Raw genomic sequence first — 72089 nt, forward strand, 5'->3', positions numbered from 1 at the left:
GGCCAGCTGGGAATTGAACCGGTGCTGCAGAGGCTGCGGACAGCTTCACAGCACTCCGTTCAACCTACTGTGCCACCGGGGAGGCCCAAGGTTTAATTTTTGTGAAGTCCACCTACAGGTCCTTAAAAGGGGAGGATCCCGTGTGTTGTACACAAATCTGGCCCCTGAAGAAGCAAACTGAAGGAACAGGAGTTTATCCGTCTGGCAGGAGCCATTACTCCTCTGGGTATTTTCGCCTTCATTTTTTTTTAATTTGTTATTTATATTTATTTATTTATTTTTCTTATTATTCATTTTAAACAATATTTGTTTCCCTACCTGCCAGGTGTAGTCCCCATACACTTCCCTTCCCCATTGCATCTGTGCACCATCACCTCTGTCCCCTGTGTTCCTCCCTCCCTCCCTATCATCTCTCTCACTCCTACTCCCCTGCAGGATGTCTCTGGTTTCTAATTGTTTATTGTTTTGTTGTTTTTTGTATTGCTATTATATTTTTACACTGGTGTCTTATTTGGTTCTCCTATAGTCCTCCTATAAATGAAACCATCCGATATTTTTCTTCTTCCTTCTGACTTATTTCACTGAGCATAACTCCTTCTGGCTCCACCCATGTTGCTGCAAATGGCATGAGTTTATCTTTTTTGATTGCTGAGTAACATTAAGAATGGCACATATCAAACAAACTAGCAACAACAAATGTTGGCGAGGATGTAGTGAAAAAGGAACTTTCCTGATTCTAGATCTGAGGCATACAGCAGGGAAAGAGAGAGAGATGGTTCCAAACAGGGGAGGGAAGAGCACAAGGGACTGTAGTGATGGATCATGGTGCTATGGTGGTGAGAGAACTATAAGGACTACACCTGAGAGAGAAATCAAATATTGTACAAAAATTAACAATGATGTAAGAGAACAAATAAATAGATTTAATAAAAATTTTATATCAATCACTGACAGCTAGAAAACAAATAAAATTAAATAAATCAGAGAATCCTGAAGTTACAAAATGGGGGTAAGAGATACCCTGTAACATTCAATCCCACACAAGGCAGAAAATAATACTGAGGAAATTCTGGTGAGTTACTGCCGGCAACCGGCGCAGCAGTAGATTAGCAAGGTCGACCCAGGGATGAGAGACTGAGCTAGGCGGTCAAGGATTCGGTAAAAAATGACAAACAGACACACTTCAAGAGTGAAGATGTGAATGTAATGTGCTCAAATCATTATGCATTTTTATACATTTTCAAAAAGCATTAGGTCACACAAAATCTATTTTCCCAGCAAAAATTGATTGACATAACAATGCTTCTTGTTACCTAGGCATAGAATGCAATTTTCTAGCTAATGATTACAAGTTGCTAAGCATATGTGGTTACAATACATATCCTGCCTAAACCTGTTTTACTAGTTATATGTATAACCTAGTACATTTATTGTTATTATTTAGAAGCTAACTGTATTAATTATACTATTTGTTGGTTGATATTTTAATTAAGGTGATTAGTTTTAATTAAAAGCTTGCAAGCTTACTTTTTTTATATTTTAAAGGGACTATTATTCTATGCCTATTTATGTCTGATTCTTATAAAGTATGTTTTGACGGATGGAGAAAGTTTTTGCATGTTTTTGTCACCTGGGTTGCTTACTGGATTTCAGATTGCCTAATTTATATAGTTATATTTTAATCATTGACATTTGACTCTGTGCACCATTATACTGTAGTTAGGAAGATTAAAGTAATGCAGGAAAGAAAAACATTTATAACTAGACAGGTCAACAAAAAGGTATGCAGAAACATAGGGAAAAGTTGTTGCTATGGCAGGAGCAGCAGGTGCATTGTCTCCGTGGCAATCAATCTTCTTAGAGTTTATTTTCGTCATCTTGCAGCAATGTTTTTTGGGGAAATGTGCAGTATGTTCCCCTCGCATACTTGACCATGCTGAATGAGGGGTTTCTTAACTGCACTTACATGCTTTTGCCTTAATGGAACGCCAAAATATTTTCATAATAATGCCCCTCGGGGACTGCGCCTGTCTTAGGTCATCAGGAGTCACAGACATGTAGCTGGGCAATGCCATTTCTCGTCTGCCCCTGATCTTACCTGTCATTGACTGTCCAGTCCAGCTCACAGGGAAGGGGGTCTTATTTACTCTGACTTACGTTTGTCTGAGTAAACACCTCCCTTTTTCCAGTAAGTTCACATGCGTTCAGTGGCAGAGGCTGCCGCAAGTTACATTAAGTGATAACATTCTCAATAGCCCACTGTATCCTAAGACTGTCCCATTCACAGCTCCCCACAACCTGGCCCCATCCTCTGGGGTTTCCCAAGGGGTGAGAGACATCCCAGAGTCCTGGGGACTGTTGTTGCCTGAGGAAGCACAGAAGAGACCTGGTCAGAGCCCAGAGATGAGACCCTCAGAGGAACTGATGAGGGTGACTCTCCCTCAAGTTCCCTCTATGCTGTCCTCAGGGGCTCAGGATCCAACCCCTGATCCACACTTACCTGCAGCCTGAGTGTAGCTGAGCGCGTGTCCCCCTGTGGGAAGAAGTATCATGTGAGACAAGGGAGGAGTCAGGTGACAAGTCCTAAAGGAATCCCCAAGTGTGGGTCACAGGGAAATTTCTAGAACTGTGACAGAAGACCCAGGTCAGGAGTGGGATATATGAAGAATGGATATGAAAGGGAATTGGAGTCTTTCCACAGCAGGGTCCTTCCCCTATGACATTTCCTGGGAAACAGATCCCTATCACTATAGTTATAAGGTGAACAGTTGGTGATTCATTTTCACAAATGCTTTATAAAGAGTGAGTGCTCGCAATCAGCCCCAGACTGGGCAACACATGTGTGTGGATCATACGCCCTACTAACCAAGAAGGGCAAGTTCTCCCTGGGACATGAAAGCCCCCAGTGGACAAGATCCCCCACTCCCTTCCCTACCTGAGCACGTATTCCTCCACCACACAGCTCCAGTGAGCACAGCTCCAAGAAGAACCAGGCCAGCATTGATGCCCGCAGTGGGGATGGTGGGCTGAGGAGGGGGCACTGGAAGGGACGGGAAGGTGAGACCCTGAGGCCCAGGCCTGTACCTGATGCTCTAAAGGTCTCAGAAGGGCTCCTGATTCCTCTGAGCAGAAGCTCAGTGCCCACGTCCCACTCCTTACCCCATTTCAGTACTCCGGGTCCAGCAGCCCCTCATGCTGCACATGGCACATGTATCTCTACTCCTCTCCAGAAGGCACCACCACAGCCACTCACTTCTGGAAGGTTCCATCGCCCCCAGGCCTGGTCTCCACCAGCTCTGTGTCCTGGGTCAGGTTCTCCCCATCTCACTGCCAGATCAGGGTGATGTCTGCAGGGTAGAACCCCAGGGCCCAGCACCTCAGGGTGACCTCATGGTCAGAGGTTGGGTGGAGGGTCACGTGTGTTTTGGGGAGATCTGAGGAGAAGGGTCAAAAATTCACACTTTGGGTTTTTCCTTCCTGGACAGTGAAGCAGCCTCACTGACCCTCCTCAGAATGGACATGACAATTGGTTTGGAGGGAGGAAGCACAAAGCCCATAAAACAGCCTGGTCTGGGGAATATGGGATAATCAGGTGAGAGCCCAGGGTAGGAGGACGCAGGTCTCTAAGAAGAGCACAGACTTTTGCTCCTGAGCTGGGTGGACGGTGGATGACACAGAAAGGCAGGAGTCAGATCCAAAACTATTCTCAGACCAAAAACAAGACCTTGAAAGAGAAACTCATGGTTCCCAGGATGGCTGTAGGGTCAAAAGGATCCAGGGAAGAGTTATTTCAGGATGGCCTCCCTCCCTCAGGAGAGACTGGATTCCTTAACCGTCCAGAAAAGTGGTGTCTTCTGGGCGAGTCTCTCTCTAGCACAGAACATGAAACCCAGGGGGCTCTCCCTATGCCCAGAAAGCAGGTGCTGTTCTGCCCATTATTCATTTCCCCTGAGGGGCGCCAGGGGAGGGAAGGTCTGAGGCCTTGTGGCCCCTCTTACCTGTGCGCTGCAGCACCTCCTTCCCCCAAACCAAGAATCTGAGGAGTCACTGGAAACACTTGCTCTGTGTAATGTTCCTGATGCGCTCGGCCCTCCCCTGCGCCTCCCACTCGCGCTGGGTGATCTGAGCCCCCGAGTCCGCGGGGGTCCAGGAGCGCAGGTCCTCGCTCAGGGAGATGAAATCCGCGCCGTCGTAGGCGAACTTTTCATACCCGCCGAGGAGGCTCAGTTCTGGACCGACTTCACAGCCAAACATCCTCTGGAGGGTGTGAGACCCTGCGTCCTGCCCAGCGATCAGCCTGGAGGTCACCCCTCAATCACCCCTGCCCCCGAATAAACCTAAACTGAAAATGATAAGGGCAGGCTGGACAGTCCCTTCCCGGGGGAGGGGCCTGGCAGATCCACCAGCCTCAAGGGGTCAGTGGACCCTGAGACTCGGGACACCCCGGCCTTAGGTGGGAATGGGGGTGTGACCTGACCCTGGCCCCGCTCCGCGAAGCTCACCGTCCTCGCTCTGGCTGTAGCGGCCTTGCAGATCCCTCAGGAGCGCTTTGAACCACTGTGCGCTGTTCCTTTGAAGCCCAGTCTTCTCGTCCAGGTCCTCCTGCCCCACCTGCCCAGCCCAGGGCGCCCGCGGCTCCGCATTCTGGCCCGGAGAGTCGCTGTCGAACCTCCCGAACTGCGTGTCGTCCACGTAGCCCACCGAGATGAAGCGGGGCTCCCCGGGGCCAAGCCAGGACATCGTGGTGTACAAACACCTTAGAGAGTGGGGGCCTGGGTGCTGGAGGGGAGACCCGGGCGGACCCTCCTCTCAGCGCGGGCCCAGGGCCCAGGGAGATGGGCCTGGAGGGGAGAAAGGGGCGGGGCCGTGAGAGTGAAAAGGGGGGGGGGCAAGAAGGGCCCAGACTGGGGGACCAGAGCACTCAGGGGAGGCGGGAGGGATAGAAGGGGCCAGAACACAACAGGCCTGAAGTGGGAACAAGAGGTTGGGGAGATGAGCCTTTCCTGGGGTCCTGCACCCGCAGGGGGCTCCTTGCTCCTCCCTCCTGGGGCAACAGTGTCCAGCTGGACACGCACTCACCCGCCCGGGTCTCCACCAGGGCCAGGGGCCCCCAGAGCAGCAGCAGGAGGGTGAGGGGCATCACACCCCATCCAGGGGCCTGGGGAGAAGGAGTCCAGGAGGGTCCTTGGAGACTTTGTAACTGGAGCAGGATGATGCTGATTGTCTTCCCTGGAAACCCCCAGGAAATGGGGAGAGAGAATGGGGGTGAGTGTGGGGTCATCAAGGCTGCACCACCCCACAGAGCCTGTGAGAGGGAGACATGATGCTGTGACAGAGTGACATCCACAGAAAGCGGAGGCTCCAAATCCTCTTCCCCACCTTAGGGAGGAGTGGATTTGGGCTGGGAGAAGCAGCAGCCTGGAGGAATGAAGAAACTAGTAGTGTTTTCAGATAATTGTGAATATTCCACTTTGACACTGAATTAAAATTACACAGGTGGTAGTTTCTCGAAGGTTATTTGCAAAATGAAACCTGAAATAATATCATGGACTATCTCGTATTCTGTTTACATTCCATAGGGCTCTCTTACATATTGGTTGGGACTTGTGCTAATGTGAGTTTTTTTAAGGTGATACATTGTTTCACTAAGTTACATAGATCTTTAGTGTTAATTACACTGGAATCAAATGATCAAAAAAAAGTTTTATTTTTTAATCACAAATCCCAAAAGAAAAATTTGTAAGTTGTCAAGTAGTGAGGCAATTTTCCATAATTCTGGTTTTCTCTGAAAGCTTATATTTTATCAGGCAAAATTATTGTCATTTGCCAATTGTTGCTTTCCTTCAAGAAAGACATTCATTTTGAGGAAAGTGTCTGCTAATTAACCAAATTTAAATGACCTTATTTTGTGTCATTCATCCATCAGGTAAAATTTGTGTTGCCCACAAATAAAAAGAGTCTATTTCATCTCATACAAATATTTCCCTTGGGACACAGGGCTTGGGGATGCCGCAGAAGTGCTCTGTGTCTCCTTCCAGGTCAGCACACCAGGTATTTTAAAATGTGGAGCCGAGGATGACACGATAATGAAGATAACTTTTAATGCCTTTTCCAGGACATTTTCACGTGAGACAGGCTTTAATGTTTGTCTTTGCAGGGAAGTGCTGGTGAAGAATCACTATTTCTGCAGTGGTACTATTGTTATAGGGCAGCCCCCATACAAAACGGGGTACCTGACTGTGGGTCCTCACTCGTGCGCTTAAAAGGACTCTACTGCACGCACACACGAAAGGTTAATGAAAGGTTTATTTACAAGGGAAGGGGAAATGAGGAAATGTACAGCTCAGGGAGAAAAGTGGGAGACAAAGTTGTAAATGCGTCCTACCCGATCCGCCGATCTGGAATCCCAAATGGCACTCTGAGAGCTGGCCGCAAGCCAGGAGCCGTGCAGCCAGGAGGCCAATGAGAGAGCGAGCCCCCAAAGGCCCATGTGTTTGGTTTTTATACCTGGCTGCTTAACTCCACCCTCAGGTCCCAGCCAGCCTCCCTTTGGTGGTGATGGGATTTGTCTTTCCCAATGTCTTGATGGCTTTGGTCTGGAGTGGGGGTGGAGTCCACAAAGCCTGTATGGGATTAGCTCATGACATCCTTTCCCCCTAACACTATAAGCTCCACTCTTACTAAATTTTACCTCAGCAAATGCCATAATAGTGAAAAGACAATGGTGTCTAAGTGATGTTTTGAAAATAGTTTTACTTTATGGATCCCATGAAATGGTCTGGGTGACTTCCAGGGCTCCACGGACCACGCTTGGAGAAATGCTTTCTCAGTGAACCAGGGAGCATCTCCCAAATGTTCTCTGCCTTTGCCTCCTTTCACTTCCCAGCATCCCTCTCCCTGGCTGGCTCCTGCCTCCCCAAGCTGCCTCCCCTGCAGATACAAAGGAGAGCAGAGAGAGGCCCCTGGAGACGTGGAGCTTGCATTGTCAGGAGAGATGGACACTGAGTAAAGGTGACAAAGACACATGTAAACCCCACCTGAGCCCCGTGCAAGGAGGAAGGAGCGTGTTTGTTGTAAAAACAGAGAAGCAGGAGCCCTAACAGGACCTGACCACTGTTGTCAATAGTATCAAAAGATGCAAAAAAGAAAAAAAAAAAAAAACTAAAACCAAATTAAGCATAAGGAAAACAGATTTTAATCTCTTCCCCTGTCACTTCTGCCCCTGACACACTTGCTCTGGCCCCATAGACCAGCCTGTCCCCAATGTCCTCAGCCCCCTCCACATCCTGCCCTAAGACCCAGACATACTGAGGAGGCCTGTAGCCTAATCTACAGCCTGGTCCTGGCCCCATCCTTACCCTCATCTGCTCTTCCCTCAATTATTATGTGCTGAAGGACAGGCCTCCCCAAGATGTTCAGAAAGGTGTCCCCAAGACAGGCCACTTTGGCATGTGAATTATTCACATGTGAGGTTCATCAGGGGTTCATCTTAACAAATGTTTACCACTTTTAGAACTACCCAGTATGAAAATGGGTGTTCTTACCCAAAATTAGGGTTATTACCAGAAACGAGCTTTGTATCCAAGAAACCAACCTATATGTCAGGGCAAACTTAATTATAGAATTTCTGATCTTTGTCATGAGTCACCCTGTCCTTGCCCCTCCACTCTCCTGGAAGCCCCAGGCCCCATCTCACTCCTCAGCTCAGGAGACACACCCTCATTTCCCTCACAGATTTCAGACACTCATTTAGATGTAGATTCCCTATGTGTATATAGGGAAATTTGGTTACTTTCTAGTACTAAAGAAAAAGGAAAAAGAAAAAAAAAGATGTTATAAAATGTCAGGTGCTCAGAATAAGAGTTCTTAAAACTTAGAGATCTGACCATAGAAATGAATAAATCAGTAGATGAACTGGAATATTAAAGTCTCACTCCCACTAGTAATGTAAATGGAAAAGAAATGACAAGCAGAGAGAAGACCTACAAGAAACTGAGTCAGGAGATTCCAACTAGTTAATAATACAAGTGTCTAAAAGAGTGGTCAGTGGAAATGATGAAAAAAATCAAGAAAATCCCTGAGCACTCATAGATAAAATGTGCACGCTGAGTGTCCTACCCGGGTTCCTCCTACAGAGGATGAGCAGCCCCACACCATGACGCACCCCAGGGACTTTCAGAAAGAGGCTGGAGAAGGACAGACCACGGGGCCCTCAAGAGACAACTCAGGCCTGGAGGCCAGAAGGCCCTGGAGCCAGGCCTGCCCAGTCCTCAGGGGAATCCAGCCCAGAATCATGTCAGGCCCAGGTGAGGGAGGCACTGTGGGCGCAGACATTCACTTCAGCTGTTCGTGGTCTCAGGAGTTACTGTCCATGTCCCTCCTCTAGCGGGCAAAGGACAGTAGTGGGCAAAGGGGAAACAAAGATGATGGACACAGAGAACAGGACACAGGAAAATCAACCACAGAGGAGCGGGGACAGGAGACAGGGCAAGGGTGAGGTGAGGGATCCAGGCCTTCAGCCCTGAGCAGGCCCCAGCCCGGGAGGCAGGACTGAGGCTGTGGGACAGGGGTCTGCCCAGGATGAAGTGGGGAGAATAGCTGGTGTGTGTGATATGTCCATGGAGATTCTGACCCTGGGGTGGTCTTGGGGGTGATTAGGAATGAGCACATCAGGAACTAAGCTAGTGAGGGAACAAGATAATTATTACTCCAGGGCCAATAAAAAAACGAGTCCAAAAAGGAATTATCATCCTGGTCTACTCACTGCTAAGCTGTGACTGGCTCACAAGGTCGTAATGATGCAAACCCTGGATCCTGGGGTGTATCTCAACAACCTTCCAGAGGGCCCTCGGGGGGTAAATGCCTGTACTGTGGATTCCAAAGGGGCCACCTTCTAGACCTCTTTGCCACTCAGAGCCAGCTCTTGCGGCCTGGGCAAGAGGCCTAGGCTGTGTGGGCAGGGATATCTCCAAGACACTTGCTGAACACGTCAATGTGAAGGAGCAGAGAGCAGGGAGACATCAGGGGCCCTAGAAAGGCTGCAGGAAGGCAATGACAAGCCTCCCTGGGGAGGAGGCTGCAGCTGTTCACCCAAGAGCTAAAGCACAAAGGAGGAAGCAAGTCACCAGGCCCTTCAGAACATGCCCCCCATGCTCTGTGGTGCCCAAGCCCTGACACAGGAGACAACTTTTCTGAAAGAACACATGATTCTGGTCAAGGAGCACATTAAAAAATTCTAACAGACACAACTCAATCAATGCAGGTGTTGGAAGAGATGGACCAGTCCAAATCCAGAAAGCAGCTGCTGCAGAACCTCCTAAAAGCAGATGTGTGAGCATGTTGGGAGCTGACACTGAGGAGACATTGAAAACTCAGACAGAGCCATGATTTCTGCCAGGTTGACAGCCTTGCAGAACAGCTTGTGGTTGTCTCCATTCTCCAACTCAGGCAACTCAGAAAAATGGGTGCAATCAAAGGCTTTGAAGGACAGGCTGGAGGCCTTGACCTGCCCCCAGAGTGTGGCCACATTCACCACTCACTCTGTGGTATTTTGTGAACATTTTCAAGCATACAGAGAAATTGAAATAATAGTAAGAGAACACCACCTAGATGCCAGTATTAGCATTAGCCACATTTGCTTTAACACTTATCTTTACCCACGGATCCATCTCTCTATTCATCCATCTTATTTGTCTGATGCATTTCAAAGTTAGTTGCAGATGTCAGTACCCATCTTTCTTTTATTTTTTTTAAAGATTTGTTTTATTTATTTATGTATACAAGAGCTGGGGTGCAGGCCAGAGGTGTGTGGGTGAAAGGATTCACCAGAGACAGTAGGGAGCAGAGCAAGTAGATCTACCAAAATACACTGCTGAGGGAAGCAGCGGACGAAACAGGAGAGGTCTGCTGTGCCATGTGGGTCAGCTCCCTGGCCGGGGTTAGAACTCTTATTGCAATGGCTGCCAATAGCTTCGCAGTGCTGAGACTTAACCCCTTGTGTCACGAGGGACTCCCCACATTTCTTTTATCAACACTTGGGTTAAGAATTTTTTTTTTTGAGATAAACTGTATCTGGAGAAATGCAGAAATCTTTAAGTACACTACTGGAGGTGCTGTGACCCTTGTTCTTCAAGAACATTATATGTATTGTTCTTTTCTTGAACTCTTGGAAACAATGAACATTTAAATAATTTAATGATGTGTCTCACTTAACAATACAATTTATCCACCCTTCCTCCTTTTAGTAATTACCACAGTCCAATCTGAAGCCTCCCTGGCCCCTCCATTCTCAGCACGTTCCTGTGACCACACTCTCCTTGGAACAGAGCCCAGGCCTGATTCATCTTCATAGCTATTTATTTTATTATATTTATTCTGATAACTTTGATTTTTTTCAACCATATTTTTGGGGGGTTTATAGGTGCAAAACTCCAAAATGCATGTTACTGTACCATATGAATGTGCTATATCAATATATAATAGGTTATTCATCTTTGACTTTTAACAAATAAGTTTATCTAACTCTCCCTTTTCCTGTCATCCACAAGACTATTAGTTAATCATAAGCAGCAGCTTAACTGTTTTCATGCCTCCACAGTCATATATTACCATTTATATCTATGGTAAATATTCTAATTATCAGTTTTATTAGAAAAACTTGTATTTACAGGCAATGTCTGAATTGTAATTTTGTTAGAGCAATAGATGATTATTTCTTCTAGAAAAACAAATGTCTGAAGTTAAATGAAAGACAAGGAAATAGGGCACACCTGTAGCACAAGGTTTAAGTCGCAGCACTATCAAGCTATCACCAGCCATAATGGCATGAATTTGATCCCCAACCAGGTAGCTTGTCCACAAGGCACAGCAGACCTCTCCTGTCTTGCCTGCTGCTCCCCTCAAGCAGTGCATTTCAGTAGATCTGCCTGTTCTGCTCCCCTGCTCTGCATCCAGTGACCCTTGTCATCCTGACACTTCTGGCCTATGCTCTAGTTCTTGTATGCATAAATAAACAAAAATAAATCTTTAATAAAAAAAGAAAGACAAGGAAATAATGATTTCACTTTATAATTATCCTGGATGCAGTCACCCAAATCATATCAATTCCTTTATATGAATACCATCTTAACATTACAACAAGTTATTCACAGAAAATACACAAGCCAGAAACCTTATAGCCTTAAAACATCCAATCAACTATAAACTTTTTTTTAATTTTTGAAGACATAAAAATAACAATCATTTCATATAACAGCATAAAAATTCCATACCTTTATATAGTGGTAGAACAGTCAAATTATTTCCCAGGTTTTGGCTGAAATGACCATCCAGATTGTTCAGATTGTATCCAGCTTGTTTTTGGGCAATTTGCCTCCTTGAGCCTAAGCAGAGGACAATATTAAAATCCATAAATGATCCGCACTGACACTGTGGTGTAAGTGGGTGTCTGGCTTTCTGAGATTCAAATAGAGAAGAATTTCCCCGGGGGGGTAGGGGGTTGCGGTGGTAAGCATCTGCCCATGAATATTGAGGAAATGAACTTGACAGAAAAGTTTAGCTTGTAGTTTGTTACTGTTACCACAGTTTTGCAAAAAAATGTTGGTCTGTGGTCACATTTCCTCACACAAATTGAGAACAAAACCATCAAAACTACCTTGTACCAGTCTGGCCTCACAGATTTTCTGTCCCCCCTGGACTGGCCCCTGGATCCCCTCCTTGGTTTCCCTGCTCCTCCATTCAGTCACCACAGATATTGTCCTGGAAGCTGGGAAAGGCTCCTCCTCCGTGTCCTGGTGTCTCACCAGCCCCTGAGACCTGCCCTCCAGGCAGGTGCCGGACTGTGTGTTCAGACCCTTGGAAAGGAGTAGGGACAGGAGGAGAGATGCTGGGCATGGGTACAGGGGATTAATCCATGGGATCTCTCCCCTCCAACTGGTGGGTAGAGGGCACATTCCCCCACAATTCTGAGACAAAAGGGGTACCTTTTGGCTACAGGTCAGAGATGACAAAAAAGGGGGTGCTTTTCCTGTCATTCTCTTCCAGGTGGGTAATGAGGCCTCCACTGCTCATCCCTGGACTGTGTCCTCAGATCTTCTGAGCTCCTGCATGGCCAGCTCATAAACTAGAGAACAAAGAAATCCTGGGGAAAGTTGGGAGTATAAATTTCAATTCTAACGCCACAACTGAGGTAGGAGGGAAAATGCTGGAGAATAAAGTGAGAGACTCACAGCAGCTGATGGGGAAGCTGCCTTTGTTCTCAGTGAGACCAAGTGAAACACAAGGACTTTGGGAAACTAATGTCAATCTTCTGTCTCTCTAAAAGGGCTTGAAGCAACCAGGCCATTTCAGCTACAAGCATCCAAAGAGAGCGCCCAGGGCAATGCCCTCTGTGCCATCACACAGGGCGCTGGCTGAGGGACTGTCCCACTCTCTACAGAGGCAGGGGCTGCCCAACCCACAGGCCAGACTGCAGGACAAACAGACCATAAGCTGCCTCTGACAGGGAAGACCCCAGTGCAAGAGGAAAAGACCTTCTCTAAAGGAGCCCTGAGGTGAGACAGTCTCCCCCATGTACTATCTCTAAGGACAAGCCTTGGTAACCCCATAAATAACAGAGAGAGAGACACCTTTATGGTGGATACAGGGGCCACTTGCTCAGCCTTGCTCTGATTTTTCACTGCAATCTACTGTCAGCTGTCCTCACTGGCATTGATGCCAACCCAAGCCAGGCTGCTTTATAGTGCCCTGCCCTGCTCTCTGCAAGGCCAATGGTATACACTGATGGTTGGTCTTCCTGTCCCATTTCTGGGGCAAGATCACATAACCACATTCCACGCCAGCCTCCAATCAGTCGTCTGCACAGCCAGCGTCCACACAAGGCAGACACGGCCTCTGCAGGCACAGACAGTGAGGATGGACATTAAGGGCAGAGATGCCTAGAGACCCCTCTCCCCACATGGACGCTGCAGACACGGGAGTAAGGTCACCCCAGGGCCCATTAGAGCTGCTCTTCTATCCAAGGGGGCAAGTGACCCACAGACCCCCCCTCCTGAGACCCACTCCTCTCCTGAGGAGGAGATGCCACACTTTTCCCTTTGCCTCCAGAGTGGCCATGAGCAGTAGAGCTGCTCTGTGTCAGTTGTAAGGTGGTGATTGTAGTGGCAGGATGGCCACAGTGCTGGTTCATCTATGATCCGAGCAGACCAGGATAAAGGAGGCGTCCTGGAGCCCTGGGTGGCTTTCTCAGGCTTTTAGTGAGCTTTAGATGTAATGCAGCAGCCAGGTACACCTCAGGCAGGGGTGCCGGGAGGCCTCTAAGCCCCCAGCAACTCTCCACTCTGGTTTTCTCTGGTGCTCTTTCTCCCCTTCTTTCTCCTGCTTCTGCTTCTCCTAGGGAAATACCTCAATACTGCAGTCAAGGCCCACAGATGTAAATAATATAACTATAACAATGTAACAAATGCAGGTGCCCCATCAGCAGGGCAATCCTAATCTCAGCAGGGCAGAAAAGCCTGAACCATTCACCCTACAGTAATTAATCATTTCAATAATACTTATGAATAATAATGACATGGGCCTCCCTGGTGGGGCAGGGGTTCAAGTCTCAGGGCTATCAAGCTATCGCCAGCCACTGCTCGCCAGCCACTACAACATGAGTACAATCACCGGCCACTGAGCTGACCCACAAGGCCCAGCTGACCTCTCCTGTCTCCTCCGCTGCTCCCCTCAGCAGTATATTTCATTGGATCCACCTGCTCTGCTCCCCACTGTCTCTGGTGAATCCTCACCCCCTGCACCTCTGGCCTACACCCCAGTTCTTGTATGCATAAATAAATAAAAATAATTTTTTTAATATTTTATTTTATGTAATTCTTACATCATTTTTAATTTTTGCACACCATATGCATTTTCATTTTGGTTATATTCCCCATACAATTGCAACCCCCCCCTTATTTGGACCCTAGTCCTTCCTCTCCCCTCCTTTCCCCCTGTAGTGTGTCTCTGGTTTATAGTTTCTTGTTGATTTTGATTTTCACTTTGTATTAATTAGTCTTTTTCCTGATCCCTTATTTAGGTTTTCTAAATTCCTGCTATGAGTGAGACCATCCAGTATTTTTCTTTTTCTTTCTGGCTTATTTCACTGAGCATGATCCCTTCCAGCGCCATCCATGTTGCTGCAAACTGCATGTGTTTATCTTTTTTGATTTCTGAGTAATATTCCATTGTGTATCTGTACCACATCTTCTTGATCCAGTCATCTATTTTTGGGCATTTGGGTTGTTTCCATAGCTTAGCTATTGCAATTAGTGTTGCTGTAAACATAGGGGTGCAGGTGACCTTTGGAATTACCGTTTCTGTGTCCTTTGGGTAAATACCTAGGAGTGGAATTGCTGGATCATATGGAAGCTCAATCTTTAGCAGGTCGAGGAATCTCCACACAGCTCTCCATAGTGGTTGGACCAGTTTGCACTCCCACCAACAGTGCAGGAGAGTTCCTTTTTCTCCACAACCTCGCCAACATTTGTTGTTGCTAGGTTTTTAATATGTGTCATTCTCACTGGTGTAAGATGGTATCTCATGGTAGTTTTGATTTGCATTTCCCTGATTACAAGTGATGTTGAACATTTTTTCATATGCCTGTTAGCCATTTGCATTTCTTCTTCAGAGAAGTTTCTTTTTAGCTCTTGTGCCCATTTTTTGACTGGATTATTTACTTTGTTTTTGTTGAGTCTCATCAGCTCTTCGTAGATTTTTGTGATCAGTCCTTTATCATTAGTGTTGTGTGCAGAAATGTTCTCACAGTCGGTGGGGTTTCTTATTGTTTTTGTTATTGTCTCTTTTGCTATGCAGAAGCTCTTTAATTTGATGTAGTCCCAGCTGTTTATCTTTGCCTTCACTATCACTGCTTTGGGTGATGTGTCTGTAAAGATGTCTTTGATGTGCATGTCATGTAGTGTTTCACCTATATTTTCTTCTATGTATTTTATGGTTTCAGGTCTTATGTCTAGTTCTTTTTTTTTAAAGATGGGGTACAGGCCAGAGATGCGGGGGGCGGGTGAGAGGATCCACCAGAGACAGAGTGGGGAACAGAACAGGAAGACCGATGGAAATACACTGCTGAGGGGAGCAGCAGACGAGACATGCTTTGCCATGTGGGTTTCTCTCTGGCGGGCCGGTGATCGAACTCATGCTGCAGAGGCTACGGATTGCTTCATAGTGCGGTGCTTAACCCCTTGCACGACGAGGGAGGCCCATGTCTAGTTCTTCAATCCATTTTGAGTTGGCTTTTGTGCATGGTGTGAGGTAGTGGTCAAGCTTTATTCTTTTGCATATAGCAACCCAGTTTTCCCAGCACCATTTGTTGAACAAACTTTCTTTGCTCCAGTGCATATTCTTTGCTCCTTTGTCAAATATTAGTTGACCATAAATCTGTGGGTTTATTTCTGGATTTTCTATTTGATTCCATTGGTCTGTGTGTCTGTTCTTGTTCCAATACCATGCAGTTTCGATGATTATGGCTTTGTAGTATAGTTTGAAGTATGGAAGTGTGATGCCTCCATTCCCTTCTTTTTTTTTCAGAAGAGCTTTGGCTATTTGAGGTTGTTTTTTTTTTTTTTTTAAAGATTTATTTATTTATTTATACAAACACTGGGTACAGTCAGAAGTGTGGGAGGGTGAGAGAATTCACCAGAGCCAGAGCGGGGAGCAGAACAGGCAGAAGGACCGAAGTACACTGCTGAGGGGAGCAGCGGGCAGTAGGAGAGGTCTGCGCGCCATGTGGGACTCTTGAACTGGTGCTGCAGAGGCTGCGGACAGCTTCGCAGCCCAGAGCTTAACTGCTGCGCCACCAGGGAGGCCCTACTTTAACATTATATAACAAGTTATTATCATAAAACACACAAGTCAGAAACTAAAAGCCTTAAACTTCAAATCATCAACTTTTTTTAGATATTTGAAGGCATAAAAACACAAATCATTTCATATAACAGCATGTAAACTACATACCTTTGTAAAGTGATGGGACAGTCAAACTATTTCCATGGAAATGACCATCAAAAGTGCTCAGATTGTACCCACCTTGTTTTGGGGCAATTTTCTTCCTTGAGCCTGCGCAAAGGACAATACTAAAATCTATGAACAATTCTCACCGACACTGTGGTGTAAATGAGGGTCTGGCTCTTTGGGCTGCAAATGGAAACAAAACACCCTTTACACTGAGTGATCTCCTCATTAATCCAATATTCTTCCTGTAGTGTAGGGTTCAATATCCATGAAGTGGCAGGTTCCTCCTTTCTTTTCATGGTTTATTTCTAGTTTGATTCCTTTATGATCAGAGAAGATTGTTGGAATGATTTTGATCTTAATGTTTCTGTTGATGTTTATCTTGTGAACCAATATGTGATCCATTCTAGAGAATAATCCAAGTGCACTTGAGAAAAATGTGTACTCAGATTTTTTTGGGTCCAGTGTCCTATAGATGTCTGTTAAACCCATGAGGTCTAGATCTTTATTTAGGGCTCTAGAATCCTTGTTTATTTTTGGTCTCATTGATCTGTCCATTGGTGAGAGTGGGGTGTTGAAGTCTCCTACTACATTTGTATTTTCTCTAATCTATTTACAGAGCTGAAAATAGTTGTCTTATATATGTTGGTGCTCCTTCATTTGTGAGAATACCTGCACCTCTATGTTTATTGCAGAATTATTTACAATAGATAAGATTTGGAAAGTATCCAAATGCCCAGATATAGATGACTGGATCAAGAAGATGTGGTGTATATATATACACAATGGAATATTATTCAGCAATCCAAAAAGATAAACTCATGCCATTCACAGCAAGATGGATGGCAACTAGAAGGGATTACCCTCAGTGAAATAAGTCAGAAGGGAAAAGGAAAATATCGGATGGTTTCACTTATAGGAGGAAAATAGGAGAACCAAATAAGGGATTGGGAAAAAAATAACAAAAAAAAAAAATAAATAAACAGTCAACTATAAATCCAAGACATTCTGCAGGGGGAGGGGGAAGGAGAGGGATCAAAACAAGTGTGGGAAGAGCACAAGGGACTATGGTGATGGTGCACGGGAGAACTGGTGGTAGGAATTCTATGGGGAATAGACCTGAGAAAAGAAAGCAAACATTGTACAAAAATAAAAAATGATGCAAAATATATATAAATAAATAACTAGTTAAAAATAAACAAACCATCAAGGTGAGCCTCCCTGGAGGTGCAAGGGTTAAATCATAGCACAATCAAGCTATGGCCAGCCCTGCAGTAAGAGTTTGATCCCAGTCCTGGGAGTTACCCACATGGTGCTGCATGCCTTTACTGTCTCGGCCCTCTCTTGTGTCGTCCCCACATCTCTCTCCAAGTGCTCTCTCCTCCCACACACCTGTACCTTACAGCTGATGCTCCTAAAAGGCCCTGACATAGGTGTTCTCTGTCCAGAAAGGTCGTGTGACCCCACGTCTTACTCAGAGAAAAGGCAAAATCCTTCCAACATCCTCAACATCTGCATGATGTGGGTGCACAGACTCCCATCTCAGTGACCCCTGCTCCAGCCACAGCCTCTGACACACAGACATCCCTGTCCTGGTGCATCTGGGCTGAGGTCACCCTGCCTGGACAGAGCTTCCGCAGACACCCTGTGGACATGGAGGGTCCATCAGGTCTTCTCTCAAAGGTAACGTCCTGGTGAGGCCCAACTGTCCATGGCAAGAGAGAAGCCCTCTTCCTTGTCCCCACGCACCTTCTCTGGGTCGCCTTCTCCACTTTCTTACCTACACCAGGATGCATTTGAAAATTCATCTCTAACAACAGACTCCTGTGAGAAGGGGCAGCCCTGGGCCTTGTGGGGACAATCGCGGGTGCCTAAGCCTGATCCATGAACATGAAAATGAACAGGTGAGCTCCAAAAAACCCAAAGAAGTGAAACATAAACACACTGAGGCCTGAGGGCACAGCCCTGTCTAAGTGTAGCCTGATCCAGCCACATGCAGCCGCTACCCACATCCTGGAGACAGGACAGGCCCAGGTGGGGTCTGACCCCTGAGGAGTGACAACCTCAAAGCCCATGACACACTGAGCACCCACTGGACACAAGCCCTGTCCCCCTCGGCTTCTCACAGCCTCTCCCGCCCCCACCTGCACAGACTCAGCACAGCAAACCTGCAGTTCTGGTTGGGCCTCAGGGCTCCTCCTTATTTCCAGTCAAATTTTAGGAATCTTTTCAATTAACACATCAATAAAACAACCCAGAAAAAAACCAGTTTATGTCTGGGTGTTTATTTTCAACAGGGAAGTGGACATTATTCCTCAGGAAAACACAAAGTCCAGGAAGGGGTGGAGTGAGCCCCACCTTTGCTGGAGCAGGAAAGTCATCAGGGAGAGACACAGGTCAGTGTGGGGAGGGGCCTGGTGGGCAGGGCTGGGCCAGTCTCCCCACCTCCTCACATTGTGCTAATGTGACACCAGACACAGGAGAACGCCCTTTGCAGCAAGAGAGACCAGAGGATCTTTATTGGGCGAGCAGTTACATCACTACTTACACTGTGTAGAAGGGCAGGGTCCCCCCTCAGGTGCTGTCACTCTAGCACACCTACACCTGAGCTCCACAGTCCTCCAGCAGAGTCCACTGTGCTCCCTCCCTGCTCTGTGGTCACCCTCTCCCTGCCTCTCTGGTAGCTGCTGCTCTACATGCAGACTTCAAGAGTCAGTGTGGGGGGCCTCCCCGGTGGCACAACGGTTGAGCACTGGGTTGTGCGAAGTTGCCCGCAGCCTCTGCAGCGCCAGTTTGATCCCCAGCCACCAGCAGGGTCCCACATAGCCTGTAGACCTGCCACGCCCGCTCCTCCCCTCAGCAGAGTGTTTCATCAGTCTGCCGGTTCTGTTCCCTGCTCTGGCTCTGGTGAATTCTCTCACCCTCCCGCGCTTCTGACTGTACCCGGTGCTTGTATAAATAAATAAAAATAAATCTTTAAAAAAAAAAAGTCAGTGTGTGTGAGCGTGTGTTGTTGATCGTCATAATCAACTTTCATTGGTTTCACATAAATAGCTAATAGTTTGCAAACCATGTTTCTCCAATATATTTATGTTAAAACATATGAACCTATTTATTAGATTTTTTGGCAGAGGAAGTAGAAAAAAAAGTGGGAAGATGATAATTTCGATGCTCATCTTCAGTGACAAGGCTAAATACGTGGCCATCATTACCCTTCATAGAAAGTTGTAGATTTTTGACTTCGAAACAAATCAAAACTGTAGTGCCTCAGTTTACTTAAACAATATGAAAGCCCTCCCTGGTGGTGCGAGGGGTTAAGACACGGCACTGTGAGGCTAACCACAGCCACTGCAGCACGAGTTCAATCCCCAGCCATGGACGTGACACACATTGCTCCCCTCAGCAGTGTATTTCAGTCAGTCCGCCTTTTCTGTTCCCCACTGTTCGCTGTCTTTGGTGAATCCTCTCAACCCCCAAACCTCTGGCCCATACCCCAGTTTTTGCATGCATAAATAAATAAATCTTTAAAAAAATAGTGAAATATATTACTTGGGCATCATATTTCCCTTTCTAAATATATTTACATTCACATAATTTTACATTTATTAAGTAATGGTTTTTAAAAATAAACATCAAAATGTTAAATTAAATAATCCCACATCTGATAAATCACAGTAGTATCAATTTTTTAAATTCCAGTTTATTTATTCATCAGTAAAATGTAACATTTAACAATGTCCCAGAGAATAGGTGGGGGGCATATGAAATATGGGAAGTTCATTTGCATAGTCACTACAGATTCTATCAGACCTGCTGTCACATTGACTCTTCCCCTTGAACAATGTACTACAGGTGGTCATTGCCGGGCCAGCAGGGAAGACAGAGCTCACTCCTGACACCAGGCACCATCTGTCACTGTACCCATGTTCCTTGTTATGGCGCTGAGAATGCAGAGTTTCAAATGCTACATTGCTTTCTCCTGGCTGGACGTAGATTATTTTCTATCATTAATAATATTTAATAATTGGCCTCCCTGGTGGCGCAGTCAGTTGAGTACAGTGCTGTGAAGCTGTCCGCAGCCTCTGCAGCAAGGGTTCTACCCTGGCCAGCGGGGGAGATACCCACATGGCATGGCAGACTCTCCTGTCTTCCTGCTGCTCCCCCCAACAGTGTATTTCAGTCAGTCTGCCTGTACGTTCCCCACTCTGTCTTTGGTGAATCCTCTCATGCTCCCAAACATCTGGCCTGTACTCCAGTTCTTGTATGCATAAATAAATAAATCTTAAAAAAATATTTAATAATCAGGCAATAATCTGCTCAGTCTTTGTAAACTCTCTACTGAGTAATTTATTTTTTACAACAAGTTTCTGCTGGCTGCTGTGCTTTTTTCTGTCACCTTCTTCCCTTCAAAGGAGGAAGGATTCTTGAAGGAGCTTCCAACTCTACCCCGCAATGTAAAATACTGTCCACAGTTTTAGTTAGAGAAGAGGTGATGGTCTGTATGATGAGCTGAGTCATTAATAAATGGCCTTAAGATTCAAGGAGACAGAAATCATTGTCATGAACGAAAATTGTGCAGACATTGACCGAGATGTACAGTCTAAATAAACCAGCTGATGTAATGGAAAGATGAAAGGGTAGAGATGATAAGGTAGACTCTGAAGAAAGCCATCCACAGGGTGAAACCCATGACTTGCAGGTGAAGAAGGATCTTCCAGAGATGAGGTTCATGGATTCGAATATCTGTAAGTCTATGGTGAAGGCCTCTGTGAATCCAGTAGATTAGCACATTGGTGAGAAAGAGGAAGGACCACACAGGAATAGTGAGTTGAATCCAGCTGTTTGGAAACTCTCCTAGGTTGTCATATAATTTGCTGCATCTTCTCAGCTCCACAGAAACAGTGAAATGGTGGGAATACTTAATCCATGGTAATGATGTAACAGTAAACATGATTCTCAGTAGACTTGATTCTATAAATATTGTGGGTGGTTAGTTAAGGAATGACTACAGACAAAATAACAGCTCATTGTTGCAAAGAGGAAATAAAGGATAAAAGCACCAAGATTTCTTACAACCCGGACAATGACAGTTTGTTGGAAGATGTCAATAATATAAAAAAACAATTATCTGCAACATCGAGTACAAGATCCATTTTAGCTCTAGCAAATAGGGGTGGATGGAGGATCTCGTGGTGGTGTAGGTGCAACAAGACACAATGGGGGACTCAGTCAGCGGGAGTCAGGCTTTGTCATCAAATGGGTCTAATGCCAAATTAGAGAGGGTCCGTCCACCATCCAGTGCTGCCAGGACAGGAAGCCTAGGCTGGTCTGCAGCCCTGGGAAGCAATAGGCTCAGCCTAGGGGATTCAAGGGTAAGTTTTTGAGTTCGTTAGGCTTCTCTATACCATATATGAATGACATGTTTGTCTTTCTCCTTTGGACTCATTACAATTAGCACCATCCATGTTGCCCCAAATGGCATGAGTTTATGTTTTTCTGATAAGTAGTATTCTATTATCTATATACCACTTCTTCTTGATTTCTCATCTGTTTTCAGGAATTTTGGTTGTTTCCATAGCTTGGATATTGTAATTAGTGCTACAGTGATCATGGATGTGCAAGTTGTCCTTCACAGTATTGTATTTATATTCTGTGGGTACATACATAGAAGTGGGACATGCTGGGCCCTATGGCAGATACACTTTTAATCTTCTATGAAACCTCAATACTGTTTTATATATATATATAACGTAATTTTTGTGCAATGTCTGCTTGTATGCTTTCTCCTCAGGTGTATTCCCCATAAAATTCCCAGCACCAATTCACCCATGAACCATTACCATAGTCTCTATTACTCTTCTCCCCCATGGTTTGCTCCTTCTACCTCTCCTCCCTTGCAAAATGTCTCTGATTTATAGTTTTCTGCTAATTTTGGTTTTTTATTTATTACTACTGCTATTTATTTTCCTGGTCCCTTATTTGATTCCCCTATATTCCTCCTATAAGTGAAATCAACCAATATTTTTCTTTATCTCTCTGGTTTATTTCACTGAACATAATCCCCTCTAGTTACATCCATGTTGAGAATGGCATGTGCTGATCTTTTTAGATTGCTGAATAGTATTCCATTGTATATATACAACATCCTCTGGATCCAGTCATATATTTTAGAACATTTGAGTTTCCACATCTTACCTATCATAAATACTGCTGCAATAAATATAGGGGGGGCAGGTATCCTTTTGAGTTAATGCTTTTGTATCCTTTGGGTAGATTCTTAGGAGTGGAATTGCTGGGTCATGTGGCAGCTCCATTTTAGTAGTTTGAGGAAACTCCACATAGTTTTCCATAATGGTTGGACCAGTTTATATTCCCACCAGCTGTGGGAGAATTCCTTTTTCTCCACATCCTTGTGAACATTTGTTGCTGCCTATTTTTTTTTAATATTTTACTTATTTTATATATTTTTACATCATTTTTGCACAATGTATACATTTTCATTTTTGCACAGTATATGCATTTTCATCTTGGTTATATTCCCCATACAATTCCCACCCCCCTTATATTTCCTGTTTTTTAAATATGTGCCATTCTCTCTGGTTTAGGGTGGTATCTCATTGTAGTTTTGATTTGCATTTCCCTGATTTAAGTGATGTTGAACATTTTTTCATATACCTGTTGGCCATTTGCATTTCTTCTTTGGAGAAGTCTTTTTAGCTCTTCTTCCCATTTTTTGACTGGATTGTTTATTTTTGTTGAGTCCTGTGAGCTCTTTGTAGATCTTTGTGATCGTCTCTTACCAGTTGCATTGTGCGCAAAAATTTTCTCCCAATCAGAAGAATCTCTGTTTTAGTTAATATCCCTTTTTCTGTACTAAAGCTTTTTAGGTTGATGTCATCCCTGCTGTTTATCTTTTCCTTTACTTTCTTTGCTTTCTGGGTTGTGTCTTTAAAGATGTGATGGATATTTATATCATGTAGTATTTTGCCTATATTTTCTTCTATGTATTTTATGGTTTCAGGTCTTATGTTGAATTCTTTTATCAAATTTCAGTTGGTTTTTGTGCATGGTGTGAGGTAGTAGTCTAGCTTCATTTTTTGCATGTAGCAGTTCAGTTTTCCCAGCATCATTTATTGAACAAACTGTCCTTGTTCCATTGCCTATACTTTGCTCCTTTGTCAAAGATTAGTTGTCCATAAATATGTGGGTTTATTTCTGGGTTTTCTATTCAATACCATTGGTCTGTGCTTTTGTTTTTCTTCTAGTATCATAGTGTTTTAATTTTCATGGCTTTCGAGTACAGTTTGAAGTCTGGGAGTGTGATGCCTCCATTCTTCTTTTTAGTCAGGAGAGCTTTGGCTATTTGCAGAAACCTTGATACTGTTTCCATCAAAAACTGAACCCATCTACATTCCCATAAACAATGTAGGACTGTACCCTATTTGCCATGTCCTTGCCAGCACTTATTAATGTCTCGTCTTTCTGATATAGGCCATTCTCACAGACATGAAGTGGTTTTGTTACAGCAATTTCCCAGAGAAATCTGACAGCACTCAGAGAGGTGGAGAGAGATTTAATGTCACACTAGCGCGCTCAGTGGGAATGTTCCCCAAAGGGCTGAGCAACCAAGAACAAGAATGGCAAGGTTTTTTTTTTTTTTAAGATTTATTTATTTATTTATACAAGCACTGGATACAGTCAGAAGCGTGGGAGGGTGAGAGAATTCACCAGAGACAGAGCTGGGAGAAGAACAGGCAGACTGACGAAATACACTGCTGAGGGGAGCAGCGGGTAGCAGGAGAGGTCTGCGTGCCATGTGGGACCCTCACCCAGTGGCCGGGGATCGAACCAGCGCTGCAGAGGCTGCGGGCAGCTTCGCAACCCAGCACTCAACCGCTGCGCTACCAGGGGAGGCCCAAGAATGGTAAGGTTTTACACAGTTTATATAAGGAAACTTGCTATCCCATCCACCATAGCATAAGCATTCTTTATAGTTTGGGAAGGGGGTTCAAGGGAGTCACGGCTACCACCACGGACAAGCAGTGCAGCACAAACAGCAACTTCTTCGCTTCAGCAAGCAGCAGAAACAAAGCAGGAGACTCCCCCAAGCAGCAGCCTTGGGAAACTTTCTGTTTCATTTCCCCCCTTTTGATGCCCCTACTATGTGCTAGGGAGTATCAAGGTCTGGACTCATAGCAAGCAGCAGGAAAGAAGCCTAAGGGCTCATATTGTCTAACATTTGGAGTTTAGTAGCCTCCAAACAGGACTGGATAAAACGTGTGGCCAGATTAAAAGCCATGGCCCAAGGTTGAGCATCACAAGAATGGAGACCAGTGCACCCAGGACAGGCGTGAGCAAGGCACAGTGCAGTGATGCTGTCCCACCAAGGGAAACAAGAGAAGCAGCCACCACTGGGTCCAACCCAGCAGCCCATAAGCATTCCGCCTGTGATGCTTCTCGGGCTTCCGCCGTGCGCAGGCCAACCCGCTTCCGGGCTGTGGTTGGAGCAGGGCTGCAGCAGGTCACGGTGTTGGGTTGGAGTCTCCTCGCAGGGTCAGTCTGAGCTGGTGTGCAGGGTTCGGGTATGCCGTCCACTACTCCGACGTCTCTGGCGAGCTGGCGTATCTGGGGAGTCTTGTTCCCTCGGAGTAACACCTGCAACTTTGACAGTAGTAGGGTGGTAAGGATGACAGAACAGGGCCCCACCCGACAGGTTTGAGTGGCTCTTTTTCCAGTCCTTTACCCAGACTTGGTCCCCAGGCTTGTGGGGATGAACTGGGGATTCCGGAGGAACGGGGCCTCTGGATGACAGTTTCATTAATTTTGTGTAGGACATTACTAAGGAGCTGCAGCTGCCGATTTAGTCCCAGTTCGCCAGTGTGTCTGAGGTCTCCCCTCACACAGACACAACAGGGGAGTCCGGCCAATCAAAATCTCAAAGGGGGTGTAGCCACTGGCACCAGGAGTGCACCGAATTCTGAGCAGCACTAAGGGGAGAAGGTCCACCCAGGGCTAACCTGTTTCCTGGCAAAACTTTCCCAGAGTCGTTTTAATGGTTCGGGTGACTCGCTCTACTGTCCCTGAACTCTGTGGCCAGTAGGCGGGAAGATTCCATGTAATGTGAAGTAAGCGAGTCAGGTGACTGGTGATTTCAGCAGCAAAGGCTGGGCCAGTATCACTGCCAGTAGTCACTGGGACCCCATATCTAGGAATTATTTCTTTTACAAGAGCTTTGGTGACTCTTGGGCCTTCTCCATTCTGGAGGGGACACCTCTACCCACCCAGAGAAGGTGCAGATCAAAACAAGCAGATATCTGTAGCCTCTGCAAGGCTTGATTTTTGTGAAGTCCACCTATAGGTCCTTAAAAGGGAGGAGCCCGTGTGCTGTACACAAATCTGGCACCTGAAGAAGCAAACTGAAGGGACAAAAGTTTATCCATCTGGTAGGAACCATCACTCCTCTGGTGTTGTCGCCTTTTTTTTTTTTTAATTTGTTATTTTATTTATTTATATATTTTTAATTATTTTTAAATTATTTATTTTTTACATCATTGTTCATTTTTAAACAATATTTGCTTCCCCCCAACCCCATGTAGTCCCCATAGAATTTCCTTCCCCAATGTACTGTGCACCATCACCTCAGTCCCCTGTGCTCCTCCCTCCCTCCTTCTGATCCCTCTCCCTCCTCCTCCCCTGCAGGATGTCTCTGGTTTATAATTGCCTGTTTTTGTTTTGTTGTGTTCTTATTGCTATTATTTTTTTTACACTGGTGTCTTTTTTGGTTCTCCTATATTCCTGCTATAAGTGAAACCATCCGATATTTCTCTTTTTCCTGCTGACTTATTTCACTGAGCGTAATTCCTTCTAGCTCCATCCATGTTGCTGCAATTGGCATGAGTTTATCTTTTTGATGGCTGAATAACATTAAGAATGGCACATATAAAAAAAATAGCAACAACAAATGTTGGCAAGGATGTGGTGAAAAAGGAACTCTCCTGCACTGCTGGTGGGAGTGCAAACTGGTCCAACCACTATGGAAAGCTGTCTGGAGCTTCCTCAGTCTACTAAAAATGGAGCTACCATATGACCCAGCAATTCCACTCCTAGGGATCTACCCAAAAGACACAGAAACACTGATTCAAAAGAACACGTGTACCCCTATATTTATTGCAGCACTATTTATAATAGGTAAAACCTGGAAACAACCAAATGCCCAAAAATAGATGACTGGATCAAGAAGATGTGGTATATATACACAATGGAATATTCTCCTTTATTTTTGACGCAAGCCCTCTTTCATCTCGACTCAGGTGTAATTGCCGGGGCAGGCCCTGAGCCTGAGCACTGGGGGCTCCAGGCCACAGTGGCAGCAGGTGATGTCTCAGCTGAGCCACCATGGGTGCCCGAGGCGTTCACTGTGGAGGAGCTGACGGATGAGGGGATGGCGGTACTGGGCAAGGAGGAGCTGGTGTAGCGCCTGCAGCACGAGGCGGCGGTGCACCTGGCCACTCTGGAGCAGCGAGGCCACCTCATCTAGGTGAGTCGGCAGTTGCAGAGCCACCAAGGCCAGATCTGCGACTCACACAATTTAACTGGCACCTGCAGGCTGAGAACCCCGGCTGTGAGACCTCTGCTGCCTTTTTGCGTAGGCATCATACTGTGTGCTGGGGGCCGCTCTCTAGGGACCCCAGCATCCCAGGCGGTGAGGACCTGGGTAGTTGCTGGCAGAAGTTGGCTGAGCAGGAGGGCTACCAGGAGGAGGAGCTCTGCCTGGCGTTGGGCGAGGAGTGGGGGGCCCAAGGCGGTCCCTGTGGCGTGGGGGGACGGCCTCTGGCACTAGGCTGGCATCTGAGTTTTCTTTGTACTAAAACCCACCTGAATTGCTCCCCAAAAGCCAGGATTGTGCTAGGCCTGTAGATGTGGACGCCGCCCCAGTCCAGGGGCCACTGGCTTTGGAGGGTCCTGATCAGGGAACAAAAACCTCACAGCAATTTTCCGAGAGAAATCAGAGGGCACTCAGAGAAGCAGAAAGTGAAAGATTTAATTGCCACACCGGCAGACTCAGTGGGATCATTCTTCATTGTTCAGGAATTGGTTCAAAGGAGTCATGGCTACCACCTCAGACAAGCAGTGCAATATGCCCAGCACTTCTCCTCTCCAGCAAGCAGCAGAATCAAAGCAATACTGTCCCCCAAGCAGCAGGCTTGGGAACGTTTGCTTCAGGGTATCATTGTGTTTTAAATCAGGGGGTTGTGAATGGATCAAGAAGGTGTGGTCCATATATACAGTGGAATACTACTCAGTGATCAAAAACATAAACTCATGCCATTTGGGAAATATGGATGGGGCAGGAAGGGATACTGAGCTTGATAAGTCAGAAGGAAAAAATAAATATCAGATGGTTTCCCTTATATGTGGGATATACAGAAACTTGCAGCCTGATCCTAGATCTGAGGCATACAGCAGGGGAAAGGGAGAGAGATGGTTCCAAACAGGGGAGGGAAGAGCACAAGGGACTGTAGTGATGGATCATGGGTGCTATGGTGGTGAGAGAACTATAAGGACTACACCTGAGAGAGAAATCAAATATTATACAAAAATTAACAATGATGTAAGAGAATAAATAAATAGATTTAATAAAAAATTTTCTATCACTCACTGACAGCTAGAAAACAAATAAAATTAAATAAAGCAGAGGATCCTGAAGTTACAAAATGGGGGTGAGAGAAATCCTATAACATCCAGTCTCACACAAGGCAGAGCGCTCATTCCACGATGGAAAATAATACTACAGAAATTCGGGTGAGTTACATTAAGTGATAACATTCTCAATAGTCCACTGCATCCTAAGACTGTCCCACTCACAGCTCCCCACAACCTGGCCCCATTCTCTGGGGTACCCCACGGGATGAGAGGCATCCCAGAGTCCTGGGGACTGTTGTTGCCTGAGGAAGCATAGAAGAGACCTGGTCAGCGCCCAGAGATGAGACCCTCAGAGGAACTGATGAGGGTGACTCTCCCTAAAATTCCCTCTACACTGTCCTCAGGGGCTCAGGACCCAACCCCTGATCCATACTTACCTGCTGCCTGACTGTAGCTGACTGTGTGTCCCCCTGTGGAAAGAAACATCATGTGAGACAAAGGAGGAGTCAGGTGACAAGTCCTAAAGGAATTCCCAAGTCTAGGTGAGAGGGAAGTTTCTAGAACTGTGACTGAAGACCCAGGTCAGGATTGGGATATATGAAGAATGGATATGAAAGGGAATTGGAGTCTCTCCTCAGCAGGGTCCTTCCCCTGTGACATTTCCTGGGAAACAGATCCCCATCACCACAGTTATAAGGTGAACAATTGGTGATTCATTTTCGTAAGTGCTTTACAAAGAGTGAGTGTTCGCAATCAGCTCCAGACTGGGCAACACGTGTGTGGATCAGACTTTCTAGTAACCAGGAAGGGCAAGTTCTCTCTGGGACACGAAAGTCCCCAGTGGACAAGCTCCCCCACTCCCTTCCGTACCTGACCCCGTATTCCTCCACCACACAGCTGCAGCCACCACAGCTCCAAGGAGAACCAGGCCAGCAATGATGCCCGCAGTGGGGATGGAGGACTGAGGAGGGGGCACTGGAAGGGAAGGGAAGGTGAGACCCTGAGCCTCAGGCCTCATCCTGACCCTCTGAAGGTCTCCAGAAGGGCTCCTTATGCCCCTGAGCAGAAGCTCAGTGCCCACGTCCCCCTCCTTACCCCAAGTCAGGACTGTAGGCACCAATAGCCCCTCATGCTTCACATGGCACGTGTATCTCTGCTCCTCTCCAGAAGGCACCACCACAGCTGCCCACTTCTGGAAGGTTCCATTCCCCCCAGGCCTGGTCTCCACCAGCTCTGTGTCCTGGGTCAGGTTCTCCCCATTCTGCTGCCAGGTCAGGGTGATGTCCGCAGGGTAGAAGCCCAGGGCCCAGCACTTCAGGGTGACCTTCTGGTCAGAGGTGGGGTGGTGGGTCACTTGTGTTTTGGGGGGATCTGAAGAGAATGGTCAAAAATTCACACTTTGGGTTTCCTCTATGGATACTGAAGCAGCCTCACTGACCATCCTCAGAATGGACATGACAATTGGTTTGGAGGGAGGAAGCACAAAACTTAGAAACCAGCCTAGTCTGGAGAATCTGGAATATTCAGGTGAGAGCTCAGAGTAGGAGGATGCAGGTCTCTAAGGAGAACACAGACCTGGGTGGACGGTGGATGACACAGAAAGGCAGGAGTCAGATCCAAACTGTTCTCAAACCAAAAACAAGACCTTGAGGAGAAACTCATGGTTCCCAGGATGGCTGCCGGGTCACAAGGATCCAGGGAAGAGTTATTTCAGGATGGCCTCCCTCCCTCAGGAGAGACTGGAGTCTTTAACTGTCCAGAAAAGTGGTGTCTTCTGGGCGAGTCTCTCTCTAGCACAGAACATGAAACCCAGGGGACTCTCCCTCTCTGCCCAGAAAGCAGGTGCTGTTCTGCCCATTATTCCAATCTCCCTGTGGGCACCAGGAGAGGGGAGGTCAGAGGCCTTGTGGCCCCTCTTACCTGTGCGCTGCAGCACCTCCTTCCCCAAAATCAGGAATCTGAGGAGCCACTGGAAGCACCTGCCATGTATACTGTGCCTGACGCGCTCGGCCCTCCCCTGCGCCTCCCACTCGCGCTGGGTGATCTGAGCCACCGGGTCCGCGGGGGTCCAGGAGCGCAGGTCCTCGCTCAGGGAGATGAAATCCGCGCCGTCGTAGGCGAACTTTTCATACCCACCGAGGAGACTCAGGTCTGGCCCCACTTCACAGCCAAACATCCTCTGGAGGGTGTGAGACCCTGAAACCCAACCCACCCCTGTGGTCAGTCCAAGGTCACCCACGGTCACCCCGCGCTCTCACCCTGAATAAACATAAACTGAAAATGAAAGGGCCGGCAGGACAGTCCCTTCCCCGGGGAGGGGCCTGGCAGATCCATCAGCCTCGAGGGGTCAGTGGACCCTGAAACTCAGGACGCCCCGGCTTTATGGTGGGAAGGTGGGAATGGGGGTGTGACCTGACCCTGGTCCCGCTCCATGAGGCTCACCGTTCTTGCTCTGGTTGTAGCGGCCACGCAGGTCCCTCAGGAGCGCTTCGCACCACAGCACGTTGTCCCTTTGGTTCTGAGTCTCCTCATCCAGGTCCTCCTGCCCCACCTGCTCCGCCCAGGGCGCCCGAGGCTCCACACTCTGGCCTGGAGAGTCGCTGTCGAACCGCCCGAACTGCGTGTCGTCCACGTAGCCCACGGCGATGAAGCGGGGCTCCCCATTGTGGTTGTGGTTGCCATTGCCTTTGCTGTTGCCGTTGCCATTGCGGGACGTCGCGGTGTAGAAAAGCCTCAGGGAGTGGGAGCCTGGGGGCGGGAGGGGAGACCCGGGCTGACCCTCCTCTCAGCGCGGGCCCAGGGCCCAGGGAGATGGGCCTGGAGGGGAGAAAGGGGCGGGGCCGTGAGAGTGAAAAGGGGGGTGGGCCAAGAAGGGCCCAGACTCAGGGGACCAGAGCACTCAGGGGAGGCGGGAGGGACAGAAGGGGCCAGAACACAACGGGCCTGAAGGGGAACAAGAGATTGGGGAGATGAGCCTTTCCTGGGGTCCTGCACCCGCAGGGGGCTCCTTGCTCCTCCCTCCTGGAGCAACAGTGTCCAGCTGGACACGCACTCACCCGCCCGGGTCTCCATCAGGGCCAGGGGCCCCCAGAGCAGCAGCAGGAGGGTGAGGGGCATCACACTCCCTTCCAGGGGCCTGGGGAGAAGGAGTCCAGGAGGGTCCTTGGAGACTTTGTAACTGGAGCAGGATGATGCTGATTGTCTTCCCTGGACACCCCCAGGAAATGGGGAGAGAGAATGGGGGTGAGTGTGGGGTCATCAAGGCTGCACCACCCCACAGAGCCTGTGAGAGGGAGACATGATGCTGTGACAGTGTGACATCCACAGAAAGGGGAGGCTCCAAATTCCCTTCCCCACCTTAGGGAGGAGTGGATTTGGGCTGGGAGAAGCAGCAGCCTGGAGGAATGAAGAAACTAGCAGCGTTTTCAGGTAATTGTGAATATTCCAGCGTGAATTAAAACTGTACAGGTGGTAGTTTCTCGAAGGTTATTTGCAAAGTGAAACCTGAAATAATATCAGGGAATATTTCCTATTCTGTTACATTTCCATAGGCCTCTCTTGCATATTGGTTGGGACTTGTGCTAATGTATGGTTTTTTAAGGTGATACATTGTTTCACTAAGTTACATAGATTTTTAGTGTTAATTACACTGGAATCAAATGATCAAAAATGTTTTATTTTTAATCACAAATCCCAAAAGGAAAATTCATACTATAAATTGTCAAGTAGTGATGCACTCAATTTTTCATAATTCTGGTTTTCTCTGAGAGCTTATATTTTATCAGGCAAAGTTACTGTCATTTGCCATTGTTGATTTTCTTCAAGAAACAGACACTCATTTTGAGGAAAGTGTCTGCTAATTACCCAAATTTAAATAACCTTAGTTTGTGTCATTCATCCTTTCAGGTAAGATTGGTGTTGCCCACAAATAAAAAGAGTCTAATTCATCTCATACAAATATTTTCCTCAGGACACAGGGCTTGGGATGCCTCAGAGTGCTCTGTGTGTCCTTCCAGGTCAGCACACCAGATATTTTAAAATGTGGAGTTGAGGATGATGCAATAATGAAGATAACTTTTAATGCTTTTCCCAGGACATTTTCAAGTGAAACTGGCTTTGATTTTTGTTCCTGCAGGTAAGTGCTGGTGAAGAATCACTACTTCTGCAGTGGTGCTATAAGCTCCACTCTTATGAATTTTTACCTCAGCAAATGCCAAATAGTGAAAAGACAAATGGTGTCTAGGTGATGTTTTGAAACTAGTTTTACCTCATGGACCCCATGAAAGGTTCTGGGTGACTTCAAGGGCTCCACAGACCACACTTTGAGAAATGCTTTTCTCAGTGAACCAGGGAGCATCTCCCAAGTGTTCTCTCCTTTGCTTCCTCTTCACGTCCCAGAATCCCTCTCCCTGGCTGGCTCCTGCCTCCCCAAGCTGCCTCCCCTGCAGATACAATGGGGAGCAGAGAGAGGACCCTGGAGACGTGGAGCTTGCACTGTCAGGAGAGATGGATGCTGAGTAAAGGTGACAAAGACACGTGTAAACCCGACCTGAGCCCCATGCTGGGAGGAAGGAGCGTGTTTATTGTGAACGCAGAGAAGCAGGAGCCCTAATAGGACCCGACCACTACTATCAATATAGTATCAAAGGATGTTAAATATATATATATATTAGAAACAAATTAAGCATAAGGAAAAGATTTTATCTCTTCCCATAACTGTCACTTCTATCCCTGACACATGTGCTCTGGCCCCATAGACCAGCCTGTGACCTCTGCCCTCAGCCCCCCTCCACGTCCTGCCCCAGCACCCAACCATACTGAAGAGGCCTGTAGCCTAATCTACAGCCTGGTCCTGGCTCCGTCCTCCCCCTCATCTGCTCTTCCCTCATTTATTATGCGCTGAAGGACAGGCCTCCCCAAGATGTTCAGAAAGGTGTCCCCCAGATACGCCAATAGGCACGTGAATTATTTTCATCTGAGGATCATCAGAGGTTCATCTTAAGAAACGGTTACCACATCTATAACTACCTAGTATGAAAATGGGTGGCCTTACCCAAAATTAGGCTTATTACCAGAAACAAGCTTTGTATCTGAGAAACCTACTATGTCAGGGCAAACATAGAATATCAAACCTTTTTTTTTTTTTAAATATACATATCCTTTTTTTTTTTTTAAAGATTTATTTTATTTATTTATACAAGCACTGGGTACAGTCAGAAGCGCAGGAGGGTGAGAGAATTCACCAGAGCCAGAGCGGGGAGCAGAGCAGGCAGAGGGACCGAAGTACACTGCTGTGGGGAGCAGTGGGCAGCAGGAGAGGTCTGTGCGCTATGTGGGACCCTCCTCCAGTGGCCTGGGAGCAGCCAGGGATCGATCTGGCGCTGCAGAGGCTGCAGGCAGCTTTGCAACTTAGTGCTCAGCGCTCAACAGCTGCGCCACCAGGGAGGCCGGAATATCAGACCTTTGTCATGAGTCACCCTGTCCTTGCCATATGATCCCCTCCTCTCTCCTGGGGTGCCAGGACCCCATCTCACTCCTTAGCTCACCCTGGGTTCCTGCACAGATTTCACACACTCATTTAGATGTAGACTCCCTATGCATATTTAGGGAAATTTGGTTACTTTCTAGTACTAAAAAACAAAAAGGAAAAAGAAAAAAGATGTTATAAAATTTCAGGTGCTCAGAATAAGAGTTCTTGAAAATTAGAGATTTTAATCATAGAAATGAATAAATGAGTAGATGAACTGGAATATCAAAGTCTCACTCCCACTAAATAATAATGTAAATGGAAAAGAAATGACAAGCAGAGAAAAGACCTACAAGAAACTGAGTCTATCAACCAGGAGATTCCAAATAGTTAATAATAATAATACAAGTGTTGAAAAGAATGGAGAGTGGAAATGATGAAAAAAATTGAAGAAAATCCCTGAGCGCTCAGATAAAATGTGCACGCTGAGTGTCCTCCCCGGTTCCTCCTACAGGGGATGAGCAGCCCCACACCATGACCCGCCCCAGGAACTTTCAGAAAGAGGCTGGAGAAGGACAGACCTTGGGGCCCTCAAGAGACAACTCAGGCCTGGAGGCCAGAGACCCTGGAGCCAGGCCTGCCCAGTTCTCAGGGGAATCCAGCCCAGACTCCATGTCAGGCCCAGGTAAGGGGAGGCGCTGGGGGCACAGACATTCACTTCAGCTGTTTGTGGTCTCAGGGGTGACATTCCACGTCCCTCCTCTAGTAGGCAAAGGGCACTAGTGGGCAAAAAGGGAAACAAAGATGCTGGACACAGAGAACAGGACACAGGAAAATCAACCACAGGTGAGCAGGGACAGGAGACAGGCCAAGTGTGAGGTGAGGGATCCGGGCCCTCAGCCCTGCCCAGGTGATCAGGCCCCAGGCCCCGGGAGGCAGGACTGAGGCTGCGGGACAGGGGTCTGCCCAGGATAAAGTGGGCAGAATAGCTGGTGTGTGTGATATGTCCATGGAGATTCTGACCCTGAGGTTGTCTTGGGGGTGATTAAGAATGAGCACAACAGGAAATAAGCTAGTGAGGGAACAGGATAATTACAATATCAGGGGCAATGAAAAACCAATCCAAGAAGGAAAAGCATCCTGGTCTACTCACTGCTCAGCTGTGACTGGCTCTCACAAGGTCATAATGATGCAAACCTTGGATCCTGGGGTGTATCTCAACAACCTGCCAGAGGGCCCTTGGGGGCGGGGGGTAAATGCCCGTGCTGTGGATTCCAAAGGGGCCACCTTCCAGGCCTCCTTGCCACTCAGAGCCAGCTCTCGTGGCCTGGGCAAGAGGCCTGGGTGGTGTGGGCAGGGACTTCTCCAAGATGCTTGCTGAAAACCTCAATGTGAAGGAGCAGAGAGCAGGGCAACATCAGGGGCCCTGGAAAGGCTGCTGGGAAGGCAGTGACAAGCCTCCCTGGGGAGGAGGCTGTAGCTGTTCACCCAAGAGCTAAAGCACAAAGGAGGAATCAAGTCACCAGGCCCTTCAGAACATGCCCCACATGCTCTGTGGTGCCCAAGCCCTGACACAGGAGACAGCTTTTCTGAAAGAACACATGATTCTGGTCAAGGAACACATTAAAAAATTCTAATAAGACACAACTCAATTGATGCAGGTGTCGATAGAGAGGAACCAGGCCAAATCCAGAGAGCAGCTGCTGCAGAACCTCCTAGAAGCAGATGCGTGAGCATTTTGGAAGCTGACACAGAGGAGACACTGAAAACTCAGAGCCGTGATTTTTGACAGGCTGAAGCCTCATGGAGGAGGTTTGTGGTGGGCTCCACCCCCAGACAACTCAGAAAAATGGGTGCATTCAAAGGCTTTTAAGGACAGGCTGGAGGCCTTGACCTACCCACAGAGTGTGGCCACATTCACCCCTCAGTCTGTGGTATTTTATGAGCATTTTCAAGCACACAGAGAAATTGAAATAACAGTGCAGAGCACACCCTAGATTCAGCATTAGCATTCGCCACATTTGCTTTATCACTCATCTTTATCCACAGCTCCATCTCTCTATTCATCCATCTTATTTTTCTGATGCATTTCAAAGTTAGTTGCAGATGTCAGTACCCATCTTTCTTTGATTTTTTTTTAAAGATTTGTTTTATTTATTTATGCATACAAGAGCTGGGGTGCAGGCCAGAGGTGTGTGGGTGAGAGCATTCACCAGAGATAGAGTAGGGAACAGAGCAAGTGGATCTACCAAAATACACTGCTGAGGGGAGCAGCGGGCAAAACAGGAGAGGTCTGCTGTGCCATGTGGTTCAGCTCCCTGGCCGGGGTTAGAACTCTAACTGCAATGGCTGCCAATAGCTTCGCAGTGCTGAAACTTAACCCCTCATGTCACTAGGGACTCCCCACTTATCATATCTCAACACTTGAACTAAGAATCTTTTTATGAGATAAAACTCTATCTGGAGAAATGCACAAATCTTGAGTACACTACTGGAGGAGCTGTGACCCTTGTCAAGAACATTATGTATATTGTTCTTTTCTTCTCTTGGAAACAATGAACATTTAAATAATTTAATGATGTGTCTCACTTAACAATACAATTTATCCGCCCTCCCTCCTTTTGAGTAACTACCACAGTCCAATCTGAAGCCTCCCTGGCCCCTCCATTCTCAGCACATTCCTGTGACCACACTCTCCTTGGGACAGAGCCCAGGCCTGAGTCATCTTCATAGCTATTTATTTTATTATATTTATTCTGATAACTTTGATTTTTTCAACCATATGGGGGGGTTTATAGGTGCAAAACTCCAAAATATATCTTATTGTCCCATATAAATGTGATCCATCAATATATAATAGGTTATTCATCTTTGACCTTTCAACAAATAAGTTTATCTAACTCTCCCTTTTCCTTTCATCCACAAGACTATTAGATAATCATAAGCAGCAGCTTAGCTGTTTTCATACCTTCACAGCTATATATTACCATTTATATCTATGGTAAATATTCTAAATATCAGTTTTATTAGACAAATTTGTATTTACAGGCAATGTGTGATGCATAATTTCATTAAAGCAATAGATGATCATTTCTTCTAGAAAAACAAATGTCTGAAGTTAGATGAAAGACAAGGAAATAGGGCACACCTGGTAGCACAGGGGTTAAGTCTCAGCACTATCAAGCTATTACCATCCACAGTGGCAGAATTTGATCCCCAACCAGGGCGCTGGTCCACAAGGCACAGCAGACCTCTCCTGTCTCGCCTGCTGCTCCCCTCAGCAGTGCATTTCAGTAGATCTGCCTGTTCTGCTCCCCACTCTGTATCCAGTGACTCTTTTCCCCCTCACCCTTCTGGCCTATACCCCAGTTCTTGTATGCATAAATAAATAAAAATAAATCTTTCATGAAAAAAGAAAAACAAGGAAATAATGATTTCACTTCATAATTATCATGGATGCAATTACCCAAATCACATCAATTCCATTACATGAGTACTGTCTTAACATTATATAACAAGTTATTAACCGAAAATACACAAGCCAGAAACCTTATAGCCTCAAACATCATATCAACCATCAACTTTTCTTAATTTTCGAAGACCTAAACATAAAAATCATTTCATATAACAGCATGAAAATTTCATACCTTTGTAAAGTGGCGGGACAGTCAAATAATTTTCCAGGTTTTAGTGGAAATGACCATCAAAAGTGCTCAGATTGTATCCAGCTTGTTTTTGGGCAATTTGCCTCCCTGAGCCTAAGCAGAGGACAATATTAAAATACATGAATGATCCCCACTGACACTGTGGTGTAAGGGGGTGTGTAGTTTTTTTGTGAATCGAATAGAGAAGAAGAATTTCCCCATGGTGCGGGTGGGGGGGGTGGATTATCTGCCCCTGAACACTAAGGAAATGAACTTGGCAGAAAATTTCACAGGTGCTTTGTTACTGTTACCACAGCATTGCACAAAATGTTGGTCTGTGGTCACATTTCCCCACACAAACCGAGAAGGTAACAGTTGAAACTGCTGCTTTGTACCAGTCCACCTCAGAGTCTGTCCTCACAGATTTTCTGTCCTCCCTGGACTGGCCCCTGGATCCCCTCCTTGGTTTCCCTGCTCCTCCATTCCGTCACCACAGATATTGTCCTGGAAGCTGGGAAAGGCTCCTCCTCTGTGTCCTGGCATCTCACCCGCCCCTGAGACCTGCCCTCCAGGCAGGTGCCTGACTGCGTGTCAGACTCCTGGAAAGGTGTAGGGACAGGACGAGGGGCTGCTGGGCATGGGTAAGGGTGACTAATCAACGGGATATCTCCCCTCCAACTTGTGGGTGCAGGTCACCTTCCCCCCACAATTCCGAGACCCAAAAGGGGTACCTTTTGGCTACAGGTCAGAGATGACAAAAAAAGGGGGTGCTTTTCCTGTCATTCTCTTCCAGGTGGGTAAAGAGCCTCCACTGCCTGTTCATCCCTGGACTGTGTCCATCTTCTGAGCTCCTGCCTGGCCAGCTCATAAACTAGAGAACAAAGAGATCCTGGGGGAGGCTGGGAGCATAAATTTCAATTCTAACGCCACAACTGAGGCAGGAGGGAAAATGCTGGAGACTAAAGTGAGAGACTCACAGCAGCTGATGGGGAAGCTGCCTTTGTTCTCAGTGAGACCAAGTGAAACACAAGGACTCTGAGAAACTAATGTAAATCTTCTGTCTCTTTAAAAGGGCCTCAAACAAACAGGACATTTCAGCCACAAGTATCCAAAGAGACCGCCAGGGCCATGCCCTCTGTAGGAGCAGGATGGGCACGAGCAGGTTATCTATGATGCCGCAGACGGGTAAAGGAGAGTCCTGGAGCCCTCAGTGGGTTTCTCAGGCTTTTGTTGAGCTTTACATGCATTGCAGCAACCAGGTACACAGCACACAGGGGCTCCCAGGGGCCAGAGGGCCAGGAGGCCAGTAGGCTTCTAGGCCCCAGGCAAGTCTTCACTCTGGGCTTCTCTGGCCTTTTTTTCTCCCCTTCTCTCTCCTGCCTCTTTCCTGCTTCTTCTCTGCTTGATGACTATCTCTATATTCTTCCTATGGCCCATGGAAGTAAATAAGATAGTTTGCACAATGTAACAACTGCAGGTGCCCATCAGCAGGGCAAACCTAATGGTGGGAGGATAGAAAAGCCTGAAAAACCATTTACCCTACACCCTCTGTGTGGTCACACAGGTGTTGGAAGAGGGACTGTCCCACTCTCTACAGAGGGAGGCGCAGCCCAACCCACAAGCCAGAATGCAGGACAAACAGACATAAGCTGCCTCTGACTGGAAAGACCCCAGTGCAGGAGGAAAAGACCTTCATTAAAGGAGCCCAGAGGTGAGACAGGCTTCCCCAGGTAATAACTCAAAGGACAAGCCTCGGTGACCCCATAAATAACAAAGAGAGAGACACCTTCCTGGTGAATACAGAGGCCACTTGCTCAGCCTTGTTCTGATTTTCCACCCCAACCTACTGGTCAGCTGTCCTCTCACTGGCATCAGTGCCAACCCAAGTCAGGCTGCTTTACAGTGCCCTGCCCTGTTCACTACAAGGCAAACGCTATACACTGATGGTTGGTCTTGCCTTCCTGTCCCACTCACTGGGGCATGACCACATAACCACATTCTAAGCCAGCCTCCAATCAGTCGTCTGCACAGTCAGCATCCACATCAGGCAGACACGGCCTCTGCAGGCACAGACAGTGAGGATGGACAATAAGGGCAGACATGCTTAGAGACCCCTCTCCCCACGTGGACACTGCAGACACAGGGGTAAGGTCACCTCCAGGGCATTAGAGCTGCTCTTCTATCTGAGGGAGCAAGTGACCCACAGACCCTCCTCCTCACACCCACTTCTCTCCTAGGGAGGAAAAGCCACACTTTCCCCTTTGTCTCCAGAGTGGCTGTGAGCAGTAAAGGTGCTCTGTGTCAGTTGTAAGATGGTGACTGTCATGGCAGGATGGCCACAGTGCTGGTTCATCTATGATCCGAGCAGACCAGATAAAGGAGGAATCCTTGAGCCCTCGGTGGCTTTCTCAGGTTTTTATTGAGCTTTACGTGTAGTGCAGCAACCAGGTACATGGCAGGCAGGGGTGCCGGGAGGCCAGGAGGCCTCCAAGCCCGGGGTGTGTGTCCATTCTGGGCTTCTCTGGCGATCTTTCTCCCCTTCTCTCTCCTGCCTCTATCCCGCTTTTGCTTCTCCTGGGGAAATACCTGAACACTGCAGTCAAGGCCCACAGAAGTAAACAAGACAACTATAACAATGTAACAAATGCAGGTGCCCCCATTAGGCGGGGCAATCCTAATCCCAGGAGGGCAGAAAAGCCTGAAAACCATTTACCCTACAGTGATAAATTGTTTCAATAATACTTACGATTAATAATAAGCATGGGCCTCCTTGGTGGGGCAGGGGTTCAAGTCTCAGGGCTAGCAAACTATCACCAGCCACTGCAACATAAATTCAATCCCCAGCCAGGGAGCTGACCCACATGGCGCAGCAGACCCCTCCTGTCTCATCCGCTGCTCTCCTCAGCAGATCTGCCTGTTCTGCTCTCAACACTGTCTCTGGTGAATCATCTCACCCCTTGCACCTCTGGCCTACACCCCAGTTCTTATAGGCATAAATAAATAAAAATAAATCTTTAAAAATTAATTATAACAGAGTTGGGGCCAAGATGGCAATAGGGAAACACTGTGACTCAGTTCTCCCATAAAAAAAATAAAAAGTTAATAGGGAGGAAAAGCAGCAGGTCCCTATGAGAACTGGGACACAGGAGATAAACGGGTGACTGGCAAACTGCCGGAAGAGGAAAGTTGCCATAAAAGAGGACGGAGATGAGAGGAAAGCTCAGAACCCTGCTACCGTCCCCCACCCACAACTCTGGTCCACTCCAACCAACAGAAAGAAAAAAAACAATGAGAACAAAGTACACATCAAGTGGGACTGTGAGTGGAAAGGAACTATTGCAGTTACCACACCCCGCGAATGGGAACTGTGGAGAACCCTGCGGGAATCACCGCGAAGGTGAGCGAACTGCTCAGGATGCCATTAGAGAAAAACAAGGACTCCACGGAGACCTACAAATACTCCAAGGCCAGCTGGTAACCTTGTGTGGAAAAGTGGCGCACTCGAAAAGCATTCGCGGATCACAGTTGCCCAGGTCCCAGCGCCCACTACCTAGGTTTGTGGGGAGATACACGGGAGCCCTCACTGACGTGAACGTCCCTCACTGAGTAATCAGAAACCAGGCATCCATCATGGGAGTGGGGTGCAAAAGGTGCCATTTCTGTGACACTGGGCTACAGCCCATGTCCTGTATCTGAGGGCTTCGGAACTGAGACCTGGGGCACTAAATTTGGGGCATGGGATCCCCCCAACAGCAGAGCACAGGGCATACACAGCACCCCCACACCATTGAGGAGCTCCATGCCACCCCCACTCTGTTTCCCAGACCCACGGAGAAAAAACAGTTCTGGAAGGACACTAGGAAAGATCTCTGGCACCACCTAGCGACCAGAACAAAATCACCGACATTTTGATAGTTGGAAACCAGGGATCCCAAAAACACCCTCAGGCTCTGAGAGTGGGTGGACCATGCAAATGGGGGTAAGAAGGGAAATAAGGTGTGAAGCAAGAGCCCATTCTGGAACTAAGAGCCAGGCACAAAATCCGGGGCGTGGGACTCGCCATAGCAGTGGACACTGCACAGGGTGACAGCCAGCGTTTTGGATCTGATAGCCCTGGAACTGAGACCTAGAGAGCAGAATTCAGGGCGCAGGATCCGTACAGCTGTGGGCACAGCACTGGGTGAACATGGGGCAGACACAGAACCCAGCTTGAATAAGAGTCCCTGTGTTGAGGTGCTCCCCTCTGCCCCCCAACCCTCCATTTCTCAGAGAACCACTGGGAAAACGCACAGGTCAGCAAGTACGGGTCTCTGGCACCACCGCGTGACCAGAACAAAATCACTAACTAGCTGATTCCCTGATGGAACTGAGTAAATATAGAGGGAGGGAACTGTAAGGGACAGTGCCCAGCAATACAGCACCAACACCCTGGTGGATTTCTAGTCTACCAATGCCAGTCTCAGTCTGGTAAACAGTTTCTGACACTCCTATAGGAGCACTCCAAAGAGATGCCCACCAACACCAGTGACACAATGTCCCAATGCATAGAACTAATTATAAAGCAAACAACAGGGAGAAGAAAAAATATAAATAACCAAGCAAGCCCACAGGAGAAGGACACACCACAAAAAGAAACACAGTCACCAGAGCTCAACAATGACATGGAAGAACGTCTAGGCCTATCAGATAGAGAATTAATGATCACTATGATTAAAAAGCAGAAAGAAAACAAAAAGGAAAAAAATGATTTGAGACAAATAATCACTGAACTGAAGAATGAAGTTGAGACCTTAAGAAAAGGAAAGAAAAGAAATGCAGATAAAAAGATTACTACAGGAGATAAAGAACTCTGGGAAAAGCAATGAAAACACAATTGATGAAATGGAAGAATGGATCAGTACTATCAAAGATACAGAAATAAAAAGAGCCAAAAGAGAAAAGGAGAGAGAAGGCAAATGAAGCAATACGAGGATACTCTTAGACAATTATCAGACTCCATGAAGAGAGGAAATGTAAGAGTTACAGGCATTCCAGAAGGTGAGGAGAGAGACAAAGGAACTGAGAAATTTTTCGAGGAGATAATTGAAGAAACCTTCCCAATCATGAAAAAGGAGATGAATATAGACATACAAGAAGTGAGAAGAACTCCCAATTACCACAATGAAAAGAAAACTACAGCAAGACACCTAATAGTAAAGCTTGCAAAAGTCGAAGACAAGGAAAAAATAATGAAACTGGCAAGGGGGAAGAAACAGATAACTTATAAGGGAAAACCAATCAGGTAAACTTCAGACTTCTCCAAAGAAACATTATGGGCAAGAACAGAATGGAGTAACATATTCAGAAAACTTCAGCACAGCAAATGCCAACCAAGAATACTTTACCTTGCAAAGCTATCCTTCCTCTATGAAGAAAAAATATGGACCTTCTCAGACAAACAGAAACTCTAGAAATTTATTACAACTAAACCCCCACTCCAAAAAATTCTACAAGAAGTCCTAAAGCCAAAACCAACAGAGGAATGAACAAGAAGAAAAGAATAAAGCAAGGAATAAAAATCACAAAAAAGACAAAATGGCAAATACAGATTTACAGATGCCAACATATCAATATTAACTCTAAATGTAAATGGATTAAACTCATCAATAGAAAGACACAGAGTAGCAGGCAGGATTAAAAAACAAAACCCAGGGCCTCCCCAGTGGCACAGCGGTTAAGTGCTGAGTCGTGAAGCTGCCCACAGCCTCTGCAGTGCCAGTTCGATCCCTGGCCGCCAGGCAAGGGTCCCACATGGCGTGTAGACTTCTCCTGCCGCTCCTGCTTCTCCTCTCAGCAGTGTACTTCGTCAGTCTGCCTGTTCTGCATTCTGCTTTGGCTCTGGTGAATTTACTCACCCTCCTGCGCACTTCCGACTGTACCCAGTGATTGTATAAACAAATAAATAAATCTTTAAAAACAAACAAACAAACAAAAAAAAACCTTCTGCTGTCTCCAGGAAACACATTTAAACACAAAAGATAAACACAGACTGAAAGTAAAAAGTTGGAAAACAATCCTACAAGCAAATGGACCAAAAAGAAGGCAGAAACAGCCATACTTGTATCAGATGAAATAGACTTCAAATTAAAAAATGTAAAAGGAGACATAGACGGACACTAAATTATGATCAAGGGGACAATACATCAGGAAGATATAACACTCATCAACATATACTCACCAAATGAAGGGGCACCAAAATACACTGGACAATTATTATCAGCTCTGAAAACAGACATTAAAGAAAATACATATATAGTGGGAGACTTCAAAACCCCACTCTCACCAATGGACAGATCAACAAGACAAAAAATAAACAAAGACACTAGAGCCCCAAATAAAGACATAGAACTCATGGACTTAACAGACATCTATAGGACACTGCACCCCCAAAAATCCAAGTACACATTTTTCTCAAGTGTGTGTGGATCATTCTCCAGAATCGATCACATACTGGGCCACAAGACAAACATCAACAGATACATGAAGATCAAAATCATTCCAACTATATTCTCCGATCATAAAGGAATCAAGCTAGAAATAAATCATGAAAAGAAAACAGGAACCCTCCCAATTCATGGACATTGAAATCCACACTACTGGAAGACAATTGGACTAATAAGGAGATTGAAGAAATTAAAAAATGCTTTGAGTTGACCGACAAGAAGGACACCACTTTCCAGAATGTATGGGATGCAGCAAAAACAGTAATAAGAGGAAAATATATGGCAGTACAGGCTCACATCAACAAACAGGAAAGAACTCAAAGAAACAACCTAATCTCACATCTCAAAGAGCTAGAAAAAAACCTAAAGCCAGTAGAAGAAAGGAAATAATAAAGATCAAAGCAGAAATAAATGAAATGGAAATTAAAAAACCAATCCAAGAGATCAATAAAACGAAAAGTTGGTTCTTTGAAAAAATAAACAAAATAGAGAAACCTCTAGTCAGGCTCACAAAGAAAAAAACGGGAGAAAACACATATAAATAGGATTATAAATGAAAGAGGAGAAATCACAACAGACTCAGTAGAAATCAATAGAATAATCAGAGATTACTACGAACACTTTTATGCAAACAAGTTCAACAACCTAGAAGAAATGGACAAATTCCTAGAACGATACAATCATCCAAAGCTGGACAAAGAAGAAATAGAACAACTAAACAGACCAATTAGAAGCAGTGAAATTGAGGCAGAAATCAAAGCACTCCCCCAAAGCAAATCCAGGCCCAGACGGCTTCACAAATGAATCGACCAAATGTTCAGAAGTGAATTATTACCTATCCTACACAAACTCTTTCAAAAAATTGAAAAAGAAGGAATACTACCATATAGGTTCTACAAAGCCAACATTACACTAATAATAAAACCAAACAAAGACAGCACAAAAAAAGAAAATTACAAGCCAGTCAACAAAATCCTTGCTAACAGAATCCAACAATGCATCAAAGGGATAGTACACCACGATCAAGTGGGATTCATCCCAGGGGCACAATCATGATTCAACATATGAAAATTGATCCGTGTAATCCAACATATCAACAAAAAGAAAAATAAAAAGCATATGATCAAATAAATAGATGCTGAGAAAGCATTCAACAAAGTCCAACATCCATTTATGATGAAGGACCTTGAAATTCTTGGGATAGAAGGAACATACCTTAACATGATAAAAAGCCATATATGACAAACCCACTGCTTCTCAATGGCAAAAACCTGAAGGCATTTCCTTTAAGATCAGGAACAAGACAAGGTTGTCCTCTCTCACCACTGCTCTTCAATATAATACTGGAGGTCCTAGCCAGGGCAATAAGACAAGAGAAAGACATACAAGGAATCCAAATAGGGAAAGAAGAAGTCAAACTATCACTATTTGTAGATGACATGATAATATACATAGAGAACCCTAAAAACTCCACTGAAAAACTACTCAAAATAATCAACCAGTTCAGTAAAGTAGCAGGATAAAAAATCAATACACAAAAATCAGTAGCCTTCCCATACACAATCAATCAGAAGAAGAAGAAATCAAGAACACCATCCCTTTTATAATTGAAACCAAAAAAATCAAATACTTGGGAATAAACCTAACAAAAGAGGAGGTGAAAGACCTATGGAAAGAAAATTATAAAACACTGTTAAAAGAAATTGAAGAAGACACAAAGAAATGGAAAGACATCCCCTGCTTATGGATTGGAAGAATCAACATTATTGAAATGGCCATCCTCCCAAAAGCAATATACAGATTCAATGCTATTCCAATAAAAGTCACAATGACATTCTTCAAAGAAATAGAAAAAATACTGATGAAATTCCATATGGAACCACAAAAAAAAACAAACAAAAAAAAAAAAAAAAACACGAATCGCCAAAGCCATGCTGAGAAAGAAGGTATCACACTTTCAAACTTCAAGCTATACTACAAAGCCGAAATAATTAAAACAGTTTGGTATTGGAACAAAAACAGACACACAGACCAATGGAACTGAATAGAGAGCTCAGAAATAAAGCTGCACTTATCTGAATAACTAATCTTTGAGAAAGGAGCAAAGAATATACAATGGAACATGGACAGTTTGTTCAATGAATGGTGCTGGGAAAACTGGACCTCCACATGCAAAAAAATGAAACTATACCACTACCTCTCACCGTGCACAAAAATCAACTCAAAATAGGTAAAACACTACAAGACATACATCTCAGAAACATCTTTAAAGACTCATCACCCAAAGCAGTGATAGTGAAGGCAAAGATAAACACCTGGGACTACATCAAACTGAAAAGCTTCTGCACAGCAAAAGAGATGTGAACTAAAACAGAGAGACACCCCACTGACTGGGAAAAAATCTTGGCACTCCATTCAACTGATAAGGTACTGACCACAAAGAAATACAAAGAACTCACAGGACTCAACAAAAACAAAATAAACAATCCAGTCAAAAATGGGCAGAAGAACTTAAAAGACAGTTCTCCAAAGAGGAAATGCAAATGGACAACATATGAAAAAGTGTTCAACATCTCTTATAATCAGGAAATGCAAATCAAAATCACACTGAGATACCACCTTACACCAGTAAGAATGGCACATATCAAAAAAACAAGCAACAAGAAATGTTGGTGAGGATGTGGTGAAAAAGGAACTCTCCTACATTGCTGGTGGGAGTGCAAACTGGTCCAACCACTATGGAAAGCTGCCTGGAAGTTGCTCAGTCTACTAAAAATGGAGCTACCACATGACCCGGCAATTCCACTCCTAAGGATCTACCCAAAGGACACAAAAACATTGATTCCAAAGAACACCTGTACACCTATGTTTATTGCAGCATTATTTACAATAGGTAAAACCTGGAAACAAGCCAAAGGCCCAAAAATAGATGAGTGGATCAAGAAGATGTGGTACACATACACAATGGAATGTTATTCAGCAATCAAAAAATATAAACTCTTGTCATTTGCAGCAACATGGATGGAACTAGAAGGAATTATGCTCAGTGAAATAAGCCAGAAGAAAAAAGAAAAATATCAGATGGTTTCACTTATAACAGGAATATAGGGGAACTAAATAAGACATCAGTGTAAAAAAATAATAACAGTACAAAACACAACAAAGAAAAACAGACAACTATAAACCAGAGACATCCTGCAGGGGAGGAGGAAGGATAGGGATCAGAGGGAGGGAGGGAGGAGCACAGGGGACTGTGGTGATGGTGCATGGGTGCCTTGGGGAAGGAAATTCTATGGGGACTCAACCTGAGGGGGTGGGGTGAAGCAAATATTGTTTAAAAATAAAAATATTTTTTTAAGAAGAATAAAAATTAAATAAATAAATAAATAAATACAAATAATTGTAACAATGGCATATCCCGGGTGCCAGAGGAGAAACTGAGGCACAGATTGCTGACATGATCTGCTCTGAGTCTACCCAGGGGTAGGCCCTGGGGCTCCTGTTTCCGTCAGTGATGCTCTGACATCTGTCTTGCCTCTAGCAGGGGGAAAGGTCCAGGAGGGACACACCTCACTCACAGTTCCGGTTCCCCACAGATGGGAACTATGGGAGTCTCTCTACTGAGTCATGTGCTGCTTCCTAGAGCCTGGACAGCAGGCCCCTGTGCTGGGGGAGAGGCTACTCCTCCAACACTGGCTAGGAAGATGGGGAGACTCCTGGAAAAGAGAGCAGAGGATGGAAATGGGGACTTTTGGGGACAGAGGTGGGAAGGGGTGAAGTGGGGAGCCAGAGAGGACTGGGCAGGGAAGGGTCAGCATGGGGGACACTGTGGGGGGAAGGTCTGTGTGGGTGACATGGGCTCTCACTGGGGGGCTGGGATCATCTGTCTCGCCTGGGGGTGCAGCAGTGCTGGCCTGTAACTGCCCAGGGAACTATGCACATCCGGGGCCTTGCCTGTCCTTGCAGGGCTGGTGTCACCCACACACACGCACATGCTGGTGACGGAGTGGACTGTAACAGGGGGGGTCCCCAGGGGAGGATCCAGGTTCCCTGTCCCACCCTCGGAAGGTGGAGCTGAGCAGGGAGGAGAAGCAGCTGGGAAGGAGAGGGAAGAAAGGAAAGAGCCAAGAGGAGACCTGGAGGAGGCACGTGGAGCAGAGAGACACGTGAAGAAGCTGCACGTGCTTCTTGGTCCTGGACTGGGTGACACAGATGTGGGTGAGAGACTGCAGGAGGTGACAATGGCAGCTTTTTAGTTTTTCTCTTTTCTTTCAGACTTGCCTGTCTCTGACCCTTTTCTATGGGTCCCCATGGGAAGGTGCTCTAGACTGTGACAGGCCTTCGGGCCCTGCTCTGGGCCAACCCTGTTTGGCTGAACATTTACCCACGAGGGGATGAGTAACTTTGGGTGCTTGGTTTGGAAATGTATTTTTTCCCTTTTCTTTGTTGCACACTAATTGTGTTTAAGTTCCTTTCCATTACAGGTCCTGATGCGGCGGGTGGGGGCAGATGGTTAAGGGGAGTCCCCCTCCTGTTACAGAACATCCCCCTCAGTTCCCCAATGGTGGGGTGTCAGGGAGATTCAGGGAGTCAGTGGAGGGCAGAGCAAAGGCTGGGCTGCCCTGGAGGACCAGCCCTGGAGGCTGATTCTGGGGCTCCAGGGCCCCACTCCTTGCAGGTGGGTCAGAGCCAGCCCCGCTCACAGCTCCAGGCTGTGATAGCCTCTCTGTGTCGTGACCCTGCAGACACTGGTCTGGAGATTGCATGAAGAAAAATAAATGAACAGCAACATTAAATGGAATCTAAAAACCGTAAAAATAATTTTTTATCACCTTTATTTTGTTTTTTTTTTCCTTTTTTTTTATCACCTTTATTTTGAAGGACACTTCCAGGGGACATAGAATTCTTGTTTGACACCTTATTTCTATCAGAACCTTGACTGTCACTCCAGCTGCTCTGGCCTCCACTGTTTCTTGTGAGAAAACAGCTACTGATCACTTTATTGCCTGAATTTTCTAGTGGTTTTGAAGCAGGGGCAGAGAGGGCCACAAAAGAGGCCACAGGGCAGGAGGCCGGATGGAGGGAACAGCCACCCCCTGCCCAGGCTCTGAGACCAGGGAGCCGCCAAAAGGCCCCCAAAGGCCAAAAGGCCAAAAACCAAACCAAAGAGCTACAGACCAACAAAGGACAGTGCCCGAGAAGAGGACAGGCCACTGTCTCTGGGTCTCACCCGCATGCACAATTGCAAGAGACCTCAGGCTCCAGGAACAACAATCATGCGGTTTATTTACAAACAGGGGAAACAAAGCGCTCACTGTGCCCACAAGTGACTGCTACCTCACCAGGTAGCATTAGTGACGGTCGTCACCGGTCACCAGGGGTGCTGGACAGCACCGGCCACTAGTGATGGCCACGACGGGTCCCACAGAGGCGGTGTCAGAGATGCCCAGTGTTAAAGGCTCTTTGTGAGTGGTTGGGTTACACCAGCACCAAACAGCTCTTTGAGACACTAAGCCCAAGGCCTTTGGACTCCTCTCAGGTGATGTCAGGGACAGAACTGAGGCTCATTCCATAACAGAGACCTTCAGCCTCTCTCCCCTCCTCGGAGGGTGGCTGCTAGATGCTTCTTTTCTTCTTTCTTCGGAGGCTGGAACCATCTTTTCTCCAGGGGTTGGCGTCTCTCCTTCTCTGCGGGCTTCAGTCAGGGCTGGAGTCATGGTCTCCTTTCTTTCGGAGGGCTCCTCAGCTCCTCCAACCCTGGTTTTTATCCTCTTTCACCCACAAGTGATGGGACCATTTAGCACCAATCAGGTGACACCTGATGGCCCATTACAAACAGCAGTGACTGAGCTCTGAGGAGCAACTGCCACAACTGCCTTGTGGTGGAGCAGCAGGTGGAAACACCACTGTCCTGCCGCTCCCAATTCACCGCTGAGACTGCTGATTCCAGTAATGGTTTGTAACAAATCACTCCAAACTTAGCAGCTAAACCACGAAGATCTGGCATCTGGCACAGTCTCTGGGGGGAGGCATGAGGAAGGGCCTCACTCAGAGGCTCCAGCTCGGGGTCCCACGAGGCTGTGATGGAGACGAGATGCTGGTGGATCTGAACGGCCATGATCAGCATGGAAGGACCTGCCTCAGAGCTCATGCATGTGGCTCCTGGAGAAAACCCTCAGGTCCTTGTCCTGTAGGCGTCCCCTTAGTTAAGTGACCACAGTGTGCAGGGAGTCACCCCAGAGAGTGACCAGGGGGTAGCCCGGGCGGGAAGTCTCAGCCCCTGTGAGCCTGACTCTGTGACGTGGCGCGTCCCTTCTGCTTCATTCTCCTCACGAGGAAGAGCCAGCAAATCAGACACACTCGGGGGTCGAGGGGGAGGGGGTGGTGGTGATTGTCTCCCCTCCTGTGTATCACAGAATTTGTGGAAAATTGAAAACCAACACAGTAGACCTGTTAGACACTAATTATTCCCATTCCGCTCGCATGAAAAATAGCCTCCCACCCAAGGCCCCTAAAAGTCTCTTCTGTCACAGAAGCAGCGTGACGTCAGCATCTCATCACGTGACTCAGGACCACGCAGAGGAGGCTCCTTAAGAGCATCTGTGCAGTGAAACCATCTGTGCTCAGCTCCTCGTGGGCTGAGGCAGTTTCTTGCCCCACAAGCCCTCGATGTGGATACAGTGGAGGACAGACACAGGTCAACTTGTAGACCCATTTTTTAATATATTTTTAAAGCTTATTTATTGAGATATAACTTATGACCATTAAGTCACTTGTTGAAGGCTCACCTCTCATGTCCTTTTGGTAAGCACAGAGCAGGGCAACCATCCCATACTCTAACTTGAGAACATCTCCATCACCACAACAACCTTGTTTCCTGGGCCTGGGCCCATGGGCACCACCCCCACTTTCCCTTCCCCAGCCCTGGGCAGCTGGAGTCCACTCTCTGCCTCTGGGGACAGGCCGGGGAACTTCTCTCTAAACATCAGGACATCCCAGGTGACTCTGTGACAACAACCTGCAGCGGGCATTTCGGATCCCCTAACCTAATGCATGCTGGTGCCCAGGAACATACTCCACAGGGTACTAAGGTCACAAAGAACCACATGACCCCACCCTGGAGGACGTGCATCCTGGAGTGTGTGAGGAGAGAAGGGCTACAGTAGCCTGCCTCAAAGGGGGCCAAAGCAGAGCTGGGAGGTTCCTCCGTCAGCAGGAAGAGGACATGGGAGCTGGGTCATGAAAGCCAGATTAGGGCACAGGAACAGAAGTGGCTCAGGGTGCTGATGGAAGGCCAACTACGTGACCTCAGCAGTTACTTTCTCTGTGTGACCTTGGAGATGCCTCCCCATGACTCTGAGAATTGGGTATGGATCCTATCCTGATATGTCCACTCTCACGTTCCCCTTCAGAAACAAGAACATGGAGACTGGGTGGTTATAGCAGTGCTCAGCTCTGAACCCCAGCCACCTGGCTAATGTCTGGGCCTCCTGCCTTACACCATCCTGCAAACTGACCAGGGGACCTATGAGGCCGTGACCCTGGAGCTGCCACCACCTTCTCCAGATACCACACATTTCTTGGCTGGATTTGACTAAAGACAAAAGGACAGTAACAAATCATCACATAATCACCCACCCTTTATGTAAATGAATTGAACTCACCAAAGAAGAAGACACAGAGTGACTGGTTATACCAAAAAACAAAACCTAACTTTATGCTGTCTCCAGGAGACAGGATCAAAAAGTTCTTGGGAAAAAACACAAGAAAATGGGGTACTCCCAAATGCCATAAAAGATAACATAAACTTGGGCCTCCCTGGTGGCACAGCCTCAGCGTCACCGGTTCCATCCCCAGCTGCTCCCCGGCCACCAGAGGAGGGTCCTGCATGGCGCGCAGACCTCTCCTGTGGCCCGCTGCTCCCCTCAGCAGTGTGCTTCTGTCCTTCCGCCTGCTCTGCTCCCCGCTCTGGCTGTGGTGAATTCTCTCACCCTCCCGTGCTTCTGACTGTACCCAGTGCTTGCATAAATAAATAAATAAATAAATAAACAAACAAATATTAAAAAAAAAGATAACATAAACTTGCAGCTAAAAAAGTAACAAGAGGGCCTCCACAGTGGCGCAGCGGTAGAGCGCTGGGTTGCGAAGCTGCCCGCAGCCTCTAAGGCACCGGTTCAATCCCCTGCTGCTCCCTGGCCACCGGAGGAGGGTCCCGCATGGTGCGCAGACCTCTCCTGCCACCCACTGCTCCCCTCAGCAGTGTACTTTGGTCCTTCTGCCTGCTCTGCTCCCTGCTCTGGCTCTGGTGAATTCTGTCACCCTCATGCGCTTCTGACTGTACCCAGTGCATGCATAAAACAAAAAGCAAAAATCAAACAAACAAATAAATAAATAAATAAATAAAACATGTTACTATTAAAAAAAAAAAAGTAAAAACAGACAGGGATGAACATCATACGAGTAAGGAATCCTACATCAGGAAGACATAACACTCATCAATATACATGCACTAAACAAAGGAGCATCAAAATATATAAGACAACTATAAGAAATCTGACAACTATAAGAAATCTGAAAACAGATATTGGCAGTAACAAAGTAGTGGTAAAGGACTTCAACACCCCACTTTCATCAAGGACATATCCACCTGACAGAAAATCAACAAGAAAACTGTTGCTCTAAGTGAGGCATTAGAACACAAGGGCTAAATAGATACCTACAGGGCACTGCACTCCACAGTCTTCTCAAGTGCACTTGGAAGAGACTCCAGAATAAACCATGTTTTGAGTCACAGAACAAGTTTCAATAAACTCCTAATGACTGAATACACTACCCAATGACTATTGGCTTAAGGAGGAAATCAAAGAAAAAATTAAAAATACCTTGAGACAAATGACAACCTGGGCACAGCACATGCAGCACTAAGAGGGGAATATAGAGCAATACAGGCCACACCTAGAGTCAAGACAGAGCTCAAGTAAAGAACCTAACCTTACACCTACAACAAATGAAACCAAGAGACAGAAGAGGAATAAAATTAAAGCAGAAATAAATGAAACTGAGATCAAAGACAGACTGAAACATCAATGAAACCCAAAACTGGTTCTTGAAAAAAAAATAAACTAACTAGACAAATCTCTTGCTAGGCTTTCAAGGAGGGAAAAAGGAAAAAAATAATTCTAATAAATACAAATAGAAATGAAGGGTAGATGTCACAATAGACATTTCAGGGATAGAGAGGATCATAAGACAATACTAAATATCTATATGTCAATAAATTGAATAACCTCAAATAAGCCAGAAGAAACTGACACATGCTTAGGAGTATACAACCTTTTGAGACTGAATCAGGAAGATTCAGAACAAAGCAACTACCAGCAAAGACATTGAAACACGAATCAAAATTTTCCCAAAAAACAAAGCCCAGAAACAGACATTTTCAGTGACTTCTAAAAATCTTTAAAGATGAACTAATACCTGACTTCTCAGCTCTTCAAAAAAGTAGAGGAAGAGGGAATGCTGCCAAATACATCTCATGAGGCCAACGTTCCCTTGATACCAAAAGCAGAGAAGGACATCACACACAAAAAAGAAAGCTACAGATCAACATCCCTGATGAACATAAATGCAAAAATCCTCAACAAGACCTTAGCAAACCAAAATCAAATATACATTAAAAAGGATCACACAAGTGTCTCCCTGGTGGATCAAGGGATTACAGCGCAGCACTATGAAGCAATCCACAGCCACTGTAGCAACAGTTCGATCCTCGGCCAGGGAGATGACCCACATGGCGCAGCAGACCTCTCCTGCCTTGCCTGCTGCTCCCTTCAGCTGTGTGTTCCAATCCATCTGCCTGTTCTGCTCCCCACTCTGTCTCTGGTAAATCCTCTCACCCCCCACACCTCTGGCTTGTATCCCAATTCTTGTATACATAAACAAATAAATCTTAAAAAAAAAAAAAATCACACATCATGACTGAGTGGGATTTATCTCAGCAACACAAGGATGGTTCAACATTTGAAAATCAATGAGCAAGATTTCAGTTCACACCAGTAAGAATGTCTATTATCAAAAAGTCAAGAAATAATAAATTTTGGTGAGGAATAGGGAATATAGAACCCTGTGCAATGTATTGAATAACTGGTGTGGCCATTTTGGAAAACAATATGGTGGGTTTGCAAAAAATATCAAATAGAATTACAAAATGATCCAGTATTTCCACTTCTGGATATTTACCTGAAGAATATGAAAACACTTCTTCAAAACAAGACATGGCCCCCGTTTTCACTGCAGGACTATTTACAATAGCCAACGATTGAAACAACCCAAGTCTGGAACAGATGAATTAACAAAATGTGATGTATATGACACACACAATGGAATAGTATTCAGATATTTTAAAAGATTAAATTTTGCCATTTTCAACACTATGGATAGAATTTGAGGGAAATATGCTAAGTCTATTGAGAAAGACAGATACCAAAGAATTGTACTCACTTGTGGAATATGAAGGGGGAAAAAAGCAATCAAAAAGGAACAAAATGGCAGTCACCAGAGGGGAAATGGGTGGAGAGAATAGCCTGGTGGAAGATTATGATTGGACTTTTAGTAGTGGGTGTGTGAGAAATTTACAGTTATCAGGGGAGAACCTGTACACCTAACAGCTATGCACTGCGTTAATTGTTACTTCAATTTAAAAAGAATAAAACGTTTCCCCCAGTCTGCTCCTCAGTCAGCGCCCTTGACCTGAGGAGGCCTGGGAAGTTCAGGACAGGACTGTGCTGTCTCAGGAGCCCCCTGCACCTCCAAAGAGCCACTTCTCACCTGTACTGCCCCAGCTTGGCCTGACCCCTCCTCTCTCACCTGGAGACACACAGACTAGTGTCTCCTGCCAACCCCAGTCTGGGCCCCTTTCATCTGGGAGCTGAACCAGGTCCTGCTCTGCTCACAGCCTGAGAGGGGCTCCCCTGCCCCACAGTCACCCCCAGCCCAACTGGGTGACCCTTCCCAGGCCTCTGACATCCACTCCTGTGTCCCTCCCTCTCCCTCTGTTCCAGCTGATCTTCACCCCCTCTGTTCATGCACACAAGCACCAGCCAGGCCCCCATGGGCTATTCCCTTCATGGGGTCCTCACCCCCAACACCCACTCCCCAGGGCTTTGCTCCCATGCCACCATCTACACTGACCCCTTGATGGACGCAGCTGCCCCCACACACCCCTCCCTCTCCTGCTGCCTGACCTGCTCCCTGCCTTCCCTCCTCTAAGGCCCTCTGCAGGTGGGAGTGGGTGGGTTTCTAGTCTTTATTATACATTGTCTCCTGTATGAAAGCAGCTCTCTGAGGAAGGGGAATCTCTCTTTTTGTACACAGCACATAGCACATAATATATAAATATTAGTGGAGTGAAATGAATTAACAACTGACAAGTGTTTCTGATACAAATGAATCAAAAGCCAAAAATGAGGAGAAAGGTGTTTTCACATTTTATTTTTATTTATTTATTTATTTATTTATTTATTTAAATAGAGGCATGTTTTATTTATTTATTTGTTTGTTTGTTTGTTTATTTATACAAGCACTGGGTACAGTCAGAAGCGCAGGAGGGTGAGAGAATTCACCAGAGCCAGAGCGGGGAGCAGAGCAGGCAGAAGGACCGAAGTACACTGCTGAGGGGAGCAGCGGGCGGCAGGAGAGGTCTGTGCGCCATGTGGGACCCTCCTCTGGTGGTCGGGGAGCAGCCTGGGATCTAACCGGCGCTGCAGAGGCTGCGGGCAGCTTCACAACCCAGCGCTCAACCGCTGCGCCACCGGGGAGGCCCCTGTTTTCACATTTTAGACAGTTGACTTTTTAAAATCCACAAACCCCTCACTGAGCAATTGCCATCCCTCCCCCTCACATTACAGCTCAGTGACTGCTCTTAACTGTGTCATCACATGAGTGGTTGGAGAACACCCCCATCTTTCTAGAGCCAGGGCACCCACACAGCCATCCTTCCTGAAGGAAGATCTCCCAGAACTCCTGGGCCCCACCCACCTAAGGGAGACACAGGACAGGGAGGGACACTATCACTTAGGGACCCCTGGCGGGCAACCTAAGGAGGAGCAGCAGGGAGGGGAGAAGGCAGAGCACAGAGCTGGGGCAGGAGCAGCGCGCCATCATCTCAGGGCTGGGGAGAGACAGGGCAGGAGGCAGCCAGGCCCACACAGAGGAGCAGGGCAGCCAGGAGCTCTGGGCTCAGCAGGGAGAGCAGGGCTCAGGGACCCCCCTCCAGCAGGAGCAGGGCCCTTCCTGGTTACCCCTTAGACCCTGAGACCAAGGAGGGCAGACCTGGCTCCTCTCAGGGCTTCTGACTGCTAGAGACCATGAGGTTTATTGGAGAAAAACATCCTCCCTTCCCCTCCCACACCGTGGAGCCCACATCCCAGACCCACCCTGATCAGAGAACTTTGGGCCAACATCATGCAAATTGCCCTTCCCTCCCATTCATCACCCAGTGACTCCCCAGGACAAAGGCATAGACTCACTCCCCTCATGAAGGACAGGCCAGCGCCTGCTTGTGGTCCAGCCCCCCTCAGTGTGAGCAGGTGTCCCTGAGAAGCCTCAGGACACACAACACTGTCCACAAGCCCCTGTTCTGCTCTGTCTGCTTTTTTCAGCTCACCTGAAGGTCAGTCCCTCCCTAGCCCTGACCTGCCAGGGACAAGGACAAGGTCCTGCCCCCTGCCCAAACACAGCAGGAGCCGGGTCAGATCCCCACTGAGGATCCTGTCCTCAGTCTCTCTAACCTGCCTTGGGGTGAGGGACCCAGTGGGACAGAGCAGCAGAGAAGTGAAATGAGTCCTGATCAGAGAAAACATCCCCAGTCTGTTAACAGGCAGAATGAGGGGCACTCCAGGACCCCCAAAACCTGAATACTCTAAATGGCTTCTGCCACCTGCCGCACAAAGGCAGAGCACACTCTGAGTGTGAAAGAACACAGGAGAGCTGCATGCACAGAAAGGAAGGGAAGGGAGGAGAAGAGTTTCCCAACAAAACACCGTTTCCTGTCCCCTCGTGGATAAACGCCCAACCACACAGGGTTGCCCCAAAGTGGGGCCACTGCAGCTTGAAATTTGCCACAAGTCTCCAGCACCTTCTGGCGGGGACCCACAGAAGCCGATGAAAGGGGCCAGGCCAGTCTGGGACAACAGGACCAAATAAAAGGACAAACCACGGTCAAGGCTGGTGTCCCCACGGGTCTCTCCCGAGTGTCTCCTCCCACGTCCTCCTGTCCCTGGGGCAGCCCAGCGCTGAGAAGCAAGGGGGCTTCTCCACACACCCCTCTCCTGTGTCATCCCCGCGTCTCTCTCCAGGTGCTCTCTTCTCTGACACACCTGTATCTTATGGTGGATGCTCCTAAAGGGACCTGACATAAGGGGTCTCTGTCCAGAGAGGTCGTGTGACCCCACGTCTTACTCAGAGAAAAGGCAAAACCCTTCCAACATCCTCAACGTCTGCATGATGTGGGCGCACAGACCCCATCTCCTTGACCCCTGCCCCAGCCGCAGCCTCTGACACACAGACATCCCTGTCCTGGGGCGTCTGCGCTGGAGGCAGCCCTGCCTGGACAGAGCTTCTGCAGACACCCTGTGGGCATGGAGTGTCCATCAGATCTTCTCTCAAATGTGCCGTCCTCATGAGGTCCACCTGTCCATGCTGGGAGAGTAGCCCTCTTCCTTGTCCCCACACACTTTCTCTGGGTCACCTTCCCCCAACCAGGATGAGTCTGAAAATTCATCTCTAACACCAGATGCCCGTGAGCAGGGGCAGCCCTGGGCCTTGTGGGGACAATGGCGGATGCCTAAGCCTGATTCCTGAACATGTAAAAGAACAGGTGCGCTCCAAAAAACCCCAAAGAAGCAAAATATAAACACACTGAAGCCTGAAGACTCAGCCCTGTCTGAGCATAGTCTGATCCAGTCACACGCAGCCTCCACCCACATCCTGGAGACAGGACAGGCCCAGGTGGGGCCTGAGTCCCTGTGAGCACAGGCCCTGCTGGGACAGGTGTTCCAGAAGGACAAGGACAAAGGAGCAGAGAGATGACCCCTGAGGAGTGACAACGTCAAAGACCACGATGCACTGAGCACTGACTGGACACAGGCCCCGTCCCCCTCGGCTCCTCACAGCTTCTCCCGCCTCCACCTGCACAGACTCAGCACAGCAAATCTGCAGTTCTGACTGGGCCTCAGGGCTCCTCCTTATTTCCATCAAATTTTAGGAATCTTTTCAATTAACACATCAAAAAAACAACCCAGAAAAAAAAAACAGTTTCATGTCCGAGTGTCTATTTTCAGTAGGGAAGTGGACATTATTCCTCAGGAAAACACAAAGTCCAGGCAGGGATGGAGTCAGCCCCGCCTCTGCTGGAGCAGGAAAGTCATCAGGGAGAGACACAGGTCAGTGTGGGGAGGAGAGTGGTGGGCAGGACTCCCCACCTCCTCACGTTATGCTAATGTGACCCCAGATACATGAGGACTGGCTTTGCAGCCAGAGGAACCAGAGGGTCTTACTGAGGGGGTGCTGGTCACATCACTGCTTACACTGTAGAAGGGCAGGTCCCGGGTGTGGTCACTGTAGCACACCCACCCCTGAGCCCATGGGCCTCCAGCAGAGCCCACTGTGCCCTTCTCTCTGGGGTCACCCTCCCGCTGCCCCTCTGCAAGCCCCCGCCCTGCATGCAGACTCCAAGTGTCAGTCTGTGTGAGCGTGTGTTGTTAAGTCATAATCAATTTTTATTGGTTTCACATGAATAGCTAATAGTTTGCCATTGCAAACCATGCTTTTCCAATACATATTTGTTAAAACATATGAATGTATTTATTAAATTTTTTGCAGAGGAGGTGGGAAAAAGTGAGGGGAAGATGACAATGCCTAAGCTAATCTTCAGGGACAGGGAAACACTTGGCCATCGTCTCCCTTCACAGACAGTTACAGATTTATAACTTCGAAACATGTCAAAACTGCAGTGTCTCAGTTTACTTTAAAAAGCAGTAGTGAGGGCCCTCCCTGGTGGCGCAAGGGGTTAAGACTCAGCACTATGAGGCTAACCACACCACTGCAGCACCAGTTCAATGCCCAGCCAGGGAGCTAACCCACATGGTGCAGCAGACCTCTCCTGTCTCGCCCGCTGCTCCTCAGCAGTGTATTTCAGTCAGTCTACCTGTTCTGTTCCCCACTCTGTCTCTGGTGAATCCTCTCACCCCCACACCTCTGGCCTGTACCCCAGTTCTTGTATGCATAAATAAATAAAAATAAATCTTCAAAAATAAAAATTATACTAATAATGGCATAGCCCAGGAGCCAGAGGAGAACCTGAGGCACAGATCGCTGACATGATCTGCTCTGAGTCTACCCAGGGGCAGGTCCTCGGGCTCCTGTTTCCGTCAGTGACACTCTGACCTCAGTCATGTCTCTAGCAGGGGGAGAGGTCCTGGAGGGACACACCTCACTCGAAGCTCTGGGTCCCCACAGATGGGAACTATGGGAGTCTCTCTACTGAGTCACTTGCTACTCCCTAAAGCCTGGACAACAGGCCCCAGTGCTGGGGGAGAGGCTACTGCTCAGACACACCACCGATGGTGACACTGCGTTATACACCCTGGGGTGACTGGGGAGTCATTGAGTAAAGGGAAGAATCTCTCTCTGCAGGAGGAGGGAATCTGGGCCCTGTGGGTCACCTTCCTGTGAGCCAGTTTTGGGCTCTCACTCCAGAAACCAAAATGACCCTACAGAAAAATCCCAAATTTAGAGGTGAACTTGGATTTCGAAACAGACAGGTGACCATCACTAGTGCAGAAAAACAGGCCATGATATTTTTTCTTTTAAGAAATTTAAAGAGAAAAGAGCCCCAATCATTGGTTTCTAAAGATACAGGCAGACCTGACCTTTCTCCCACCAGAGACACAGCTTTCCCACGGTCACTCATTAGAACCTGCTCAGAATTTGGAGTCAGGGGTCCTATCATATTAGTCCAATGTTGGCATCAGTGAAGGGACAGGGGCCTGCCCAGGATGAAGCGCAGGCAGAATAGCTGGTCTGTGTGATATATCCATGGAGACTCTGACCCAGGGGTTGTCTTGGGGGTGATTAGGAATGAGCACAACAGGAACTAAGAGAGTGAGGGAACAGGATAATTATAATCCAGGGCCAATAAAAAAATCAATCCAAGAAGGAAAAGTATCCTGGTCTATTCACTACTCAGCTGTGACTGGTTCTCATGAGGTCATAATGTTACAAAAGATACTGTTCTGGTCTGTTCTATGGGTACAAAATTCTACTTTCCTATGTTTTCCGAATCCTAAAATCTGACTGTTTAAGGTAAAAATTGCTAAGTTACTTTGTAATTGCTATTAAACTATACAGAACACTTAATGCCCTCAGTAGTGTACTTCAGTCAATCCACCTGTTCTGTTCCCCACTCTCTCTGGTGAATCCTCTCACCCCCCACACCTCTGGCCTGTACCCCAGTTCTTGTATGCATAATAAATAAATCTTTTTAAAAATAATACAATAACATGAGAATCAAAAAATCTGTGTCCATCACTGTCTTATACCTCCACATAGTAATTATAAATGGTGCCTATATAAATTCTAATAAAAAGTCCCCAATTCTGAGATCACAATCCAAAGTTTTGGCAATCAAAAACTAGTTCAAAACTCAATGGTTGGATTTGAAGCATGCATGCCTTATGTTTATAATATTAAGTATCAGTACTTTATTTTTCAATGTCTTTATTTTAAAAAGGAAGCGAATAGTACTCAGGAAAAAAAAAGAGTAATTGACCTAGTCTACATCAAAAAAGATGTTTGCATTTTGATGATTATACCTAAACTTCTCTTAATACAATTCTTTTCCAGGAAAAGCCCCAATTGTCTTCTCTCCCCTTGTGCTAGCAAAAATTTCAAGATGACATCAATAGCTTCATGGGCAAGTTACTTAGCAGAACTGAGTTCCTCGCATGTATGTAGGAAATGTATATGATATTAAGTCTCTCTGATTTTTCTTGTTTTTCATCAATCTATCTAGTGCGTGACTAAGAAAGACAGTTGGTTTATGGGATTATTACAATTATCAGCTGTGGAATTAGTTTAAAATTCCAGTCCTAAGAAAAAGTGGCAGCTACAATTGGTATCTCTTAAATTTGTTCTTTTGTCATTATTTAAATGGTGGCCAAATTTCATATAAAGCTAAGGTTTTCCTAAGTTTAACAATGAGAATTTGTTAAATAGTTAAAATCACTTTCTCTAAAATCATTGAGCCTTCAGGTTTCCTTTTTGCTCTTATTATAAGAAAACTAAAATTTAATGTCATCTCACATAAACAAATTAACCCAATTAAAACATGTGTTTATGTATGAGTTATCCAGGGTAACAGGGTGGTCCCCAGGAAAGGAGAGGTTTCAGGTTCCCCGCCCCACCCAAGGGAGGGTGTTGCTGAGCAGAAGAGAAGAAGCTGCAGAGGAGACTGAGGAAGGAAGCAGGATGGAGCCAGAAGGAGATTTGGAGGAGGCATATGGAGCAGAGAGACACATGAAGAAACTGAGCTTGTCTTTTGGTCATGGACTGGGTGACAGAGATGTGGGTGAGAGGCCCATGGGGTGGTGACAATGGCAGCTTTTACCTTGATTTTGATTTTGCTCTTTTACTCCCAGACTTGTCTGGTTGTTTCTGATCCTTTTCTCTGAGTCCCCACTGGAAGTTGCTTTAGACTTGTGGCAGGCTTTCAGGCCTTGCTCTGGGCCAATCCTGTTTGGGTGGACTTTTACCCACGAGGGATGGGTAACTCTGGCTGCTTGTTTTAGACTATATTCTTTGTCTTTTCTGTATTTTTCTCTAATTGTATTAAAGTTTCTTTCCATTAAAGGTCTTCTATGTTTTGTCCTGATGCGGTGGATGGCAGAACCTATTTAGAGTAGGCAGGTTTGGGGATTCAGGGGGGCCCCTCTCTGTGCCCTGTAACACCAGTACAAAGGAATGATAGCATAACAGCTCTTACAATGCCTTCCAATCTAGAAATAAAAAATGGGATGTCATGACTCTAAATGTAAATAAAGTGAGTTGTGTTAAGGAATGTATTTGAAATGGATATGGTGAAGGTATTGGGAAACACTGAGTGTTAAAATGGCTAGCTTTAAAATGAAATGGTATAAAAATAGGAAAGCAAAAGAAAGTGTTGAAGGTCTGAGAGAGGTATCTGAAAAAAATGTGAGGTGCTCAACATCTTTTCCCATCAGCATTGCTGAGCCTCGTCAAAGTAATAGCTCTATTCTTAAAAATCCTTATCACTGAGTAATTAACTATTTTATAAAAATCTGCAAGTTTGTTAATCCTATGACAACTTCCTTGATACCAAAAATTCTAAAATATTAAAGTCTTTAGACATCCTGCAGGGAGGAGGAGGGAGAGGGATCAGAGGGAAGGAGGGGGGAGCACAGGGGACTGAGGTGATGGTGCATGGGTGCACTGGGGAAGGAAACTCTATGGGGACTACACGGGGTGGGGGGGAAGCAAATATTGTTTTAAAACGAACAATGATGTAAAAAAATTTAAAAATTAATATAAAAATAACAAAAATAAATTCAGTTAAAAAAATATTAAAGTCTTTGTCCTAGAAGGACTCCTAATGTTCGGGGGAAAGGATGTCCTGAGCTAATTCATACAGGCTTTGTGGATTCCACTCCAGACCAAAACATCAAGACATTTGGAAAGACAAATCCCATCACCACCAAAGGGAGGGTTGCTGGGACCTGAGGGCAGAGTTAAGCTGCCAGATTTGGTATAAAAGCAGACATGTGGGGGGGGGGGGGGGTCTCTCTCCTGGCTTCAGGGCTCTTGGCTCTTTGCCAGCTCTCAGCGTGCCCCACGTTGGGCGCCAAATCTGTTATTGGACAGGGAGAGGGGTAGCCCAAGCCCCGCAAACCTGCCTATTCTAAATGGGTTCTGCCATCCGCCGCATCAACACAAAACATAGGAGACTTTAATGGGAAGAAACTTTAATAAAACTAGGAAACAATACAGGTAAGGCAAAGAGTCTAGTTTCTAAATGAAGCACCCAAAGTTACCCATCCCCTCGTGGGTAAAAGTCCATCCATATGGGATTGGCCCAGAACAAGGCCCCAAAGCCTGCCACAAGTCTAAAGCATCTTCCAGTGGGGACCCACAGAAAAGGGTCACAAACAACCGGACAAGCCCAGAAGGAAAAGAGCAAAATCAACATCAAGATAAAAGCTGCCATGGTCACCTCCCCACGGGTCTCACCCACATCTGTGTCACCCAGTCCACGACCAAAAGACAAGCACAGTTTCTTCACGTGTCTCTAGGCTCCATGAGCCTCCTCCAGGTCTCCTTCTGGCTCCATCCTGCTTCCTTCCTCAGTCTCTTCTTCAGCTTCTCCTCTCCCTGCTCAGCTCCACCCTCCCTTGGGTGGGGCAGGGAACCTGGAACTTCCCCTTTTCCTGGGGACCACCCTGTTACAAGTGCGATGGGGATTCCACCAGGATCCAGGTTAGTGGAATGGGTAGGACAGATTCATGAGTTTATCTCCCTCTTTTTACCCCTGAATTATTCATTTCTTCATTTTCCCTTTCCTTTGTAAATAAACCTTTTATTAACCTTTTGTGTGTGCCTGCAGTTGAGTATTTTTTTTTTAAGATTTATTTATTTTTTTATACAAGCACTGGGTACAGTCAGAAGGGCGGGAGGGTGAGAGGATTCACCAGAGACAGAGTGGGGAGCAGAACAGGCAGCCTGACAAAATACACTGCTGGGGAGCAGCAGGCGAGGCAGGAGAGGTCTGTCGGGCCATGTGGGACCCTTGCCTGCAGCCGGGGTTTGAACCGGCGCTGCAGAGGCTGCAGGCAGCCTCGCAGCCCGCTGTGCCACCAGGGGAGGCCCTGCAGTTGAGTATTAATTAATCCCCTTTAATCGCATGGGTGAGGACCACAGTCAGGCAACCCATTTTATATTGGGGTTGCCCTGTAACACTAAGACAGCCAATAAAATGTTTTCCTTGTAAAAACAAATTGGATCAATCTGGGTATATTGATAAAAATACATAACACATTAAATTTTAGTCTTCCTGAGTATTTCCTCTATGGGGACAAGACAACAAAACCAAATTCCAAACTAACAGCCCATTGGCTCTTCTAGCCACTGCTACAAAAGGTAGAAATAATACAGAAGCTCCAGGTCTGAAATGTAATGATATTTGACAAATAGATGTTACATTCATGTCTCTAAAGACACCTATTCTGCATTAATTCAAGCCTTGGCCCAAACAGGGTAAACTGGTAAACATGTCAAAAAAACATGATCCATTATCAGTTTTCATTCGTGATGGGATTCCCATCGCTGCAATGGCAAATAAAAGGTGTTTTTTTAAGTGATAATGGAGGGCCTCCCTGGCAGCGCAAAGGCTTAAGACACAACCTATGAAGCAATCTGCAGCCACTGCTGCACGAGTTCGATCCCCAGCCAGGGAGCTACCCCCATGGCACAGCAGACCTCTCCTGACTCCCCCGCTGTCCCCTCAGCAGTGTATTTCAGTGGATCTGCCTGTTCTGTTCCCCACTCTGTCTCTGGTGAGTCCTCTGCCCTGGACCTAGTTCTTGTATGCATAAATAAATAAATCTTAAAAATCAAATACAAACAACTAATAATGGACCTGCTTACATCTCCAAAGCCTTATAACTCCTTCCTGCTAGTGTGGAATATTCAACATGTGCCTGGAGCCCTTGTAGCCCTACAGGACAAACTACAGTTAAAAGAGCCAACAAGCTCCTTAAAACACAACTTATAAAACAAAAAAGGGGACTCTAGAGAGCAAGTTGCCCCCACGGGAAAAATATATATAAAGCTCTATTTACTTTAAACTTCCTAAATTGCAATCCCTCCGCCCTAACAGCTGTGCAGGCATCTCCCTCCTGCTGAGTCTGCAGGAGACCTGCGGTTTGCACCGACCTCGCTGCCAGGACCAGACTGGCCGGGCCTGTCCCATCCCTGACCCGGGATGGGGGCGCTGCTGTCTGTCCGCGCAGGCACGGGCTGTGCGCCCTGAACCCCGCTCCGGAGACTCACCCCAGTGCCGGCTCCGCGTCTCCCCACAGCCTCAGGTCGCGGGCGGGGACCTGGGCAGCCGCATCCGCCAGTGCTTCCCGCGCTCCCGGCTGCCCTTGGCTGTTTGCCAGTCTCCGCGGGGTGCATACCTGACTCTGATGCCCTGAATCTTTTATTACCCAGTGCCCGACCCTCACCACCTAGGCGGTTTGGGTGCGGACCCCCAAGCTTCCTGGCCGCAGGGCGTGGCGCCTGCATCAGTTACTTTCTGCTCACCATCCTGCTGCTCCCAAGTTTGTTTTTGTTTTTTTCTCCTTTCTGTAGGTGGAGGGAGCCGGTGTCATGGGTGGGGCAGGGGCGCAGGTTCTGCTGTTTCCCTCTTCGCATCCTGTTACCGCAACTTCCCTCTCAGGCCGGCTTCGCCAATTTATCTTGCATGTCCCGGTTCTCGCAGGGACCTGCCGCTTTTTTTCCTTATTAATTGTGCATATGGGAGAGCTCACTCCTAGCGTTTCTTCGCCTCCATGTAGATCCCTGACTGTTCCCGAGATTCATGACCTGCCCTCACTCCTGCCTCCCGGGAGGGGGCAGAAAAGGAGGAAGGTGGATCTTGTGGCTCCATGGAGCATCTGCTCCACCGCCCTGGGTTGACCTAAAAAAGTTAGCCAGTGAAGCAGAAATGACTTAAAGGTTCCGGGGAAGGCTGAGACCCCAGAAAATCTGTTCCTCTCAATGCTAGCTCACATCCCCATAAAATCTAAAGGCCTTAAGGTAATGATACGGGAATTGCAGGTTCTCAGGCCCCATCTCCCAGCCAGGGATGATTCCAGGCTGCTGGGGCAGCACTGAGCCCCAGCCTCCAGACCCCCACCGGCTGGGGTCTCACGAAGCCACAGCAGGGACTTCACAGACACTCAGGCAAGCAAGGAGAAGAGGCAGGTTTGTTTAGAGAAAGAAAAAGCTTATTGAGGAGAAAAGGAAGAGAAATAAAGTGGGATTTCCAGGCCGGTGGAATCAGGCCAGGGAGGGGCAAGGAAGCCCAAGTGGGTCGGGCCTCAGGGAATATAGACCTTCTTTCCCTGATTACTCTAAAGCCCCACCAGGCTCTTTGTGATTGGTTAGTTCTCATGTCTCACTCCCTGCCTGAATGTCTCTGTGCCCAGAACTGAGTGTCTGTGTCCCAGCCCTTATCTTTTTTCTTTTTCGTCCTTGTCCAGGAATGTCCTGTTGCCCCTAGTCCTGGGGTGTTTGATGATGCCCTTTGGAATCTGTTGTCCTTATCTCTGGAGACTTTCTTAACCCTCCTGGAGTCCCTGCACTGCCTTGAGGCTGCCTAATCATCCCTAACTTGCCCTAGGACTCTTCCACCTCTACGATGGAGCCCCTAATGCCTTCAACTCCAGGGTTGAAGGCTCCTTCCCCAGGGAATCAACTCTAAACTCTTCATCCCTAGGAGTTGCTGTAGAGGGGCAGGAGGAGAGACCCCCAGGGTCAGGGGCTAGCAAGAGGGGAGGCTCCTGGAGGAGTGAGGAGAGGGAGGAAATAGGGGCTTTAGGGGAGGGAGGCCAGAGGACAGGGAGGGGGAGGAACCAGAGAGGGTGGGGGCAGGGAAGGGTCAGCTCAGGGGACACTGGGTGAAAGGGGTGGTCTGTGTGGGAGAGGCCCAGGGGCTCTGGCTGTATAGTCTGTGTTATCATCCAGCAGTGACTCCCTGGGAGACATGAGTGTGGGGATGCGGGAACTGCAGGTTCTGTGCTGACAGCTCTGTAACTGACCACCGGTAACTGTACTGAAGTTAAAGGCATCTGCGCACTGCAGGTGTGGGGTGACTCACATTCAAGGTGAAGACAGGAAAGGAAGAGGGGAGTGGTGATGAAGGGATTCCCCTCTTTCAGAGCAAAGCTCTCTTATGCTGGGGTGACAGGGAGAATCAAGGAGCCCAGAGAGGGGGAGCACAAGGCCTGTGCCACCTGCAGGGGGCAGCCCTGGGCCCAACCTGGGTTCCAGGGGGCCTCCCTGTGCTGGGACCTTACAGCCCAGTGTGAGTCCATTTCAGCTCATAGCCCTCAGCCCCTGGACACTGTCTCAGGCACCAGGAGCCCCTGCACCAGGAGGAGTGGCCCAGGCCTTGGACTCCTTGCTCTGGAGCACAGAGAGCAGACGTGAGAGGAGCTGGAGTCTGAGGTGGCCACAAGATCAGCCAGGAGTCGGGGCCTAGATTACTAACTTTTCCCCAGAACAAAATGTATCCCCCCTCCAGGGTCAGGTGTCTGCACACCATAATCAAGATGCCAAGGATGAACCCTCCTGTCCAGGGTGAGACGACCCACCCCTGGATCCTGGAGGGTGGCCCTTTCCCCTCCCTAACCCTGAGAGCCCAGGCCTGGGGTCCTGTCTCTTCTCCCTCCTGGTCAAAGAGGCAGGGACCTGCTGTCTGGGTCATCAGGCCTTGCTCCTGCCACCTCCTACAATGACAGTAAAGGTTTGTCCTACTTTCTATTTCCTTGGCACGTTCTTTCACCCTTTCACTTTTAACAATTTTTGTTTGTATAGAAAGTCTTTCTAGCACACAGAGACAAGGGTGCTACAAGTCTCCTTGATATTATCCAGTCTGAGAATCTCAGGCTTTTGATTGGAATTTTAGTTAATGTACTTTAACTTGATTTTTGATATGGTCAGATTTGAGTTTATCATTCTGATCTTTTTCATCGTGGCATGTCTTTTTTTTATTCCATTTCATCATTTTCTACCTTTCTTTGAGTCAAGAAAATATATTTTCTGTAAAATTAATTCTTTCTTTATTAAATAGGCATAAATTTATTTATTTTTAAACATTTATCATTTTTTACATTTTTTAAACAATATTTGCTTCCCCCCTCCCTCAGATTGAGTCCCCATAGAATTTCCTTCCCCAAGGCACCCGTGCACCATCACCTCAGTCCCCTGTGCTTCTCCCTCCCTCCTTCTGATCCCTCTTCCTCCTCCTCCCCTGCAGCATGTCTCTGGTTTATAATTGTCTCTTTTTGCTTTTTTGTGTTTTGTACTGCTATTATATATTTTTTCACACTGATGTCTTATTTGGTTACCTTATATTCCTGTTATAAGTGAAATCATCCAATATTTTTCTTTTTCCTTCTGGCTTATTTCATTGAGCATAATTCCTTCTAGCTCCATCCACGTTGCTGTGAATGGCATGAGTTTATCTTTTTGATTGCTGAGTAATATTCCATTGTGTATCTATACCACATCTTCTTGATCCAGTCATCTATGTAAATTAATTCTTATGTGGCTTTAGATATATTTATTTCAGTACTTTCTATTATTGAAAGTATTTAAATCTGTATTTTTAATTTTTCAAAATCTACTTAATTGAACTACATCCCACAACATATAGGAAATTTACATGGAGGAAGTGACCCCCTGGGAAACATAGGGGGGTAACAGGCTGGAGCATCCAGATGCCAAAGGAGGTGAGCTTGGAGTGCGCATTACAGGAGGAGAGAGGGAGCTGTCAGGGGGAGCTGCCCCCACAGCCCAGCAGAGTCCCATGCAGGCTCCTTACACCTAACCATGAGAATAGTCCCAACCCCCCTCCTGTCTCCAGATCCTCTGCTGCCTCAAATCCTGCTCCAACCTGCTTCTCCACGGAACTGTACTTAATTCGGTGTTGCCTGATGCTCTTCACTCTGTGGGATTTGAATTCATTTATGCTGGAGCTTGATGTGCAATTGTCCTCCCATTGCCTTATGTTGTGTGCCCTGTCTCCTCTGTCACAAACACATGCGCGCGCGCACACACACACACACACACACACACACACACACGCCCCTCTCCTTGGGAACCAGATCCTCACTCATCACTGGAGTTACTCTGACCCTCTGTCTCTGGTTCCACTCAGAGGCGCCCTCTCTGCAGTGTCTCTACTCAGCAGAGTCTGAGCAGCCCCAGGAGTCCCTGAACCTCCTGCCTCTAACCTTGTGGACAACCAGCCCCTCACCCTGCGTGACAGTGAGGAGGCGAAGGCAACATCCTGAGGTCAGTGATGGATGGAGAAGACAAGTTACTTGCTGCAGGAGGCCTTGTTGCCCCAGCCAGATAAGACACTGGCAAGCAGCGAAGCTAAAGGGCCTCACACCGTGGGGCCGAAGCTAAAAAGCCTCACACCGTGGGGCTGAAGATTCCTTGTGCCTCACACCATGGGGCTGAAGATTTAACATCCCTTTATTTTTTTTTCTTGGTCATAAAAAGTGAAAATTTTTCCAAAAAGTACATTAGGCAATAAATTATATGCATCAGTATACTGCAAATAAGTGGCACGGAAAATTACCTCTTTAGAAATTAGTTATTAAACAATTTGGCTCACTTGACAATGGGGGACAATTTATTGAACATGCCTGACAAGCAATCCAGCACGATAATTCTAATAGGTCCTTCTCTTGCCCTTTCTTGAAGTTTCTTGGGAAAGTTTTTAAATGAAGCTATTGGAGTTAAGGAATTTCTAGGCAGAAAAAGTTCTGATAGCTGAGTAGCAACCGGTCCCGGCTGAAGGCCATGAGAAAAAGAAAAGTCTTTTTTTGCTTAGGCTTTAGCTGATAGGGATGTACTGGCGGCTATCCACTGTCTTAGGTTATTGTTTAGCTGAAACAATGAGTTCTAGTGTAAGGCTTAGTTTTTTATTACCCTTGAAGGTTGCCTTCTTACTGAGAGCACGTAGTGGACAAAAGCCTATGGAAAAAGAGATGCACTGATTGTTTCTGCTTTGCTTCTATGCACATGATTATGTAATCTCACTGCTTGCAAAAAATGTATAAATAAAGAACCTGCTGAGCCTCTCGTCAGAAGATACTAGCACCTCACCAAGTGTCGGTGTCTCCTCATTCTACCTCATCCCCTTCCCCTCAGTCCTTGAGTTTCAGCCCCTTACAGGTCGCTGAGGCCGTCTCATCCTTTCAGGAACCCCTGACATGACATTTTTGTGGAGGCTGGTCCCCGGCAGTTACTTTTTTCTGTTGGTTTAAAATAGATTTTTTATTGTTGTATTTTTGAGCTAACACGCGTTTACACACTGCACATGACTCAAAGTTGGAGACTCACCTCCTCAAATGCAGGTTCCCTCACCCCCCACCTCCAATGTACCCAGAGTCCTCCCCTGTGGTCCTCTGGGCCTTCTTACCCCTTTTGCTTCCCACCCTCAACCCACTCTGGTGCCTCAGTTCTGCAACCAGACTCCACAGGCAGGTTAGCTTTTCTCTGTTCCTTTGCTGGGTTTCTGTATATTGCACACATGAGTCATGTCATCTGGTATTTGTGATTCTCCTGATTTACTTCACTTAGCATACTTTCACCCATTTCCACCCATGTTGTTGTAAATTCAAGATTCCATCTTTTTTCACAGCTGAGTCATATTCCATTGTGTACTTGCCACAATAGTTCCACTCATCTATTTTATGCACATAGATTGTTTCCATAATTTGGCTATTGTAACTATTGTTGCAATGAACACAACAGTGCACATATCCCTTGAAAGGAGCATTTGCATTCTTTAGATAAATCCCAAGGAGTGGATGCTGGGGCCTCTGGCAGATCTTTGTTTAATATTTTGAGGAAACTGCATATTGTTTCTGTAGGGGCTGGACCAGTTCCCACAATAGTATAAATGTTCCTTTTCCCTCACACCTTGCCAACACTTGTTGTCTCTGATCTTTTTAATATGAGCCACCTCACAGGTGTGTTTCTGATCTGCATCCCCTGATGATGTGTGATGGGAGCATTTTCCATGTGCCTGTGGTCATCTGCATCTTCTTTGGAGACATGTCCTCTCAGCTCCTCTCCCCATTTTTGATTGGGTTGTTTCTGGTGGTTGAGTTATATGTATTATTTATATATCCTGATGTATGATATGCAAATTATTTCTCCCACCCCATAGGGTGTCTTTACATGCAATGACAGTGTCCTTCGCTGGGCAGGAGCTTGCATTTTGATGTGTCCCCACTGGTCTATATTTGCTTCTGCTTCCTTGGAGCACAGAAAATATCGAGGGCAGTGAGTCTGCTGTGTAGGACACAATATGGTGTCCACATCATTGCACATTTGTCTAAATCCCACAGCATGGACACCACCAAGAGTGACCCCAATGTGTAGCCATGGGCCATGGGAGATGATGATGAGCAGATTTATCATGTGGCAGTCGTGCCGCTCTGGGCTTAGCATGTGATTAGGACATGATGCAGTTGAAGGGATTTTAGTAGGATTTAACTTTGAAAGTATTATTTCATGAGCACAGAAGAAAATTTTATACTCAAAAATTTATGTAGCTACTCCCAGGAGTGTACTTCAGTCGATCTGCCTGACTGTTCCCCGCTCTGTCGGTGGTGAATCCTCTCAGCCCCCATACCTCCGGCCTGTACCCCAGTTCTTGTACAAATAAATAATAAAATATTTTTTTAAAAAAGGAATTTACATAGCTAAATGAGTAACAGCACTTCCCACCAGTGAGCCAACTCATCTTCTCAAAACCAGTTAGCAATTTATCATTTCTCTTTCCAGAAAAATATATCTATGCCTGTATCTAGTCACTAGTGTATACTATTGTATAAGTACAAGAGTGTAGACACAGAATGGGAGAAATTATTACAAATCAGATCATGTATCTGAGAAAGGACTTGTATCTAGAATTGATATTATAAGTGAAGTCTTACAACCCAGGAATAAAAAAAGAAATGGTCCAAAGAAGAAATAGAACACCTGAACAGACCGATTACAAGCAGCAAAATTGAGGCAGTAATCAAAGCACTCCCCCAAAACAAAAGCCCAGGACCACACAGCTTCACAAATGAATTCTACCAAACGTTCACAAGTGAATTAGTGCCTATCCTACACAAACAATTTCAAAAAATTGAAAAAGAAAGAATACTACCAAATCCATTATACAAAGCCAGCATTACACTAATACCAAAACCCAAACAAAGACAGCACAAAAAAGGAAAATTACAGGCCGGGACCTCCCTGGTGGCGTAAGGGGTTAAGCACCGCACTATGACGCAGCCTCTGCAATATGAGTTCGATCCCAGTCAGGCCCGAGAGCAACCGACATGGCACAGCAGGCCTCTCCTGCCTCACCAGCTGCTCCCCTCAGCAGTGTGCTTCAGTCAGTCTGTCTGTTCTGTTCCCCACTCTGTCTCTGGTAAATCCTCTCACCCCCCCACATCTCTGGCCTGTACCCCAGCTCTTGTATGCATAAATAAATAAATTTAAAAAAAAGAAAATTATAGGCCAATCTCCCTAATGAACCCAGACGCAAAAATCCTCAACAAAATCCTTGCCAACAGAATCCAACAATGCATCAAAGGGATAGTACACCACGATCAAGTGGGATTCATCCCGGGGGCACAATCATGGTTCAACATACAAAAATCAATCAGAGTAATCCAACACATCAACAAAAAGAAAAATAAAAACCATATGATCGTATCAATAGATGCTGAGAAAGCATTCGACAAAGTCCAACATCCATTTATGATGAAGGCCTTTGAAATTCTTGGGATAGAAGGAACATACCTTAACATGATAAAAGCCATATACAACAAACCCACTGCCAACATTATTCTCAATGGCAAAAAGCTGAGGGCCTTTCCTTGAAGATCAGGAACAAGACAAGATTGTCCTCTCTCACCACTGCTCTTCAATATAATACTAGAGTGCCTAGCCAGGGCAATAAGACAAAAGAAAGATATACAAGGAATACAAATAGGG

At 46.6% G+C, this 72089-nt stretch overlaps 1 protein-coding gene and 2 pseudogenes across 1 annotated transcript; all 3 read right to left on the reverse strand.

The window, feature by feature from the left end:
* Positions 1-3165: 3165 nt before the first annotated feature.
* On the reverse strand, positions 3166-5323 carry LOC129144635 (class I histocompatibility antigen, Gogo-OKO alpha chain-like; annotated as a pseudogene).
* A 15108-nt stretch (positions 5324-20431) lies between these two features.
* Positions 20432-21123, reverse strand: LOC119251317 (lathosterol oxidase-like; annotated as a pseudogene).
* A 4051-nt stretch (positions 21124-25174) lies between these two features.
* On the reverse strand, positions 25175-30802 carry LOC119252182 (patr class I histocompatibility antigen, A-126 alpha chain-like). The gene is made up of 7 exons (XM_054698636.1): positions 30702-30802; positions 30088-30393; positions 29566-29841; positions 28741-29016; positions 28516-28620; positions 28083-28115; positions 25175-25418 (listed from the first exon to the last, which is right to left on the reverse strand). The coding sequence occupies exons 1-7, from the start codon at positions 30760-30762 to the stop codon at positions 25300-25302; spliced, it is 1176 nt and encodes a 391-aa protein (XP_054554611.1). The 5' UTR covers positions 30763-30802; the 3' UTR covers positions 25175-25299.
* Between the last annotated feature and the right edge of the window lie 41287 nt (positions 30803-72089).

Source organism: Talpa occidentalis, unplaced genomic scaffold, assembly GCF_014898055.3.
Source record: "Talpa occidentalis isolate TD23 unplaced genomic scaffold, MPIMG_talOcc4v2.1 talOcc4.2, whole genome shotgun sequence".
NCBI classification, from domain to species: domain Eukaryota; kingdom Metazoa; phylum Chordata; class Mammalia; order Eulipotyphla; family Talpidae; genus Talpa; species Talpa occidentalis.

Coding starts and splice junctions, on each gene's coding strand:
- LOC119252182 (XM_054698636.1), bottom strand. CDS start 30,762: ATGCCCCTCACCCTCCTGCTGCTGCTCTGGGGGCCCCTGGCCCTGATG. Junction 30,394..30,701: donor CCTGATGGAGACCCGGGCGG/GTGAGTGCGTGT, acceptor TCCCGCCCCCAG/GCTCCCACTCCCTGAGGCTT. Junction 25,419..28,082: donor CAGCTACAGTCAGGCAGCAG/GTAAGTATGGAT, acceptor TTGTCCCTTCAG/TTTGCTTCTTCAGGTGCCAG.